At 35.0% G+C, this 72,089-nt stretch overlaps 1 protein-coding gene across 1 annotated transcript; it reads right to left on the bottom strand.

The window, feature by feature from the left end:
* Positions 1-36,684: 36,684 nt before the first annotated feature.
* LOC142342037 (uncharacterized) lies at positions 36,685-60,236 on the bottom strand. The gene is made up of 4 exons (XM_075393207.1): positions 59,884-60,236; positions 55,380-55,691; positions 53,903-54,119; positions 36,685-37,274 (listed from the first exon to the last, which is right to left on the bottom strand). The coding sequence occupies exons 1-4, from the start codon at positions 60,104-60,106 to the stop codon at positions 36,743-36,745; spliced, it is 1,284 nt and encodes a 427-aa protein (XP_075249322.1). The 5' UTR covers positions 60,107-60,236; the 3' UTR covers positions 36,685-36,742.
* Between the last annotated feature and the right edge of the window lie 11,853 nt (positions 60,237-72,089).

Here is a 72,089-nt window from a genome sequence, read left to right as displayed (position 1 = left end):
AATGGACACGAGTCCAACAACCAGATATAACACAAAAACAAAATTCAATAAAACTGATCATATCGCTACAAGATTCGAAGTATACCCACTCGTAGAACGCGAGTGCGGATCACTACAACGCATACACAAAACAGAATACGATGATATTTACATCATCTATGAATACAGATTCGATATGCAAACAGGTTAAAGTAACAAAAAAGAAAGACAAATTTGACTATGAAAAATTCATAAAAATTAAACCTAAACAAATAAAATCAGAACAAACACGATATGAAGATGAAGATAACAAACAATACTACTATGGTTTCGTCAACGAGAAAACACATTTAATTTTGAAAATGGACCTCTTAATGAGTAACATATATTCAAGAATCAGCCTACAAGCAATAGAGTTTTCTTCACAAATCTGCGAACTAGAAATATTCGACAACTAACATTAACACAAGTACAAAAGAATACACCATTTTTAGGATACATTCTCACTGGAGATAGATCCATCTTTGTAAAACAAGAAGGAATAAACGTAATGAAAATGTACAAATGCGCGAAAAAATCATTACCTTTATATGTACCACAAACACGAGAATGTTATGACAAAATACCAATACTGTATAAGAACAGAGTACAATATGTACATCAACTTACAAGACAAACATGCTTAGGGGCAAAGAAAATCCCCTGTTCACACAGCAACTTCGACCAATTAATTTCAATAGATACTGAAGGAACAGCACGATATAGAGTAACACCCTACCCTGTAAAAGTAGAAACAATATTGAACACTATATCACATGAAGAAATCGTACTCGATAATATGTTTAGTAAAGCAAGTTTAATAGAAAGTGGTATATATAGTAAAGAACAACTATTCCAAGAACGAAAACGAGATTTATTACATGAATACATGAGAGATCGCGCAAAAACCATTACAAGAAGCAACATCAGCAAACGCACAGAAACTGCTAGAACTTGAACAATTAGGATTACTACAAACTTATAAAAACTACGAATATATAAATGCATGTTTCGTAATAATATGTAACAACACACTAACCGTTCAGTAATGATTCAGTCGATATCCATTCATACTGATATAACAAAACTTTATTTGTAATGATAGTAACAGGAAAATTCTAATGGAAAATAGTCATAACGACACATAATAACAATCAACTAATAACAAAACTAATAAAGAATAATCATCGTTATAAAGAATAAAGTAGCGTCGTAACATACGTAATAATCGAGAATAATTACTAAACACAGTAACAATTCTAGCAAATGGCTTCAAGAATGGATTGCGAAAATGAATCCCCCTACAAAACAGACTCTGCACTAAGCTATGATGTGGAGAAAGGCGAGCTCAGCCCAGGCTCTGGACGAACAAGCCCAGGGACAATCCGCGACAACGCATCCGATTGTAGTACACAAACGGATGACAATTTTGATCACCCACAAGATCGAGTAACAACTATGCGAATAGAAGTGGAAAACACGACATCTGCACAACAGACGCAGACTGACCAACGCACACCACAAGAAATAGCGAACCATATTTCAGAATACATTGGTAAGAAGCGACAGTCAGATACCAGACGAAATCTAGAATCGTTTCATAACAGTACAAATGAGCAAGGTACAAGCACTAATTCTTAGAGTTACCAGAACAATAGGCCGAGTAACAAAACTACGAATGAAACATACGTCCCTCCTCCCTTGACAACTTATCCACCACCAGTACGACCACCCCCACCTGATGATTACACAATCGCAACTAACAGATTACAGAACAGTGCCCGCCAAAGTTGGATAGCTACTAATCCACATAACGTTAGACCGAACAACCTCCGGTTTCCATACGCAGTTACACCTAGGAATAACAATAGGAAATCGTTTTTTCACCAATCGACCAATGAACAAACCCCTACAACAACTGTAATGGAAACAATTTGGTTCCAAGAGAAGGACCCGAGAACTCTTAACAATCCACACAACAGTAATTATAATCCCTTACTATCGTACCGTAACTGGTCTGAAAAGCCATTCGATTCACGATATTATTATTTTGTTATAACACCATTACATAACTTAAAAGATCTTGTCTGGGAAAACTCCCCGCCTCTACCATCCGAAAATACTAACACTGTAAAACGTAGTACTAAGAATATGGGGAGAGATAAATTACACCAGTCAACATATCCCATCTTAAAACAATTCTATAGCCTAGCAGAACGCTTCATGTATGATTATGACTACGAGTTCAAGGTACCAGTAATTTGTACCTTTGACTATCTTGTCGCCAAGGCATCCCAAGACCTTTCGGCTTACAGTGTGTTCGAACATCAAATTTTCCAACTGAGCTTTATCTTTTTACATACAACACCGAAGGATGTTCAAAACAATAATTATCGGGTACACGAAACAAAATTAATACATAACGTGATATACTATGCATTTCTACGCGATAAGAACATTAACACCACAAAGAGTTACATACACATTAACAATCAACTATCCTCACCTTAATTCTTAAACTACGGATATAAGCTAAAATGGGACTATACTATCGGAACTTTACGTAATTTTGACCCCATTAAGAACTATTACATTTTTCAACCCAAGGAAGCACCGGAACGACCACTAATTGTACCAATCGAAGCGCTTGAACCGTGTGAAGAATATTACACTTATCACTTAGAAGGCAGCGGAACGAATCGAGCATTTAGTAATAGAAAACAATTCAATAACGAACGAAAAGTAACGGACATTGAAAAAGATATAAGGAATACAGTTAAGGCGTCGATAACTGAAGTACCAATTGACGAAATAACTAACCTCCTCGCACATTTCCTGTCAAAAGACAATTATTTCCTGAAGGAATACAAGCACTATAGGGACAGAACAAATCATCTCAAGCAAACAGACAAGCTATAATAAAACCAGCTGAGAACAAGTAACAATGTCGAATTCAAACACTTCAAATTGAATAACTTTGAACAATTCTTATCCAACTATGAATCTATCTCTGCATATATGTTTTGCCCTTTTGCAGTAAAAATCTATACTCCAATTGTTTGAAATCTAATTGTTTGAACAAACTATTTCGTATCTTTATAATCTTTGTCCAGATAACCATTCTTTAACTCTGTGCAATCCTCTACATTTGTACTATTCTCTACAATTGTACCCCCAGTTTATGTCCCATCAAACTATTGTTAGTTATACCAATAGTTATACCAATTGGTTATAACGCTTAATGTAGAATAAACTTTAGATAGAACTCTATTTTTCTTTAATTTTCTCTATTTCTTATTTTTTAATTTTCTAAGTAAATATCTACCCTATTCTTAGCTGATGGAATTATACATGTACATATGCAAAGATTATCCATAGTTAGATATATGCATTTTTTGTAAAAAAAAAGAAAATACCAAAAAGTAACTTATAATTTGTAGTATAAACAAGAGGAATAGATATAAACACGCGTAACAAACGTAATATACACAACACAGTGTTTAATAACACACTATAGGTTATATGTATTATGTAACAGACATGAACAATAAATTCAACACATCACGTGTACATAGTTATTTAATAGATTGAGTCATGACATGACAATTCTACCAATTTCAGTAATAACACTACTATATAATACTAGCTCGAAACTTGGTATTCAAAATAACAAAATGTATGAAATGTATTTTATAACCAGAATTGATAACACTAAATCAAAAAATAATAAGTTTCTAACAAACCGATATATAGCTATATTACAAGTTCGAAAATTTCAAATAACAAAAATTGGACAAATCCATAACTCAGGTTATCACTTTATAAACTGATTATCGTAAAACATAACAATCACAATTAGAACATCATTTTTACACATGTAAATAATAACATGAAACTATCGCATGTATAAACATGCATACTTCTATAGTAACAACTAACAACAGTACATCTATTAACAACTAATATGATATAATTCCCAAAGGAATTATAATTACTAAAGGAATTATTTGGAAGATTGAATGTCAATGTGTCGTATCAGGCCAACCTTTAAAAAATAAAGCGCTTAGACGGATAGTTTACTAAATTTATCCACTGATGAAATAACCGTTAATGGGAATAAGGCAATTGGACATTTTTGCACATACCCATTTCAAACTATAAGCAAGATCTGTAACCTTTACTAAATTTACAGATACGAAAAACGCGAACAATAACAGTGAACACTAATCGTAACAACTAACAAATCCAAAACCTGTAGAAGTGTGACAGAACGATTCATAAGAATTACATGCATCAGAGACATAAAAGGTAATAATACATGTTCATCTTCAGTAACAAAATCTAACATGGCCAAAACAGTCACATGTCACTAACCTTTATCGTTATTGTCAACCAACTTTTCGTGGACAAACTAACTAACTACCATCGATTTCTCCACCGAATTCCATATAACAATTTGAACAAACGATTTTAATTTTTTCTTTCCAACCGGAAGGGATACTACGTATAACCGAAAAATTACAACACATAACATGATAATCTAATATAGAGAAAAATTTTAAACCTTAAACAACTAACATAAACAAAACAGGTAAGTCAGGTAAGTCACAGGACATCAAGAGCGCCTCCAACATCAAACATCAACACTGGGCCTACCCTAAAGGATCTTCATCCACTGGATGTGGTAATTGAATAGATATTTTTGTGGTTGTTGATGTTCTCGCCTTGCTTTTTGGGCAACCTGTGTCTGGGAACCGACCTACTGACGAACGAACTACAAAGCAACACATCCAAAAAGAAAAGAAAATCCTTCAGAGAGAATAAAGAGAAATTGACTTATTACACTGATCAGAAGACTTTCAAAAAACTCTAAACCCCGGAAAGATGGAGTCAAGACTTGAAAACTTTATTTATTTAAATAAAATAAAGACTGAAATACTCAACCCTGATTGGTTAAAAAATGGAAAATACCTTTCCTTAAATGTTTATCTGTTTTCCCTTTATATCTGTTCAGTCAACCCCGTTAGTCGGTACTAGTCACAGACCTGATATAATAATAAAGTTTATTTCTCTCTTTCTACTCCGCTCTTGTTTAGTATTGAGATATACGTTAGACTTTAGCATTTGGGCCCGTGCACTGTCTACTGAGGCTCAGATAGAAGAGTAACAGACTAGAGATCTAGAACTTTAGTTAGTCAGGTAAGCCTTAAGAGTAACCTATATTCTAGAGACAACCATAAGAGAGTTCCAAAAGTAGCCTACTAAAAGGTAAGCTCAGAACACGTCTTATTCACTATAGTATTGCTTAAATATATCAATAAAATGAAAGTAGATGAGTCAAACTAACAACCTCCCTTCTTCAACCACTTTTGAAAAAGGATTGTCAATTTAAAACTTTCGTCCGAAGGTTTTCGAACTCTGAGTTCATCGTCAGGTTATAAACAATACAAACTGCTAAACTGAAAAGCCAGAAAATAAATTGGAAAGCACAAAAATCACTCATACAAGGAAATTTAAAACGAAATTTTACACATCTACAGTCGTATCTACAAAACTTTACAGCAGAGGACAGAACTCCTCAGGAGAGCAAAGCTGATTTTTGTCCTTAGATACGATATATCTGCGTAGCTGTCACATTTTTAAGCCCAGAGCTTTGATGCCAGTTATTTTAGCGCTTTTATGCCAGTTATTTCAGCGCTTTTGAAGCTGATTGGCCAGCTCCACGAATGCATGCGAAGACAAGCGGACGAAATGTTGCTTTATCAACCTGTTATTCTTTCTTCATATTTGTTCTTTTTAACCGATTCATTGTTTTTGTAGGCTTCGCTACTTCTTTCAGGGCAACTTTGTGCCAGCGGGTTGAAAACTTTCACATCAAAATAGGTTTTGTTGAACTTCGATTCCCAAAGTCCGTTGGCCTTGATATCTAATCTTGCATCATCATCAGTTGTTGTTCATTTAAGAGCAAAGTTTTGACCTTGCAACGGCTGAAGATGAGGTTCGATCTCGACATCATGACAGACATCACTTAACAAATTCGCAAAAGAATCGCGTAGTTTTTTATAACTCATGTGCGTGTATCCTGCTTTCGGACAGAGGACGGCACGGGACACAGTGAAGTTTTCATTGCATGCGCATAGTGATGGCAATTTCACTTGGTCCCAGCCATAGCGAAGGGCAATTCCATCACGAAACTCGCTTTTCGTTAGGTCGAAGGGATATCGCTACAATGGCATAGCGTTAAACCAGCTTGATGCACACTTTTTACTAGCTAAGTCAAGTGAATGAATCTAGTTCTGATTCAACTCGCACTTATTTCTCGTATTCTTTGATTTGATAGCAAGCTTTTCTCCTTTTTTATTTCATGTATGATTGGTTGTTGCTTTAGATCGGCTTCGGGCAGAGACAGGGATAAGGGGCTTGACAGTTGAACTCATCGTACATATTCCATAAGTCGGTCTTCAAGTTTCAAGATGTTCAGGCTACACTCCCTTATCGACAACGAAAAGATATCCCTGTATTTTGGATTGCCGGCTGAATTCTTTGATAGATTAGAAAGCAGCTAATCGTTGATTGATTTCTCACATTATTTTAAAAAGTCTTCAAATTTGCATGTTGTACGTGTTAAGAAGGTCAATTTATGCTGAACCGATGAAGTGAACAATTTAAAAACATTTTGAGGTGAACCTTTGTCATGAGCTGACAGATTTCTTAACAACGATTTCCGCTGTTTTAGTGATCTTTACACAAATTTCTGTTCTGCAATCTCAGAACCTGTTACATTACCAAGTACTCTGCAACCGTCAATTATATCGACTTTGCTGTGAACAAAAATCTGCAGTGCTTTTTCAAAAAGATGTTCATTGGTATTGATGTGGCGTTTGATAAAATGTTAACCGAAAGCAGGACCGTGTTTTTTCAATGAGTCAAAAACATTTTTTTTGAGTTCTTAAGAGAGCCGACAGCGTTTCCATCGTCCTCATACCATTTTTGAACTGTGAAGCAATCGTAAAGAAGGTCAATTAAGGGGATAATGGCAATTCCATACATCGACCTCGCAAGGGGGTCGCCCTGGATTGTACCTTGGTGAGAGAGTGTTGTTTGTTTGTTAGTAAACAACTTCGATGGTTCACGATTTGAATTACATATGAAATGATAGAGAGAAGGGCAAAATTTCCCGATATTTTGTGAGACAATATCACGGTGGAGACTATTGAAGGCGTTTTTCGAGTCAATAAGCAAGATCACCTCCGAATCTGTGTCTTTAAAAGCAGTTCTCAATGAATGGATAGCTTGTTCAATTCCTCTTTTTTTGACTCATACATAGTTGCTGATCACCACCTAATATCTTAGTGTCGGTTTTAATACATTTGAAAATAGTTCTTCCAATAATTCGCCTGAGGACTTCCCCATTCATTTTGGTTGTACACCGGGCTTTAATCAAGAGCTGTCATCCTACATGAATTATATGGAAGAAGGAAAATCAAATGAGACGTTGCTAGGCGGATTGCTAGCTTAGCAATCTTTTTGTATAGTTCAGTTAAGGACAACTTAGTGAATGTCAGAATTATTTGCCATTCGTTGGCATCAAGACCGGAAGGGCCATGAGTTCCATGCGTTTTCATGGCAGACTTTTCAACCATTGCGGCATTCAGTTTTTCAAAAACGACTTGATGGTACCGCAAACTTCTTGGATGTTCATTGCTAACTAGATGACTCAAATTTGCTTTGCATGGTTCGGAATGTTTCTCGCGTAAGACATCAAGGACTGTTTTTTTGTCAACTTTGTCAGTTAAATAAAGGACACCACCTTTCGCTTCTTCTGTAAGACTTCAAATGGCATTCGAATTTTTTCCTGTTGACATGTAATTATCAAATTATTTGTATTCATCAACAGATTGTTTTGATGATGTCCTGCTCATACGTTCCTGGATAAATTTTGCTTCAAGAAACAGGGAATCTATGTCTTACTTTATCCTTTGATCTAACCGTCTTGCAAAAGTTTTGTTATTTTAGGCGTCATCCTCCGTTCGTTTTCTTGCAAGGATGAAATGAGGCATCACCATTGCGCAGTACATTGCCGTTTCCATGATAGAATTATTTAACGTGGCAGACAGGATTTCATTCAAGGTATCGGTTAATTTAATGCCTGTCTTGTTTTTTGGTAGCGTAGAAAAGATTGTTTTCCAATGGGCAACTTGGTTGTAGATGTTCTTCATAAGTTATTTTATGCTTTTCTCGAGGTTCAGCCAGTAACTACAGGGCTCAGGACAAGCTTCCCTAGAAGCTTGCGATGTCTGGCTATTGGCCGCTGAATGGCTTAGAATTGTTGCCTCTGAGGAGATAAATGTTGCTTTCGTTTTGCAGCTTACACAGTGGAAGTTCTCATAGTGTTCTCGCCTAGCGCTGAGTCAACTTCATTTTACGCGCTGGTAAATGGCGCATGAGTAACACCAAATGCCTCCACTCCTAAGGTGTTTTGAACATTTGAAGCAGTTTGACTGCTCTGACATGTGGATATGGTATAAATAAGGGAGACTGTTAGTAGTCTGAAAACGTATGATTAACTAACGCGTGAAGAATTCAAAGATACGGGTTAAATAACAAGCAAAAATAAAGTTATCATAGAAAAAGAAATGTATACCATCTTTACAGCCGTGATTAAAAGGAAGAATGTAGTATGAGGATATAATTTGAATGGTTGGATGAAAGAAACTACCAATTAATTTAGAAAGAACATAACTATGATGATTATTTGTAGAGCCAATAGTTTTTGGTACAAAGATGAAACATGGATAAAATTTGTCAATAAATTTGTTCATTTATTTACTCCAGTTATTTGAAAAGCCATTTGCGCTAGCGTTGTAACCATTAGAATCCGCAATTACGGTTGCAGTGTGTAGTTTCTTTGGTCTATACAGTTGAAGAGTTCTGGTCAAATCCTCGAGTGTAGCACCTCTGAAGGAATGTATTGTCGCCTTTGTCTGCTGAGGATCAAAGTACTTCGTCCGCAATATTCCGATGACCAATCGCCTTGAGAAGCCTGAAATTCTCTTCGGCTTGAAGCGCGGAGTTAACATTTACCTATGAAAGACTATGGCAGTACATGGAGAACTAACGATTAAATGGATTTTTTGAATATTTATTTATAAAACAATTGAAAAATATGATATGAAAAGAAATAACTTGGTGATATTGATGCCTGATGGGTGTTATCTATCGGTTAATTTAATGCCTGTCTTGTTTTTTGGTAGCGTAGAAAAGATTTTTTTCCAATGGGCAACTTGGTTGTAGATGTTCTTCATAAGTTATTTTATGCTTTTCTCGAGGTTCAGCCAGTAACTACAGGGCTCAGGACAAGCTTCCCTAGAAGCTTGCGATGTCTGGCTATTGGCCGCTGAATGGCTTAGAATTGTTGCCTCTGAGGAAATAAATGTTGCTTTCGTTTTGCAGCTTACACAGTGGAAGTTCTCATAGTGTTCTCGCCTAGCGCTGCGTCAACTTCATTTTACGCGCTAGTAAATTGCGCATGAGTAACACCAAACGCCTCCACTCCTAAGGTGTTTTGAACATTTGAAGCAGTTTGACTGCTCTGACATGTGTATGGGGTATAAATAAGGGAGACTGTTAGTAGTCTGAAAACGTATGATTAACTAACGCGTGAAGAATTCAAAGATACGGGTTAAATAACAAGCAAAAATAAAGTTATCATAGAAAAAGAAATGTGTACCATCTTTACAGCCGTGATTAAAAGGAAGAATGTAGTATGAGGATATAATTTGAATGGTTGGATGAATGAAACTACCAATTAATTTAGAAAGAACATAACTATGATGATTATTTGTAGAGCCAATAGTTTTTGGTACAAAGATGAAACATGGATGAAATTTGTCAATAAATTTGTTCATTAATTTACTCCAGTCATTTGAAAAGCCATTTGCGCTAGCGTTGTAATCATTAGAATCCGCAATTACGGTTGCAGTGTGTAGTTTCTTTGGTCTATACAGTTGAAGAGTTCTGGTCAAATCCTCGAGTGTAGCACCTCTGAAGTAATGTATTGTCGCCTTTGTCTGCTGAGGATCAAAGTACTTCGTCCGCAATATTCCGATGACCAATCACCTTGAGAAGCCTGAAATTCTCTTCGGCTTGAAGCGCGGAGTTAACATTTACCTATGAAAGACTATGGCAGTACATGGAGAACTAACGATTAAATGGATTTTTTGAATATTTATTTAAAAAACAATTGAAAAATATGATATGAAAAGAAATAACTTGGTGATATTGATGCCTGATGGGTGTCTCAGGGTGTGTTCTGTCACGGGTCGGTCGCCTCACTCGATGGCCAGAACATGATCTACTTAATATGTTTATCAACACTTAGGCTGTAACAAAATACAGACAGCATTAGAAAACAAAAAATTAACGACGAACGTAGATGAGCCAACAAGTGCAATCAGTCTATAGATCGATCGGTTCATTTTGATGTTACTTTAACCTGTAAACTTTTGAGTTTGTTGCTAAGTTTCAACGCCTTTACCACTGTGTCTGATGAAAATAAATACAGTCTCCTGTAATCTCAACAAGAAGAAAATTATTATCTAGAATAAACTGTTACGGATTTGACAGAATGTTTGAAAAAATCTACAACTCCGAGCGAAAATTTAAAAACTGATAGTGTTTCTAATTTTTAAGGTGACGCTTTTTCAGGTAATTTCAGAAAGCTTTTCATCGGAGATCCAATTCGAAGCAAAACTGCAACATCAAGCGGAGCAAAAGCAACATTCAGCGGACAACTGACAACATACGCAGATCAATTCAAAGACACATCAAATAAAGTTGACCAAACACAAAAGGCCAGCATAATTAATGTCTGTAGACGACAATTGTCTATCCCAAAGGACGGCACTACAGAGGCATTAGTAATCGGATATTCAATCACCAACAGATTTGATGGAATGTAAATAAGACCCGATGTGTTAACAAGAGGCTTCGGGGGTCATATGTTCTCAGGATTGCTTGAGAGAATTTCAAACACTGAGCAAAAATAAAAGTGAAACAGGAAACAATTCTAATTGGACTCAATGATTGTCTATCGGCTCATTTCGATAATCAGCAATCAATTACGGCAATCAAACAACCTATATATACATGTGCTCACAATTTCACATCAAGACAATAATATCTATCTGCACGCTATTACCGTTTGGTGCCTTCAGAAAAGAGACTAAAGTTAGTTTCAAAAATCCAAGAGCAACTATCCAGTTTCGTTCCATATGTGAAGTACCTATCCCACACAAATGTTAACCTGACTGATTTGAACGCCGAGTTTCAACAAAATCACGACTGTAGTCACACAGATGGCCTCCATCCCTCTGAAAACGAAATTAAGGCTATTGTAAAGTCTCTTCGCAACAACCTAATAAACTTAAATGTTGAAATAAGCGACTGTGTTATATCAATTCGAACCAAACAGAATCGACAAAAAACAAGACCTAGCCAAAAGGATGTATCTCCTTTTTTAAGAAATTTTATGGTTACTGACGTAATTTTTGGACAAGGTCTTTCTTTTATTAGCAACATGCTTGATGCTCTTGTATTATACCATAAAAACAATGCAAAAATGATTTTTTTAAAATGTAGCGTCACTGGCTATCTTGAACAAACCCAAGTGGACTCAGGCAAAATTTATTGCAATTATTTTTTTGCTATGTGGTGATGTGGAGTCAAATCCAGGACCACCAGATTCATGCAATTCTATTTTGAAAATACCAAAAATTTTTCAAAATGTCCATTTGAACGCGCAAAGTATAGTTCAAAAAGTACGGTGTGGTGGTTCCGGATGTTTAATGCGTAAGACATCCAGGACTGTTTTATAGTCAACTTTGTCAGTTAAAAAAGACTCCACTTTTTGCTTCTTCCGTAGAACTTCGAATGGCATTGAAAATTTTTCAGTTGACATATAATTTATCAACAGAATTGCATTCATCAACAGATCTTTTTGCTTTAGTTCTCCTCATACTAAATAGCTTTTGCTTCAAGAAACAGTTAATTTATGTCCCATTTTATCCGTTAATCTAATCGTCTTGCAAAAGTTTATTTTATATGAGGCTATATCTTCCGTTCCGGTTCTTCCAAAAAATGAGATCAGGTGCAACCATTGAGTAGTATATTGCCGTTTCCGCGTTAGAATTGTGTCCCAAACAGTTTTAGCTCAGATAAAAAATTTTGAAATATACACTAGAAATGCCCCTCTCCAAAAATTGGATGTTCCAGGTCCCTCCCCGCACTTTGTCTTCATAAAACATTTTGTGTTGCTCAAATAAATGAAAAAAAGTGTTAAACACGAACATCAACGGATTTTTTTCCGTCCCCGAGTACGTTATGCTCAACACAGTTACAGAAAATTTCACAAAGCATTTCGTATTGTTGAAATTTATCAATAAAATTATAATATATACAAACATCAGCTGAAAGAGAAAAACAATAGACAGACAGCATTAGAAAACAAACAACCTAAGACAAAAATTAGATGCGGCCCCCCTTCTCAAACTAGCGGCTTCTCTTCTTCAACCACAGCTCCCATTGACAATCAACAATTTCGCATCGCCTAAATGTCCTTGACCCACGAATACAGAGGTTGGAACTCCTTAGGAAAGCAAATTTGACTTTGCTGAAAAGAGTTACCAGTCGATAAAAAAATTGGTAGAGCTGATGTCCTTAGATATGATATGATATCAGCGTAGCTGTCCTCTTTCGCAAAAAGCTTTGCTGTCCTTTGTTTTAGCGCTTTTGAAGTTGACGGCCAACTCCACTAGTGCATACGCAGAAAAATGGACAAAATGTTTCTAAACCTCACTTGTTCTTTATCATATCTTTTCTTTTTAATAGAGTCATGGTAATTGTAGGCTTCACTAATGCTTTCAGGGCAATTTTTTGCCAGCGGGTTGAAAACTTTCATATCAAATTAGATTTTGTTGAACCTCGATTCCCAAAGTACGTTGGCCTTGATATCTAACCTTGCATCATCATTCGTTGTCGTTGATTTAAGAGCCAAGTTTTCCACTTGCCACGGCTGAAAATGAGATTCGATTTCGACATCATGACAGACATCACTTAACAACTTTGCAAACGAATTGCGAAGCTTACTATGTGTCTTGTGAGTGTATCCCTCTTTCGGGCAGCGGAGGGTATGTGCCACAGTGAAGTATTCATTGCATCCGCATAGTGATGGCATCTTCCTTGTGTCCCAGCTATTGCGGAGGGAAAAACAATCACGAAACTTGCTTTTCGTTAGGCCGGAATGATATCGCTTATTTGGCCTCGCGCTCAACCAGCTTGATGCTCACTTTTCACTAGCTAAGTCAGGTGAGCGAATCTCGTTCTTATTCATTTTGCTCTTATTTCTCGTCTTTATTATTTGATAGCAAGCTCTTTCTCCTTTTTTTGCTTTTATGCTTTGTTGTTGTTTTAGTGTTAGTTGGGCTTTGGGCAGAGATAGGGATAAGGGACTTGACCTGTGACCGTTCATCTTCCCAAAACTGTCTTCAGATTTTATGGTGTTCAGGCCACCTTCCGTCATCGGCAACGAAAAGATATTCTGGTATTTTAGATTGTAGGCGCGATTCTCTATTAGACTCTATAATAGCTTATTGTTGATAGCTCATTGCATTCATTTAAAAAGTCTACAAAATTAGGTGTTATACGAGCTAAGACAATCAATTAAAGCTAAACCGACAAAATGAACGATTTAAAGTTATTTTGAGGTGAAACACTGACTGAAATTCCAGCTTTTTGGACAATTATTTCTGCTGTTTGAGTGATCTTTCAACAAATTTTTTTTCTGCATTATCTTAACTTATTAAACTACCAAGCACTCTGCAACCGTCAACTATTTCCGTTTCGCAATGAACAAAAATTTGCTGTGCTTTGTCGAAAAGATGTTCTCTGGTATTGATGTAAATATTGGTAAGATGGTAACCGAAAGCAGAACCATGTTTTCCAATGAGTCAAAAAAGTTTTCAAGTTATCAAGAGACCCAACGGCGTTGCCATAATCTGGATACCACTTTGAACTGTGAAGCAGTCGTCAAGAAGTTCAATTAGGGGTATAATGGCAATTCCATACATCGACATCGCCATGGGGTCGCCTTGGTTGTACCTTCTTGAGAGAACATCGTTTGTTTCTTAATAAACAAATTTGATGGTTCACGATATGAATTACAAATGGAATGAAGCAAAAAAGGGCTTAATTTTTTGATGTTTCGTAAGGCAAGGTAAAGGTTGAGACCAGTGAAAGCGCTTTTTTCGTCGATAAGCAGGATCGCCTCCGAATCTTAGTTTTTACAAGCAGCTTTTAATAAATGAATTGCATTTTCAATTGCTCTCTTTTGACCCATACATAGTTGCTGATTGCCACCTGATATTGTAATATTAATGTTTAAGTTTTAATACATTTGACAATAGTTCTTCCAACAATTTGTCTGAGTACTTCCCCTAAACCTATCCATCGCACCCGGGGCATTTATCAAGAGCTATCAACCGACATTAATTAAACGGAAGAAGTTAAGTCAAAAGAGCGTTCCTATGCGTAATGCTGGATAAGAAAATTGTTTTACATATAACAGTTGAGGACAAATGAAAAGACGTCAGCAGCCTTCGCCATTCGTTGGCATCTAGGCCGAAATGGGCATGGCTTGCATGCGTCTTCTTGGCCGACTCTTTAATCATTGACGCTATCAATTTTTTAAATATGGATTGATGGTATGGAAAACTTTTGATTGTATTGCTCACTAGATAAAATAAATTCGCTTTGCGTGGCTCCGGATTTTTCTCGCGAAAGATATCAAAGACTGTTTTCTTGTCATTTTTGTCAGTTATAAAATGGACACCATCTTTCGCTGCTTCGGTAATACGTCGAATGGTATTGAAAACGTGTTGACACGTTTTATCATATTTTTTGTATTCATTAACAGATCTTTCTGCTCATACTGAATCGCTTTTGCTTCAAGAAACAGGGAAGCTATGTCCCATTTTATCCAGTGACCTAACGGTCTTGCCATGTTTTTATTATTTGAGGCGTCATCTTCCGTCCTTATTCTTGCAAAAATCAGACGAGGCATCTCCATCGCGCAGTACATTGCTGTTTCCGCATTAAAGTCGTTCAGATCCCAAACACTATTGCCTCCGCGAAAAAATTATCATCTACATTAGACATGCCCCTCCCCGAAAATTGTCTGATCCAGGTCTTCATAAAAGCTTTCGCGTTTTGCGTCGTTCAAATCAATCAATAAAGTGAAAATGATATACACAAAGATCAGCTGATGTTTTCAGTTTGTACCCCCAGTTACAGAGCACCTTTCATTTTACAGTCATTCTCCGTGTAAAAATAGTGCACGTGCGTCTGGGGGTGCAAATATTATTCACCCGCTAAAATTGTGGCACAAATGGAAAAGGTCCACACCAGCTGAGAGAATTGTAAATCAAAAGACAGACAGCACTAGAACACAAACAATTAATTGCGAAAGTTGACGAGTCAAAATAACTATCTCCCTACCCCAACAACAGCTTCCACTGAGTCTTCAACACCATTTCCGCCTCAGAATTTTTATTGAGCTTTGAAGGCACGGGATGGAGCTCCTTAGAAAAGCGAAGTTGATTTTTGTCCTTAGATATGTGATGCCAGCCTAAATCTCCTTTCTTTACAGAAACCTTCAATGCCAGTTGTCTGAGGGCTTTCGAAGCTGATGACCAGCTCCACCTGTTCAATTTAAGACAAGTACTCAAAATGTTGCTTTCTAGACTTCAATTATTCTTAGTAAGTGTTTGTTCTGTTTAACAGATTCGCGTTCAGGGCAAATTTTCTTACCGGGTTAAACAATTTTATATATTGTTGAAACTGGATTCTGTTGGCCTTGATATCTAATATTGCATCGCCATCAGTTTTCGCTGAAATTTTCACATGCGCATAATGATGGCATCTTTACGTGGACCTAACAATAGCGAAGGGAAATGCAATCACGAAAAGAGCTTTTCGTTTGGTCAAAAAAATATTGCTTTAATGGCATGGCATTATGCCAGCTTGCTGTACTTTTTTCACTATTAAGGTCGAGTGAGCGAATCTGGTTCTTTTGGATTTTGAGCTATAGACTTCTTTTCATTTATCGGGAGTTCCAAAAATTCTCTCCGAGTTTGTTTCAAAATTTTGAATAGTTCCAATTATTCGAATTCAGAAACTATTAGTAAAAATTAACTTGAAGAATTATTATATAACAGCCGCCAGTGCCCAATACCTTTTTTTAGTGAATTGAGCGTGATACTTTCTTAAAATGCAAAATTAGAAGTTAAATTAATAAGTAGGTTAATGTAGAAGAAAAATTGGTTGAAACAAACGAAGGTTCAACAGAGTGGTTGGCACTGATGGTAGGTTTGGTGTCCAATGAAAGAATGTAATGCTCACTTTGGTCAGTACCAAACATCAGATCTAACACCGTGGTAAATTAAACCAGTCAAAAAAGATATGTCTGTTTCATTGACATTGCTCGAAGGCCGATCTTTGTCTAATCAAATGTCTATCTTGTTGTCAACACATATCAAACTTGTGTCAGCCATAAATCAGGTAAAACTTTAAATTTTGAACTGAATCTTTGACCTTGAAATCCAAGTTTTTTAGCACATCTTTTTTTAAATGAGTGTGACACTCACAATTAAAACATTTTAGTTTTAATGAAAGTAGGGAAGGCAGCCTCGGAGATGGATATCAAAATTATTTTGAACTGTGATAGTGTTCAGATTTTACTGGTTTAGCCCCCATTGTTACCGTCATTTGCATTTATTGCAGAGAAGAAAAAATTGTTAATCAAAACTCAAATTGATTTCAAAAACGATGATTTTTGATGATTGAGTTCATTGTCAGATTTACTTAAAACTGGATATACAATTGACTGAAACAATTTTCAAAGTACATAAACTTTGCATTGACTCTTTCTACTGAAATGAGTCTAAAAAATCAACAAATTTTCAAAATTATTTACAGTTAAAATCACATTTACCAAACTTTATTTACCTTTAATACATTAAAAGGATTCCAATCTGTATTCCGGAGTTTTTGAAATTCTCGTTTATTTTGTTTTCAATTACTGAAAAGGAGTATTACTTATATTCTTATCTTTTGTTTTACTTTACTTATTGGAGTTGACAAAACTTCGAATCACTTTGTATCAGAATAAGTTTTGATTTTCAAAAGTAAAACTTTTGCATTTGAACTAATAATTCAATGTCAATTCCCGCCCCCGGTACTCGTCGGAAGTATATAGTTGCGGTCTCTTTTAGGTGTTTCAACTCTCTGCACTTACAAGATAACTTGACCTCATAGTGTTTGCTCTGTTTGTTTTTACCAAGCGCAGTGCTTCATCCCATCGATAGCGTTGTACATCTTAATTATTCTCTAATTTAATTTCGGATCTGATGTTTGAACAGTAAATTGTTATGACAACTGGTCAAAGATAAGGTCTCATAAATATTGAGCCAATAATCAACTCGTTTAGTTGTCAATTTAAACTTATTTGTCGTTAAAAAAAATTGGAATATGACTTTCAAAAGCTTCAGCTTTAAAAAACTTCGTGAGCATGCTTAGAAAAATTTTCATATTGAGGGTCACTATATGAAACCATATGTTCTACTCACTATCAACTTAGGAACTGAACCCTGAACTTTCATCTGTGAGTTTTGTATATTTTTCCTGCTCCATCGTCCAACAGAACACATTTTGATTGATCCCATAACTAAAATTGCTCTCTGTCGCCTCATTTGTCAAAGCGAATACGCAGAGCCAAGTTTTTGAAAACGCCGTTGAATTCCCTTCATTGATGCAGTAGCTGGCACCCAAAGAAAAACCATTCATGGATATCGGATCTTTGCAGGGCGACTTCTTCCCCATCTCCTGATGTCGTTTTCCAATCAACTCCTTGGAGTTTATCTCTGCTTGTAACTTCATTTTTTTTTGTTTTGACTTCTGCTGTCCTTTTTGGAACCTTTTCAACTTATCGGAGTTTTTTTTAGATTTTTCTTTTCCTCCCAAGTTAAAATGTCTGACTCAGTTCCAACAGAATTGCAGTCGAGCCGTATTTGCTGGAAATGGCATTCCAACTCAAATAAACTCTCATTAACTTCAATTCTAGCACGAAATTGCTCCCATTGCTAATCAGCAACAACTAATTGTTAGTTTAACTCGTCCCATAGGCATACTATTTTCCTCTTGAATGTTTTCAAATTGCTCCTACAAATGTAGAAAAGCAGCTCCCAGCTCTTCGCTGGTTTCTAACTGGACTTTCAGCCGATTACATTGCTGATTATTAACAGGCGGTCTTTGTGTTAAGGCTGTAGGATAGAGTTCATCCATTGCCACTACAATTCTGAAATGGTTTTTGTCCCCGCGGATTCTCTAGGCTCCGTCTCGCACGATTGATTCTTTTTTTTACAGTTGCGGCCGATAATACACATACTCTCCCACATCTGGTTCCATGACACTTTCTAAACAGAACATGTACTAGACAGGATTAACTGGACCAACATCATTCCAGACATTCCAATGGCGATGCACAATTTTCCCGCTAATTTTTATTGTTTTTCTTGACTAACTGTCCCTGACTCGCGTTTCATCTATACGCGACGACGCGTTTTAATTTGTTTCAACAATTTTTTCAAGACTTGTAATTGGTACAACTTTTGATTTTTTAGAACAATTGTATAACTAATGTTCAATAAAGGGTTAACTGGGTAAGGGGCCATTTTCTGCTGAACACTTTCAAATAAAAAATTACTGGATAAGGTTATCCGTATAAACAAGACTAGAAAATTAGAAATAAAAAATATCATTAAAATTAGGGTCAAATCTCTCATTATGCGCCTATATATCAAAAAATTTTGGTCTTTGGGTATAATCCAAGTAACTTCCTGCCGATTCAAAACACTTATCTATCTGTTAAAGGCTGAGAGCTGTTCATGTGATTAGTTTCCATTTGGTCTCAGAAAGACTTCTCTTGACATAATTGTTCTTCGACTAAGCCGGTAAAGTTGTGCTAGTCGACCTTCTTCTGGTTGTTTCCCTTCAAATGAAGCATAAAACATTTCCCTAAATATAAAAGGCGGTGTTTCAGTGCTTCAAGCAAAGAAAAAAACTGTGAAGAAACACATTGGAGATGAGAGGGTTGCAATTGATAAGCGTGTAATTTCTACAGGAAACTTTGGATATTGGGTTTATGAAGCGCACTTAGCATTGACTGTCGTTCTATCTTACGATTATCGGTATTTTTTCGGTACGATTGTTTAGAGTAGTTAATTGGACTAATAATTTTGAACAGTGATGTACATGATTAATTGCACCTGATTACTCTGAATTCAGTCTTAAAATTCCTTTTTTACATAGTGAAATATAATGAGCATCGAATTTTCCAAATAATGCTAATGCGTTTTGTCAATGCTACATCTTCTATTCCAGAGCTCGTCGTCAATTGCATGTGAAATATTGAATTATTGGTCAATTAACGCATCTAAACAAATTTTGGTGACATCTGAATAGTTACAGTGTATGTTGTTTTTAGAGAATTCATATCGCTTTAAAATTGAGAAAAATAAAATATAAGAAAAAGTTTTTTCATCACTAGAAGATTTATTTTGACTTATTTGGTCAGTACTTGTATGACAAACTTTCTTTTATCGGTGGTCTTGCAAACCACATAGGGATGATCACCCACAGCAATCAACTCTGCTGTATTTTGATTTAAGAAATCAGCTACGATGAACACTTTTGTTATGTTTGCTTTCTGAAATCTGTATTGGATATAATCAATCTCAAAATTATGTCAATCTCAAGAGTAAATTCGTTGGTTTCCAAATGTGACTACGAACCTAATCTTTGAACCCGATTCCGTTTGCAAAAATTCAACGTTAATTTTTCCAAATGTTCCTCCTACTTTAATAACTACGCTACCGGTGATACTTTCTTTCAGTGTGGTTTGTCAAGATATTGCTTACACGAATTTTACACCTTTATTGTTCCCGCACTCCATAAGGGCATTGGCTAATTTTATTTCTAATTCAATTTCCAATTCCAACTCTTGTAATTACTTCAAAAGTGTGGGTTAAAACCTAAGTTGTTTGATTCCGAATCCCGGTTACATTACCGATATCAATAATTGCATTTTTATACAAATTTCACGGGTAAATGGATAATTGGTTGGAATTAATTGAGAGTTTTCTTGATTAAAAATTGCGACGTCCCAACGTTCTTGAAAAATGGAAAAAATTAATTGCATTTTGATGCTCTTGTGATATAATACGTATCCAGTAGATATTACAAGAGCATGTTTTTGGTTGTGTACAAATATGTTTTTCTCCAACGTCCCACAGTCCCAACCACCCAACAGTGTATCCAATTTGTAAAATGGAAATTTTCAATTGGATTTTCATGCTCTTGTGATATAGTACGTGTTCAGTAGATATTACAAGAGCATGCTTTTGGTTGTGTATACAAAAATCTTTTTGTCATAGTGAAAATTTAGAAGTTTTTATAAAGTTTCGAAATTTAGGTTTGTAATTTATATCCTATAGTTCCTCATGGACCCCATGAGAATGCAAAGACAAATATCTTACCAAAAATTAATTCTGTATCGGTGTTCATCTTGTCAATGCGGTTTTTACTAAAACAGTTGTTTTTTAATCAAACACCCCAATTTAATGTTCGTTTATGCATAATATAGACCTTAAATTTGCTGTTTTCAAATCCGCTCGCAGCAGGTCACCTATTTGGTTTTTCTTTTGTTTCCAATGATACTCGGCCTGATCTTGGTTTCCTGTCAGGATTTTATCATGACTATCATGCCCACTAGAGCTCGCGTAACAATTTTTTAAGCTATTTTGATTATCACGCTTATTTTCTGTTGTTCCGCTGCTCTGTCTTCATTGTAATCAGTTTATCATTTTTTTTGCGTATTTTTCGAAGTGCTGTTTAATTCTGTTTAGTTGCCATTGTTTCGCTCTGCTCTGCTTTTACTAGATATTGTCAGTGTGCTTGTATCCATCAGTTTCTCGATGTCAGCCTCCGGCTCCAACCAAATTTCATCGGACTGTCCACCTCTGGATCAACTCAGAATTGACTTGGGATCGCTTCTGTTTTTTTCCCTTTTGCATAACCCAGTATCTTAGTGCTCGACTTCAATTTCAATAAAGCCGTCTGTTCTCTCAATTCTAGCGGTTCTGCTAGCTATTATAGTTTGCTTTTGATTCTTCTTTGGGAATTTGTTGAATATCTGGAGTCTGTCTTAATGCACTTCTTGCTGTTTTTGTGTTTTCAAGTCTTCAATCGAAAGATATAAGTCGTTTACTGTTTTTCTCATAACAATAGGATCCTTATAGAACGATTTGAACTCTTTTCTTTGCCCGGGTTGTACTGTTGTATCAGCAGGACCAGGTCTCCACTTTATAAGTTCTTTGCCTCTCTTGCTCATCTTCCAGGTTTGATAGTACTGGTTTGTTTCAAATTTGCAGTTCTTTTTTTCAGGTTAACAACGTAATCACTTGGGCTAACGAGGATTTGAATTTTGAGTGTTTTGTACATACAATCATCAGGTACCGCACACGGATCTCCAAACAAAAGATTATAGGGTTGTTTTTTGCTACTGCATGAAAACAACGACGATATGTCATCATTATCAATTGAAAAAAGTTACTCCAGGTGCCGTGTTTTTCTCATACGTACTTTGCTAAACTCTCCTCAATCGTTCAGTTTGTTCGTTCAATCATTGAGTTTTCTTGAAGATGATGCGCTGTTGTAGAGCTGCCATCAGTTACCAATTCCTTGCATAACAAATAAAAAAACTTGAAACGATTTGGCATAAAAAGTTTTGCGACTGTATTTGATTCCTGATTTTGCATAGTAACTGCTTCCAACCATTACGAGAATTGATCTCCTACGAGTGAAGTGTACTTGATACCATCGCTTTAGATAAAGGTTCCCATGATATCCAACGCCAACTACCCATAGCGTTGGCCCGCTTTCGGCACTGAGAGCGGGGAACTGTTCGTTTGTTGAGGTTTTTCCTAGATGAGCAGTGAACGCAGCTCCTTATCCAATCGTACATATCACGTTTCATTCCAACCCAGTAAAAGCGTTGTTGATTTTTTCACTCTTCTACTCTCCTTGGTGCTCCATGAATTAATTTATGAGAGGTAGATTTACAACCATGTATGATCAGTGTGCAACTATTTGCTGGACTTGGTTTTTGTCTCCGAGCAGTTTTTGTTACCTAAGCAGCCCGTGGGCTATATACAAATTGTGAAAATCTGTCAAGAGTTTGCATGTTGTTTCGGAAGCTTCTATCAATTTTCCTCTTCAGGCCGCTTCCTTTGTTCCACCCACGGAAACACGTCCGCTTTTTCTCGTGAGATTTCCTGATGCTTGCGAAGCTCTTCTCTCTGTTTTCCAAAACATCAGACCATTGGTTTTGAGTGGGTTTTCACTACTATTACCTAAAAAATTGTCTTCAACGTGAGATGGATCCTGAACCGCGGGCACTCCGGATAGAAAACCCCCATAAAGTATTTTCTTCCTTGCCTGGTCTCAGTTTCTCAACCCAACTCGGCAGCCTTCCTTCGGGTCTCTTGAAGCTGTATAGCCACGTAAGAGCACGATGATCTGCTAAAGTGTTATTTTTTCTTCACGGTAAAAAAATCGAAAGTAGTATGTGAAACAAACAAAAGCATATAACTCTCTCTTTGTTGCTGAGTAATTTTGTTGACACATATTCACAGTTTTACTAGCAGAGGCAATTACTCTGTCCCCCCAGTTCGAATTCTGGGTAATGATTGCTCCTATTCCAGTTAGGGAAGCATCTGCTGTCAATTTGCTAGGGTCGATATCAATTGAAAAACCCAGAAGGAGCGCTTCTTGTAGTTTTAGCTTAAGATCGTCCACAGCTTCGCCACATTCTCTAGTTCAAGAAAATATTTCAATTTTGTTCAACAAACGGTATAGTGGCTCCACAATTTTTCCGAAATCATCAGCGGATCTTCTTCGCAAACACGACAAAGCACAGTTTCCAGTCGTGATAAATTTTCCTCAAAAGATCTTCCAAAAAAATTATGTTGTCAAGATATCTCAAAATCACCGCGTATGAAATTCCCGCAAGGATCAGTTCCGTCAAATTATAGAACGCTCTTGGCTATGACGTTAAACCAATTAAAAACCTCTTCCATTTATGCAAACCAATAGGTGTGATGAACAACGTCAACTTTTGTGATTTCGCCTCTAAGGCCAATTGAAAATAGCCTGATATTCAATCGACATCTGAAAAGCAAAAGTTTTCCCCCAACGGGTCTATTGTTTTTTCGATTTGCTTCTTTAAACCTTTGTAGTCTACTACTAGTCGAACTGTTCCGTTCACCTTTTTCTTCTTTATGAATAACATGAACAATGCAACCCGCTATGTATGAGTTGGTTCAATCAAATCAGTTTTTTCCAGGTCCTCTTCAATTTCATTTATTGCTTCTCCTCCTTCAAATCTCATAGTGCCATAGGACCGTCGGACTGTTTCCGCATTTGTTATAGCGTTATTTTGTTGTTTAATTTGACAAAGAACCTCAAGTCGTCTGAGTTTCTTAAAAAAAGGGGTTTTGCCTCATAAACATAGCAAACACTTGATCTGACTGATTCTTATTGAAGTCTGTCCCCGCCAATATTGCATGCGACCACATCTGGAAAGCTTCCGGATGTTTGGCTCCTCTTTATTTGTGAAAAATCCATTTACATGTGTGCTGTCATTGTTGTTGAAAAAATCTACTTTTTACTATTATTGAATTCATTGTCTGAGGCTAACAACTCTCAATTGGGTACTTGAGTCGTCTAAAGAAGCCAAACCGTCAGCCAATCATATCCCAGTGCGACTTTCAAAGTGCGATTTTCTTGATTTTATTGTCGCCTCAAAGTTCTTTACAATTAGGTTTATCCAGGCTTCGTGTTTTGCCTGTATAATGGGTGTATTCAATATAAAAGCATATGAAATAACGCTGTCTAGTATTTGAGTAATAAGCGGAATACTTATTTTGTCCCGACCGTAAAGTAATATCATTTCACCCAAATTCAATGTGCACTTTTGATCAGTAAGAATGTCTAAGCCCAGTAATATTGATTCATGCTTTTTTAGTGACTAAAAAAACCGTGGAGGAATCAGGGATGATTGGGTTTTATTTGAACTAAATGTCCAACTCTTCCTAAGATTTTAACTGATCTATTGACGTATGGGACTATTCATTTTGCATCTCCTATTTTTTTCAGCATTTGAAAACTGATAGGGGATACACTACTGGAACCATCAACTAGCCCCACTATCATATAAACTTGTAGGAATATTTGTATAATATAACAATTCGTCGTGTTGTTTGAATAGTGTTTGATAACATTTGCTGTTTCTGTGGTTTGTTTAGGTTTTCTGTTAGGGCGGCACCGTATTAAGTATTGCAAATTTCCGCACAAATTTTTCGACACTGTTTAATTCTGTGCTCTTTCTGTCTGTTTGCACTACATGTATCCTTATAGTTTCTTTTACAGTTTCTATTACGAATTTCTTCTTCATTTTCCACAAAATTGAGTCTGTTATTGTTTTGATTGAAAATGTTTTGTCCCTGATACCAGCATCGTGTGTTAACCCAGACTTGGCTGATATCACCACTTTCGCAAGAAATGCTATAAAGAGCTCCCGCTATTGTCTGAACCGATTCAATAACCGCATCAACTAGGGATTTGTTTTAGTCATCGTGTCTAATGGCAGCAATTCCAGATTTAACGCTCTTTCTAGCGATTTGTCCCCAGTCCTACCTTTATCTTCTTATGCTTTTATTCGATCTAACCCAACTTGACTGTGATGTATTCCTTCAAGAAAAACCTCGAGTACTAATTGGTCACGGATATCTTGTGACTCCTCTGGGTACACTTGGTGTGCTAATTGATTCAAATCCCGCGAAAATCTGTTATTTTTTAGCCTGGTTGTTCAACACGATGCGGTGGCCGTCTGCGGATAAAACCAGTTTTTTGCTGTAATGATTTCAAAAAACTGTAACCGTATCATCGCAGCTATCACTCATGTTCTGCGGTAATGTTTGACAAAACGCGATTGCTGATTTTTCAAATCGGAGCCGTTCAATCAAAATAGTTCGGCCGTTTAAATAGTTCGCTATTCGTTCCCCCAGAGCTTGCAAGTTCAGCTTATTTCCATTTCTTCAGCTTCTCCAGCAGCTCAAAATGGGTCAATTAGCCGTAAAAATTATCAGAACCTCACTGCGATTTTGACTCAAATTAATTGGGCAACTTTACTATTTCATTTTTATAAAAATTTGCTGCTAGTGATAAAAATTATACCTTTAATTTGTCTTTTAGTCCGACATGGTCATTTATAGTGTTAATGCATCTATTTTCTATAATGAAGAAAACTTTTGATTAGTGATTCAGGTAGCAGAGCAAGACAATCTAACTATTCTTGAATAGAAAAATAAACAAAACTAAATTATTTGAACCGAAAACTGCATTAAGTTTTGATGCCTACCTTGTTTCGGTGAAAACTGCAAAGTTTCGAAAGTTCTGCCCCAGTTTTCGGTTGTCACATAAACTTTTGTTTTGAAATAACCTGATACAACTGATATTTCATTGCACTTCTCACTTGAACACTTTCTGAATACCTCCTTTTAGAAAGATCTTGCAACTCAAACAACCACCACACAACCTCCGACCACTGAAACTTATCTTTGCACTGAACTCAGGCACTCCCAGCAGCTTGTTGTATGTCTTCCCGCTATTGAATAAGGTTTCAATCCCAGCAACTCGCTTTATCTCTCCCTCTGTTGAATAATAATTCGGTCTTATCAACTTGCTGTAGTCCCGCTCTTTGTTGAATAATGCGGTGTATTCTTTTCAGTGTTTCCTCTTAATTTTCTGGAATTCTTCCACTCACTAACTTGCCGTGCCGCTAATCCGATCACTAGAGTACGTTTCGGGTTCGTTGTACTTTCCCTAAAGGAAAGCAATTCTCTGTTGCCAATATAAAATCCTTTTCAATTAACTGGGGTTCTAAACTTTTGCCCCGAAATCTTTTCAAAACTTAGATAGGTTTAAAATAGTTGAAATCACAAACTATAGTTGAAAATAAGCTTGAAGAAAGATTATTAAAACTTAAGTTTAACAAAAGTGAAATGTAGAGAAATCAGACTCGGAAAAGATATTTAAAGCTTTTATGAACTGTGATACTCAAATATTACCAGTTTGCCCCAGTTGTCATCTTAATTTGCATTTACCAAAAAAACTTGGTCCAACAATCCTTGCTTAGTTTCTGTTTCCCTCAAGAAGTATTTGGGCCCAGCGATACCGTTTTACATCATAATTATTCTTATAGATAATCTCGGATTTAATATTTGAACCATGAGGTCTTATAACAATTGGTTAAAGATGCGTTGTTACAAATAATTAGCCAAAAATCAACGCGTTTAGCTGTCACTTTGAATTGTTTTTCCGTTAAAAATTACCCTAAAACCTAGTTTTGAAAGCTTCTGCATTAAAAAAAATCGTGCACATCTTTAGGAGAATTTTAAGGGTAAGTACAGCTCCCAATTATTGTCTTTTTCGAATTGTTATGAGACTCCTCTTCCTTTATTTCGAATTCGGTTTGTTGTTGATTAGTTCGGGAACGAAAAGGGATGAGGGTCTTCAAAATTGTATGTATGAATGATGGAAGGTATTCACTTAGCAAGGCATTGCTGATTTCAATCTCTTATGTGGTATTTTGCTCCATATTATAAACCGTACTTTGTGTATGAATTACATTTAGTTATGATGATTTCGTTGGTTGTGGTTGTTTAATTTGAATCCTTTTCTGGTGGATGGAAGCAAAAAGGTGGGTTTGGTTGAGTTATTTTTGGTGGTAGTTTTAGTTCGGAGGGGTTTGTGTTGGTTGTGCGAGAGATGGAGACAGACAGAGAAAATGTGAAAGAGGAGAAAAAAGAGAAAGAAAGAAAGGAAGACAGAGAAAGAAAAGAGGCACCCTCAGTGCACCTCCGGTCCATGACGTCCGCATCCACATTTATTTTTGATGAAGCATCGGTTTTGGCCGATCGTTCTCGATTTGTCGGTTTTTAAAGTAGGAACTGTATATTATCATTGTTTTTGTCGGTATTTTTTGTCGTTTTTATGCAAGAAGTTTAGCGTCGTTTTTTGTCAGTGTCGTCAGACTTAAATTGATTTAAATACAATGGAAGAACAGTAAGCATAAGTGAGAGCTCGTGCAGTGGATCAGAAAGCGGTCAATAGTATTGGGCTTGTAGGTTCGAATCCTGCCAAAGACTGCTTTTCTTTACAAGGTTTTCAACGGCGAAAAAACGACTCTTCTTACGTTTAAATAACGTCAAAAAATGATCAAAATGACAAAAAATGTACGGGCTTTGATCGGTTCTGGCGAAAATAAAACCGGCAAAAACCGATGATTTCTTATGTTTGAATCCACCGAAATTCTCAATACAAGCTCTTCAGTCCCGGATTTGACTCAAATTTTGATGTGAATTCCCTTAAAGAGGCTCGTGTATTTCCAAACCACTTTTTTGAATGATAACATCAAGGTGGAATTTTTTGAATAGCTTTTTATTAGCCCGTCAATTTGACTAACTAGAGGTTGTTTGCTCTATTAGTGGCCTGTAGAACAATTCTGTTGATTTATGCTGTTAAAACTTCAATTGATTTTCTTGCTAGAAGTAGTGGATAAAGGGTGGTATCCAACCAAGCACTCAACGCTTTTTCGTGCTCGATTGGATACCACCTTTTTATCCACTACTACAGTATTGGATATATCCACTACTACTTATACATATTGCTCTTAAATCCCATTTCAATATATTTTAAAACAATCAATTCTTGTCTCATTTAGTACAATCCACTAGTACAGAGTTAAGCTGGTTATTAACCGCTATCAAACGAGTTGTTCGGGTTCTATCCCCACTGACTCCAGTGGACGTCCCCAGATACAAGGGTAAATAATGAGATCGTTTAAAAAGCACGTAAGAGCAACTTGCAAAAATCTGTGAAGCTACTTTTTGGATAACTTGAAAAAAAAGAAATACCAGCCAAAGTCAACAATTATTCTCTATATTAAATCTTTCGACATATCCGTCAAATCTAACTTTGGTACGTGTATATCTTTAAACATGCATATAAACACATAATCTTCACTTAAATTGTTTAAATCTAAACCCGCTGATTTGTTGATTTATATTGCACAATTTAGATGTTATTTAAAGAATTGGATCATTATAATGCATATTCATATGATTTATATAATCTATATTCTTAAAGTAATAATTACAGAAATAACATTCAAATAAACTATCTAAACATTTATCACAACAATTTCTCCACGATTTAGCATTTCAACTATAACATTTTACAGATGTAGGCATTCCAAATTTTTATATTTTCAAATAGTTTTTTGTCCTTAAAAAACGAGATGTCTAAAGCAGAAAACGTAAACTTGAGATATTGATGATCCACCAAAAAAGGAAATCTCAGATAGATCAATGGAGTGGGTGAGTGGGTGTATGATTCACATGAAGATGATGACATTCTTAAAACCAAAGACAATACTAAAACTGAAACCGAGCTCAAAGCAGAAGTACCATGTTGGGTCTGTGGTAAAAAGTTTGAAAATAATATCGGTCTACAAATTCATATGAACAAACACTGGAGATAAGAATATAGCTATAACTGGAATATAGCTATTATGATATTAAATCGAGATTTAATTAACGAGAGCTATATATTGCTAAATCTAATAAAAAATTTATCGACAATTCTAATGAACCAGTAGACTAAATATTAGATGAATTCAAACCATTTATATCACATAAACCTAAAATTACCGTTGATTGTTTGTATAAGAAGAGAGAGTCTGAGGAGGAAAAGACTACTAAAGCAAATTTTAGAACAGAAGAGTATATGACTAAAGATCATCAACTATAGCTAAATCAATGGAATAATTATTCTAGAGATACATAAAAAGGTTTTGGCTATGACTATGAGTTTAATGGTGTAACAGATATACAAATAAGTATAAAAAACTAAGACATCACTGAGATCTTACTGAACTACCACTTGGTTTAAGAATTAAAATTTGAGAAGTAAAACAAAAGCAATATTAAATATTAGAAGTGACAAGTTTAATTGTCTTCGTCTATGTATTACAGCCGCATTATATCCAATAAGTGATCATGCAACTGAAGAAAACAAATGTTTTAACAATTTAGTCGAAGACTGGGAAGATAATGAATATTTATATGATTATTTAACGAAAATACAGAATAAATTTAATATCAACATATTGTTTTATCGGCCTACGGCCGTTCTTCACCATAGGCCTACGGCAAATGGTAACGCGAGAGTAGAACGATTAGTGAACTGCTCCAACTTGTCAACTGCTGTAAGAATGTAAGAATACTAGTCTGATATGAACACTGTGCTTTAATTGAGAAAATAGAATTATTATTAGAAAGGCCTAATACTAAACATGCAAAGTATTGGTTTTGTGATAAGTGTACTTTCTGGTTTAACTCTCAACATAAATATGAAACTCATGAATGCTGCACGCAAATCAAACCAAAGACTGTGTGTTCTAAATTAAAAAAAATTAAATTCAAAAAACATCACAAACAAAAAGAACTGAAGAATGTTTTTTTATAGTGATACTGATTGCTATATGGAAGGTGTTAATAAAAAGATTGGTGATAATACTTATATAATATCTACACATGTACCTATTGCTATTGGATTTAGTTTTAATGCGAATTATGAATCGTATTTTGGCTTAGACTGTATTAAAGAGTAAATGAAGATCTATTATAGATAGAAAAAGCCTAGTGTTAATTTAAACAAAACAATAATATTTTATTGCAAAGATAATTTATCTCATGAAGCCAATAAAACTCGCCATATATGTAATAAAACATGTATGAAAAAGATTTGAGATCACTGACAGGAAACAAGTAGATATAGAGGTCCTGCATGCAATATATGTAATTTAAACTATAGACAACAAAATTTCATTCCTGTTGTTTTTCAAATCGGTAAAGGTTATGACTTCAATTTATTATTTAATCAGCTATTTGAACAGAGTGGAGGTAAAAAAAGAGTAGATGTTTCACCTACTACTAATGGTAAAAGTAGAATATTTAGCGAAAGCATATTAAAGTTTATAGATAGATACAGTTTTATGACAATTCCTCGTGATAAAATGGCTAAAGTCTATGGTATTAAAAGTAAAACAATATATCCTTATGAAAACTTTGAAGATGAAAATAGCCATAATTTTATATTAGATAATCTAGCAATAGACGAATTCAAATCATCAATGACAATTAAGCTATCACTCCAAGCTGAAATTGATGAGTTCAATAGAAATAATAGTAAGAAAACAGGTAAAGAATTAACACTAGATTATATGGAGAAGGATGTTAGAAAATTATAACCCTGTTTCAATACAATTGTTAAGTTAAACATAAAAACATATAAATTCAATCCTTTGCATTATATTAGTCTACCTGGTTACAGTTTGATTGCTTCCTAAAACTAAGTAAAGTTGAATTAGATACAATATAAGATAAACAAATAAATATAAAGATTTAATTAGAGCTGTAGGAGTTAGCATATGTGGTATTATGGGTAATAGATTTATGAATAGTAATAACAATGATCAAAATCATAACAATGTGAAACATGGATGAAGTCCTATAGTCATAACTCAATAATAAATCATGACAAAAGGCTAATATGGTAAATCGACGCCAATTACTTATTTGGTTTTGCATTAAAGCAAAAACTGCCATATAAAGACTTTAGCATCGCTGACATTACTTTAGACGAGGGGACAAACACTGATGATGACTGAGATTATGCCTATTGGAGTGTTTGTGATTTAGAATACACAAGTGAATGTACCAAAGTTTTACTCAACTTCCAATTATTACCTCTGAGAAGAGAAGTAGAGAAAAATGAATTAGGTTGTAAATAAGTTTGAAAAAAAGAAAAATGAAATAAGTTTTTTAAAAAGTGAAAAATAGTATTAGATCAGAATAATGAATATGAATATCCAATACACTATAGATTGTTAAAGTTTGTTGTTAAGATTGTTGTTTATTGAATCAAATTGAATCAATTGAATCAAATTGAATAAATCCAATTTATTGAATATCCAATACACTATAGATTGTTAAAGTTTGTTGTTAAAGATTGTTGTTTGAACTTAGACAAAAAACATCATTATATATCCCTGGATATTTAACTTGGTTTATTAAAATATTGAGAGCACTTTTTATTCTATATCCTTTATCAATACGATAGACAATGCATAGACAATATGCACCACAATAAGATTCATCATATTCTTGTATTCTTAAGTCAAAACCTAAATCAACATATTCTTCTGAGAATAATGGTGGAGTTTCAACATCAAAACTATCAAAGTAATATGTTTTACCACCCTCTCTCCTTATAACTAAAACCCAATTAGTACCATCAGTTGGATGCAAATTAACAATAACAATAAAAATCTCATTAATATTATCTCGTTTTTGATCTCTCATTACTATTTCAATTTGTATTAAACTTGTATCTCCAACTATATCTTCTATTTTGATATTACCAATAGCTCTATTATCAATACTAAATATCTTATTTAATTCGTCAAAAGTTAAGATCTTCTTTTTTTATAATACAAAAATTAGCATATAAAGAATGTAGACTGGTAGTGTGATTATAAATTTTATTTTCATAATTATATTTTGTTTCATAGTATATGATTCAGTAACAAGTAAATAAAAAAACTAGGAGAGAATTTTGGTGGATATGTAGATAGAAGTATGGTATGATTTGCATCAAAAGTCACCATTGCATACTATAGTTTATGGTGGTACCGGAACAAGAAAGTCTTTTTTGTCAGACACTATTTAAAACTATATGGAGATCAAATATCAAATGAAAGATTCAGTCCTTATACTAAAAAAGAAAATTAACCTAAAGAGATAAAAAATATTAAACCACTTAAAGACAAACTCATAGGTGAGTTTATCTCACTGGCAAGTTAAAGTTTAGTTGAAGAACAAGTTAAACTTAAAGTTAAAAAACAAGTCAGAGAGCAAGTTAAAATAATTTTAGTATGTAAAGACGAAAGCGATTGGGTCAATCCAGAAACTAAAAAACTCTATGCTGGATTAAATGCAAGTGATTTAAACATGATCACATCAAAAATATGCCACAATTCATGAAGTGTAACTGTTCTTGATGATACGGGTGATAAATTAAAAAAGGATATGGCTTATTATTTCACAAAAGGTGGACATTAAAACATTCAAATGATTGTAATGTGTCAAAAACCAGCTCAAAATTATTACAGCAAGAATGAGTTGTGACACTATTTATATAACAAACAGTAATGGAACTGATCTATTTATCAATTTCTACGAAATATATAAATGCAATCAAAACTTCTATAAAATAATTTGTGACTTAAATAGTAACAACTATAACATCACAGCTTGAATAGCTTCTGAACTTGGTTATGGTATAATAATTATAGTGTGAAAGAGGATACTTTTATTATTATTAAAGAAATTGTACTATGATATATGATTAAAGAGTTGGTTTCTTAGATATGAAAGCTCTTAGTTTAAAAGGGGAACTATCAAAAGAAGAGATAAACAAAGTTATTGCATATATAAAACTCGTAATGAAAAACCCTACAGATCGAATTATTATTAGTTCGATAATAATGAATTCTATTTTAATAAACTTCTTGCATCAAAGGTAATGAAATACCGAATGTTGTTTTAACAAAAGAAATAGTTAAAGCCAATTGTTTTAATTCGACATCGATTATTTTTGAAATTATCAGAACAGCTGTTATGATGTATAATAATAAGAGTCCAGATAAAATAATGAGAACTGCAAGTCTTGTGACAGCTGGTGCAAGTAATATGTTAAAGAGAACAAATACATTAGTTAATGGTTATTGGACTCCGTCCACGTTTCAACATAGTTATGGGTGGGGTAGTGATAATGACAATGTTAATGACAATGATATTGTTAGTGTTCAACCGAGAAATGGTTTAACCGATAAACAAAGTGAGGAAGACCAAACCAAATCAGATGTTTCATATGAAAAACATATAAATAAAATCACAAAGGTTTTAAGTAAAAAGGGCGGAGATGATTTAAAAGAACTATATAATAAGAATGAAAAACTTAGTGATGATCTTGTTAATTATATTAGAGATAAATTAGCTCTGAGGAAGGATCAGATTTTAGATAAAAAGGTGTACCAATATTACTTTTAATAAGTTAGACTTTGAATATTTAACTGAGTGTTTCCAGTCTAAAAATCAATCTCGAAATTTATTTGAAGTTTTAGCCCATTATAAGTGAGGCCTAATAAATAATCTGACAAAAATTGTAAATAAATATGTGGCACTCCTGCAAATCTAGTCTTTCATTATCAATCTTTTCATATAGATAAAATGGGTAAATAAGTGGCTATAAATCAATCAATGGTATTTGTGTTGAAGATTCTACTTCTAACTCTAATTCTAAGGATAATATTAATTCCGAGGATAATAATTATTCTAAGGATAATATTAATTCAAAGGATAACATTAGTTCAAAGAAAAGAATTAGTTATAAAGATAATATTAACTCTAACGATAATATTAATTACATGGATAATATTAATCAAGATGATAATATTAACATTAATTCTAATTCTAATTCTACTTATATATTAACTTTAAGAGAAGAGATTAAAAGAGAAATTATAGATGAGTTAAAAAACAGAGTGTAGAAATTATAAAACAACCAGAAATTGTTGTTTATGTGAAATTGAGAAGAATATAGATTGCTTTTAAAAAACTGGTGGTTTATGTAAGGATTGTTGTACTCAAACGGTTTCATGTCCCTCATGCAATGCTGTTTTAAAAAGATCTCCGCATAATAAAGATAGAAAAAGAGCTCGTAATATCTAAAATTTAATAAAAATGATATAAAATTGTGGATTACATGATTACAGGATTACATGAATTACATGTAATACATGAGATTGTCTTGGAAAAAACAATAAATTATATATAATATAAGTGTAGAGTTAAGCTGGTATTTTGTTTTGCAAGTTGGTTTTACGTGCTTTTTACATCGTCTCATTAGTTACACTAGTATCTGGGAACGTCCACTGGAGTCAGTGGGGATAGAACCCAAACTATCCGTCTGATAACGGTTAATTACCAGCTTAACTCTTTACTAGTGCATTGTACTAAGTGAGATTATTGTTTTAGAATATATAAGAAATGGAATATAGAGTAATTTTTATATGTAGTAGGGGACATATCCAACACTGTAGTAGTGGATAAAGGGTGGTATCCAATCGAGCACGATTACGCGCTAGCGTTGAGTGCTTGGTTGGATACCACCCTTTATCCGCTACTGATAGAAAATATAGATTGAGTGGTTTTTTTTTCAAGGTTTTGCAAATTTTTCCCCTTTTACCCGAGGGCGAACTGAAAAACCGATTGTGTCAGATCCCACTTGAGTAATTCGAAAACCTGTTGCTTATCTTTGTCCTTTCTAGGCTTTTCAAATTGGGAGGAACACGAGAGTTTGTTAGGCTAATATTGACTTTTATATAAAGTTCTTTTTGCGTAGAGATTTACAGCTTTACGCTTTACAATATCGTAGTATCTTTTCCAAAAACCAGGTTTTTGTTATATAACCAGCCCGGCGATCTTCTTGTCTGAGAACTTTTCATTGTGCCTCATTTGACCAAACTACAAATCAAGACAAAAGTAATGGATTTTAAAAAGTTTAGGCAGAAAATTCAACCAGGTGCTCTTATATACAAATTGTACACATATGACGTATATTTTGGGTGTTACCCTTGCTAATTGAAAATTAGTCCTATACTTCCAATAACTGATATAAAATCTAATGTTTTGCATATTGAAATTTGTTTTCAAAAAATTTAACCTGTAACCTACAGCCGCAAAATTGTCAATTGAACATCTGGTTCTGCAATTTGTTCATTGTCAACAAAATTTTTGAGTAATTTTATCTCTACATGCAAGAAATTGTATAATTATATCTCTACATTTAAAACAAACAAGAAATTTGGCCTTGGATTTAATAGTTTAAAAAATTGTGCCGTAGAAAATTTCAGTCCAACAGAAAAACAAATCGTCTTTGTTTTGTAAAGGTATTTCTTATTTCTGCAGCATTCAGCTTGAGCAAGCCACACTGAAAAGAAAATTAAGTGTCAGGCTTATTTTGAATATGGTTTGAGCAGAGTCACAATCAGTAATTCAATATCAATTTTTTGGCAAATTTAATACGAGTTTCTAAATAACAAATTCGCAATATAAATATAAGAAGTGACATTCTGGATGAAAGAGTTGTTCAAAAAAAGAGATTTTCGGAAGTTTTCCAGTTTGAATGGATTGCAAAGCACGAAACAAGATGGCTTTCTGGTTAAAACTGGAAAACGTCGAAGATGGGAGATGTATAGTTGGAAAACGCAATTGTGTTTTCTGTTCTTTTTGTGAATAGTTGTCGTGTTTTTGTACTAATAAAGTTTTAACTAAGATCAGGGTTCGCACTTTGTTTTAAAAACCTCCTATCGTACTTGGAAAATGTGATGAAAACCTCTGGGTCAGGGAGTTGTGAATTTTATCATCACTAATCTGCAGGATTTCTGATTCGTAGGGATTTTAAAAGGCCAAGAATTTGGGCTTGGGTTTAAAATTTTAAAAAAGTGGTACGTGGCAAAAAATTAAACTGGAAACGAAAAACAATCCTCTTTTTTTTCAGTTTGCCCTATTTCTAAAATACTTGGTCTATACACTTCAAAAGAATAAAAAACGACCGTGTTTTAAACTTTATTCGATCGCTAAACTTTATTGGGCAAGCGGAAAACTTTGATTAATATATCTCTGACTTCAGGTTCTGCAATTTTGTTGCATGTTTCTCAGAAAATTTATCATGTTTAAAAAATGTTCTGAATCTCTGGGTTAAGTAATAATCAGTAGTGTTTCCTAATGACCTTCAGAGAAAAACCTGGAGAAAAATATCTATGGGGTGAGCACTTAGAAATGTCAATTGTGGGAAGAGAGTAGTTCAAAAAACATAAAAATTATTCTTTTTTAAAAGTAAAGGTGTTTATTTTTTATTTGTAATCCTTGACCAGATTTGCAATCCGCATTACTTTGCCCACGAGATATGGCTATCAAAATAAAAATGTGTGTCAAGATATTTCACGCTTTCTACAACCAGCTAGTTTTTTGTAATTACTAAACTTCCTGTTTAACTACTGATTTTTTTACTATTCCCACGAAATCAGTTTATTTAAAATAGTCTCCAAAGAGATTTCAATTTCTGTTTAGCTTCGGTCAAGATTCTTTGTTTTCAGGACTAAGTTGGTCCTGATTTTTTTCAATCTTTTGATCTCGGTCAGATTCGTCATTTGAGAATTATTGGGACTGAACAACAGTATAGCTTGACTGCATGGCATTTTTTTCTCACCTCAACCAAACATTTTCACCACATTCGCTCGCAAAATTTTACGAGAATTTTCTTAAAATTACAAGAACATAATCCTTCCAGTTCTAAAAACATTTTATTGATCATTGTTAGCTGTTTCCTGATCTTCTATAGCAGTTTCTATGCTTATTGTTGAGTTATCTTTCGAAGCAGTTTCATGTCCATTGGAAATGTTACTTTTCCCAGCATTATTTTTTCCCTTCTTTTTTGTCCCACAACATCCACAAATTCGGGCACAAATTGTGTTCAGCTCGTTTTTGAACCAGGGATTGGAAAAGTAGAAAATAAATGGGTTCGTGCTGAACCCTAGCAGGAAGAACAGAAGAAACATGCTGGTCGTTTTCGGGTTCGGGTTATAATTCTCTCGTAAGTCGTCAATCATTTCGACAATTGAATATGGCAAGTTTGTAACGGCGAAGAAAACTGCGACGTTTATGAACATGACTTCGGTTCTCATGTCCGAGTCATCTGAGAACCCGAATGTTGCCTGAATGTGGGTTTTGACCTTCTCGGTTGCGCCCGAGAAGAATGACGTCAGAGCGTCCAGCTGGTTTGAGAGGTTTTCCATAACTGTTTCTGATCTTTGGCGACCCATGGAGTCCGAAAGCCTAAAAAATGTCAAACATTTTTCAAACCTTGGTAAAATTTTGGTGTCTTTTCCGTAACACCAACGCCAGACACTATAACTCGAATAACGTTATTATTCGAAAATTTTGCAGGAAAACATTGAGCAATTAGACAAGCGGTCTGTTTTTAAAATTGAGCGAGATTTACGATGACGTGTCACTTATATTGTAAAATGGAGATTGTAGTTGAACTTTCTCTGATTTTTTGTTTCAAAAGCCGTTAAAATGGTAAACTTCCCAAAAAATGTATTTGAAATGTGTTCATTTCCAAATACCATTTTTGCGAAACTGCCCGGAACACAACCAACTACAAAAATACTGACCTAACGCATATTCAACTAATAAGTGCCAGTATTAGTGAAAATGCCGGTATTTTAACGGGGGGGGGGGGGGGGGGCTGTCCCCTCGTTACAATACCGGCATGGCCTTTTTTAGGTATCCTTTTCGAAAACTTGTAAATTTTTTCGAAGATTTTGACTTGTAATTTTTTGTGAATTTGGTGTTGTGAGAGTGTTGGAACTTGTAAAATTTTTGGAAAAAAGTTGGTGCGGTGAATGAGTGAAACTAGTAAAATTTTTCGAAAATTTTGCAATTTTTCTTGATATGGGGGCCAATTGAATTTTGGTAAAATTACGAGTTGAAAATAGTTTGAGTGGAGCGCTTAAGGTGTATTTTTTAAGCCATTTTGCGTAGAAAACAGACAAAATTTTGGAAAAAAGTGCAAAAAATTAACGTTTTTTGGCAGTAAAAAGAAAAAAAATATTGTTTTTCGCCGCCAATAAACATTTTTTGTAATTTAAAAACTGTTATAATATGGTACGAGAAATACTGTTAAAGAATCGGTTTATATTAAATATTATTAAGTGATAACTTGTACATTTATTTTTTGTATTTTTTGATGAAAAAAGGCCAAAAATGTGCAAAAAATGTTAATTTTTGAGGTAAGAATGTAGAATAAAATGTGCTATGTTAGTTATAAGGGAGTGGGCAGCAAAGTTTCATAAGGTGAAAGTTTGCTCGAACAATTAATAAAGAGTAATTGGGTGTTGTTTGCATGTTACTTTTTGTTAAATTTTTGTTATTTTTGCTATTTTTGACAAAAAAGTGAAAAAATTGACGTTTCTTGGCCGCAGAATGTACAATAAAGTAATATTTCTTAGTTGACATGCAATTTCTAAATTCAGTGATAACTTGTACCTACATTTGTTGTATTTTTTGATGAAAAAAGGCCAAAAATGTGCAAAAATTGGTATTTTTTGAGGTAAGAATTTAGAATAAAATGTTGTATGCAAGTTATAAGGGAGTGAACAATAAAGTGTTATAAGGTGAAACTTTGCTCGAAAAATTAATAATGAGTAATTGGGTGTTGTTTGCATGTTACTTTTTGATAATTTTTTGTCGTTTTCTGGCTTTTTTTGATAAAAATGTGAAAAAATTGATTTTTCTTGGGCAAAAAATGTAGAAAAATTGTTGTTTCTTAGTTGAAAAGAAATTTACGATGCAAATTTTTTTATTAGCAGCTTTGCGAAACAAAAAATACTGATTAATTGGGTGCTGAATATATGTTTTTTTGTTACTTTTTATGTTTTTTAGTTAAAACTATCACTATTTTGCGAACCGAATGTTATAAAAGAACAGTCGGCTAAAATAGCTGACTTCCAATTGTACAGTATTCAGTGTACAAGTTCATTTCAATTATTTTTGCCGAAATTGTGGATAAAAAGTGCGAGAGATTAAGAACAATAAAGTTATGATTTTGACAATTTTACCGGCGATTAACACATTTATGAATCCATGAGGACTTTTTTGAAGTGTTCATGTATGACTTCACTACATAGTAGACAAAGCTTGGATGTGGTAACCATAAAACTAGGCTGAGTTTGAGTTTGGGTTCTATTGCTAGCATATCTGTGCAATCGACCTTGTAAAGCCAAAGTGAGGAAAAGTGATCTCAAATATTTTTTTATTGGTATTGCATTTTTCTACGATTCAATTCAAAGCAAGCCGCATTTCTGTTATTCCTCTTACAGCGTGTTGATAGCACTAAGAGTGTATTCTTTTCCACAACGGAAACAAAGGTATGACTGAAAAATTTTCCTTTCACGATATTAGTGACTTTTACCACGAATAACATGAAATGCTTTTTCGCTAGAGTTTGATACTTGCAATAAGCTGAATGATCTGAGAGTTCAATTATAAAATAGTCAAAATTTATAAATTCAGCTTCACAGAAGAATGTCACACACAACAAACAATATCAACAAAGGAATTAGTTTGATTTAGTTTTCATAACTGAGATCGATTCTTCGTCCCTTTGTGCAAAACAATTGCTCACGGGTGTAGTCGCAAGGCTTCCACTGCTCGAAACGTCATCTGGTTTATTTTCGGGTTTGTTGTCAGGTGTACAGTCAATTGTATCATGAACCATAGCAGGTGTTGGTGGTTCGCTAAAAGTTTCTGGGCTCTCAATATCTGGTTTCATTTTCCAAATGCTTTCAACCAGTTCAAGATCTCTCCAGTAGCCTTCTTGATTTTCTTACGTCATAATCCTAAAAAATGTGTCGTACTCCATCGTCCAATGTGTCTGAGTAAAATACAAACTCTCTGACATAAGACGTTACAAAATCCAGCAAGTATTGAGCTCCTTTCACAAGGCCCTTCTCAAATCGAAATGACTGAATAAAATCAAAAATCACAATGGACACAGCCATGTGATTTACTGTAACCCACTCATCTAACTGATAATAATGCTTTACAATGCCAACAGTCTGTTTTCTGTAAGTCTCATAAGCAATTGTTTGGCTGTCAGGCGTTGATTCAGCCTTTAGAATGATGGCTAGAGGAGACATCAGAATTATTTCTTTGATTATAGCAGAATTTTGGTAATCGAATTGAACAATAGGAATCTGTTGTCAAAATCCAGGAACAGTTCTGCTAAATAAAATTTGGAATTGGGCAAATGACAGTTGAAGCGAAAATTAGGAAATGAAGAGTTCAGTTATAATTCTAAACTAAGGCGTGTTCAATCAATTCCTTCCGTTTTTGTTGTAAAAGATCAGTCAAGTAGCCTTTACACATAAGTTCATTACACTCAAATCCTTGTATTTTAAGTGAACCTTAGTATACTATTCGTTTTATCGTTTCCAATCTTTCCGTGCTAGCTGTACACACCCAATTTTATTACTTTCTTATCTAGAGCAATTAATGAAAGCAGTATGTTGTTCAAATACCAAACAGCGTTGATCTGAGGAATGCCATGTAGATCAAAAGATATATAAGGCTTTCAGGTTTGTTAATGTCTGGGACTCAACAGGTGTTCTCGCGAGTGTTGTTACACTCGCGGGTTTATTAAGTTTTGGAACAAAACTTGACCTCACTGCTTTTACGCTACCTTTCGTGTCTGCATACCACTCAAACGTATTTAATACTTCCTTATCAATGGTAATCAACAAAATAACGTATTGTTAACATTTTTCGTATACATTTTGTGTGTGTGTGTGTGCGTGTGGTTACTGGTGTATTGTACAAACTATTTATGAGGATACATACAAACTAAGACCAGCATATGCTAGGAAAATTCTTTTATTGCTTCCTTATCTTAAAACGGTTTCAATTGAATTTGCTTTTTTATGATCAAGATTAAGTATGTGCTTAATAAATCACACCCGTTTTGTCTGTTGCTAATAATTTTTTTTCGCGACTCAATGGCCAATAATCCATTTTCTTATATTCCCAATCATTTTATTGCGCAGCCAGGCTAGCAAAAAGAAGGTATGCGTCTTGAAAAACCAATTGTATGCAGAAACTGTTTGAACAAAATCCACGAAATTTATTTATTGGTTTCATCAATATACCCAAACAACAGTGTAAGGTTAAATTATTTTCTGGCTACAAGTGAATATTTTTGGTGAAATTGAAGGGTTTGATTTTGATAAAGCGCTAAAATTGAGGCCCTGCGGTGGTGTTATTGGCATAGATAATTCTTCAGTAGATTGATACTTGAAAATCTCAAAAGTTTTATGTTTGCACGCTATTTTACACGACGCAAGTGGTTTCATATACGAAATATATAACAAAGGACCTGGTTACTCTTATATGCTTCCTTGGAAAAGCATCAACTATATTTTACCGTCATTTGTCGGGAACATTGTTTTGCGTATATATAAAGGTTTTTAATCCGTCAATTTTTCACTTATTGGAATGCTGAGCAGCAAAACAGTTGTGTTAGACGTTGAAGGGTTTCGGAACAGAAAAGAAAAATTTATTGTCGAAGAACTTGGTGTTTGCACGGAGGACTATCTTGAATGCGTGTCCTTTTTATCTCCAACAAGTTATAGTGAGTTAACAACTCAACAAAAGCAATCTTTCAGTTGGTTGACTAGAAATTTGTACAACATTGATTGGGACACAGGAAACTATCACTATACTTATCTAAAACAAATAATTCAAAACGTTCGTTTGAGAAATCTGGGTTCGATATTCTACGCTAAGGGAGAGGAAAAAGTAAAGTTTTTGGTCAGATTTGCTTGAGTGCTCTATCATTGATCTGAATTCACTCGCGTGTCCTTCGATATCTGTGAACTATTTTACACAAAATTGTCAAAATCATGGGAATTGATGAAAGTGGAAGCACCCTTGTCACCAAGTTCAACAATTTGCGCCTTGATTACGGGGGACGGGAATCTGAGTCTTTCAATTTCCAAAGAAGAAACCATAAAAACCGGAAACCAGTTTTACAGAGAAAAGTTAAATTGTTGCTGACTGAGGACGAAATTCGCTCATTTACTCATTTAGTATACTATATTGAACCTGCTCTTCAGTGGAGAAAACAAAAAGTCAAAAACTCAACCCAGAGTCTGTCTTGTGAGACACTTACTGATGTCGAAGCACCCGGTTGTTGAAGAAATTGACAAGAACGATCCTTCACTGCCAACGGAGATTCAACACTCTATGAAGAAAGAAAGAGTACACAAAATTGTTCATTATGACAAAACTGAGAGACTCTCGGAGTGCTTTATGGTTAATATGAAAGACTTTTTAACTCAATTAAATTGATATGAATTCTTTATGTAGAGCGACTTTTCTCAATACATTTTTTAAACAAATATATTTTGTCACAAGATTGAAGGAGTAACAGTTGATCAAGTTGACGCTGTTGTAGAAGAAAGTTTTTTTTTGAAAAAGAAAGTAGCAGCAAATCTTCATGGAAGTTTTGAAATCAAACAACGTTGCCACGGTCAGAAGTTGTATTTTTGTTCAAATGTTTGTTATATTACTTCTAGTATCACTTTGGATTGTTAAATTAACCAATTTAAAACCAAATTGTGAAGAAACATCAGTTTGGATAACAATATTGTCTAGTTTAGTTGGTTACATTTTACCAAATCCAAGACTATGAATAAGATTTTGTCTACACAAGATAGGGTCTTCATGGCCGTTGTAGGGCCCTCAGGTTGTGGCAAAACATAGTTAATTTTCAAAAAGCCGAGTGGAAATTTTACCAAAATTTAACAAAATTATATTTTATACAGAGAAATGCAACAGATATACATAAAAACGGAGAAAACACTTGGTGTTACGTTTAAAAAGTACGCCAATTTAGAATTTTTGAATAGCCTTGCAAACTGTCTTTTGATAATGGACGACTGGTGCAAAGAAATTTGCAATGACAACGAATTTGTTAAATTGGCTACTGCAGGGCGTTAAAAAACATTAATGTTATTTATATAAAGCACAACCTTCATCTACAGAGCAAGTGGTCTCGTACAATAGACTTCAACACAACACACATCATTTTGTTCAAATCAGCTCCCGATATTGAACAAGTCGAGTTTTTAGGCAAACAGTTGAACCTTGTTAAATGTTTACAACACTGCTATCAACTGGCAACGAAAGACCCGTTTGGGCATTTTCTTATCGATCTCGCTCCAAAAACTTCTGATTGTTTATTGTATTGTTCAAATAATACTGAGCCACGTCGCACAGTTTTCTATCTTCCATCTGATAAAGCAAAAACAACTCCCCTAAACAATGAAAGAGAAAAAATTATCTATACTGAGCAAATGGTACATTTGCAGCCAAAACAGTTAAGGAAATATTTGCGTAGTTGTGATAGTGATGTTATACTGGTTTAATGTGAATGTCTTCACAATGTTTTACTGGCCCATGTTAGAGAGAAAGTAAGAGACTTCGAAAATTACAGCCACATATTAGAAGGTGTTCTCAAGAAAATTTCATCAACGGATAAACGACGAGCACTTTTACTAACAAAAACCGGTTTCGAACTGATTCAACTCATTATCTAATATTGTTTCATCCATTTGAGTTAAGCAATGTCAACTGCCGAAGAGTTTATTTTGATTCCCAAAAATCAGTTTATGAAGGAGCGACCATATTCCCCACAAATTCTAAATGATCCCAGAGTTCAGCATAGAGGTGCTCAATTTTCGTTTTTGAACCGTATGCGACCAAATAAAAACACTGACAAAGAGAACCAAAAAATTTTGGATACAAGGGAAACAACTGTTCCTACTGGGCTGTCAAAATTACAAGCAGACAAAAATCTTCAAAGTCTCAACATGCTAGCGCCACCGAAATTTACTAGGACGGAAAAAAAGTTAACCTCACTAAAGAATAAAAAAACCTTGTTATAGGCGAAAATGAAAATTTCATTGTTGACGGAACCATGACAGGATTAAATATCCCTATTTTTCTCTATGATTTGCAGCAACCAACTAAAAAACTAACTAATCCAGATTATTTCAAAATTCTAGAGGCCTTAAACATAAAAGAAGACTTGGTGATCAACAGTAATGCTAAAATTGCGATCCGGAAAAAACTCAAAGAGTTACCAAACAAAAAAAAAGAAATCTTTTGCGCCAAAAAGAATCAAGCACGAACAAACCAGTCAATTACTTACAGAGGAGTCCTCAAACACCGGAAGTGGTTTCGAAACCTCAAAGGAAGACAGAACTCAGCAAGAGGAGAAGAAATGGGAGTCTTTTGACGAATGAGAAAAAATTGGTTCGAGTTAAATTATACGAAAGGTCCCTCAGCACGCGGAAGCGTAAAAAATCTACAAAAAGTCACAAATTTGAAACCAGGTAAAGTGAAATTGTTCCTAGAGGGCAAAAATGCCCACACAAAGCATAAAAAAATAGAAAAAGATTTCCAACACTGAAAGTTATTGCTTACGACATAAATGAGATTTGGTCGTTAGACTCGGCTTATGTGGATAAATTAGCAAAACAGAACAAAGATGTAAAATATTTATTGATTGCGGTGGAATGTCTCTCACGTTATCTACGCGTCGAACCCTTAAAATCAAAGTATGCCACAAAGACAGCAGATGCGTTTAAGAAAATGATAAAGAACAAGAGACCTAAAAAAGTGTGGGTCGATGCTGGTACAGAATTTAAGGGCTCCTTCAGCACTCTTTGTCAGAAAAAAATCAAAGTTTAGAAAACTTTCAGTGAGAAAAAATCAGCATTTGCGGAAAGAAATATACGATCTCTCAAGAGTTTGATATACAAGCATTTAGAGGACAAATGGACATACTCGTATATTAATAAATTGCAGAGCTTTGTACAAACCATTAACTCTAGAGTCAACCGGGTAAAGAAATTGGCGCCGAAAGACAAAGAAAGACGTTCCTTACTTGATATCATTAATTTTTAATGTTTCCGCAAAACTTGTTCGCCGACCAAAGTTTTACGTTGGGGACTCTGTGCGACTATCAAAAGCGGATCTTCCTTTTAGAAAAGGATACAAGCAAACTTTTACCAACAAAATTTTTGAGATTTACGATATACCTACATCAAATCCCCCTACTTATAGTCTCTTTGACGCATCCCAAAAGCCAGTCAAAGGAAAATTTTATGAATTAGAGTTGGTCAAAGTTAGAGACAACAGTAGTGAAATAACAAAACATTAATGAATTCACGGTTCAATTAGTTTCATCAGCCTCTATGAATATTTTTCCTCAAAACACTGTGTCCTCATTCAAAAAATATTTCAATGAAAAAATTAATTTGGAGGGGGATTGGCGAGTTGCACTAAGTGAAATTATCTTCCCGGCAAAAATGAATCAAGTGAACAAAAGTGATCTGAAATTATTTTCTTCTGAAGGCCTCAAGTTTTATGAGAAAAGTATTCCATTCGATGCTGTCTCCAGACCATACGGAGGAGAACGAGCTATCATTGGAATTGGTTCCTATGAAAACCGTGACCATCTTTTGAGATCCTTAAAAACAGCTAGCGGATTGCCTCATTTTGACTATCAATTTAACAAAATCAACGGAGTTTTATTCCTATTTTTTGGTAAAAACGAAGGAATTACTTTTCCGGATAACGAAATTCTAAGCATACTAGGTTTCAACGGTATTCATGATGGGTCTGGTTATCATATTGGATACAAAATGTTGGACACTTTTGAAAATCTGACCATGGCAGATGACGAAGAAAAAACTTTTGCTGGAGATTATCCTTTCGGTTTGTCTGCAGGGAAGCAACTAATTTTTATTTACGTTAACATAATTGAGTATCAAAACGTAGATGATACTAAAGCACCTCTTATTCGAGTCATTGTTTCGGAACAAGGCCTGAAAAGCTCTAGTCCCTGCGAAATTGAGCCAACACACAGTATTGTTTTCAGCAACTTGGAATACAAAGGTTACTATCAAAAAATTTTAAGTCAATTGAATTTCAATTGCGGACAGAAACTGGACAATTAGTTCCATTCACTTGAGCGGGAAAAGTTATTTTGACTTTAAATTTTAAAAAAATTCGAATAAATGGAAGCAATCAACTATCAACAACAATCGGTATCACCATACTTTTCAGGACACTATCGCCGACGATGAAGTGGTTTTGGGGCTTTAGGAGCAGGTATTGGCAGAGCCGCATTACCAATTGCAAGAAAGTTTCTTTCGCCTGTAGCCAAAAAGATTGGACGTGAATTAATTGTTCAAGCAGCCCCTGAGCTGGTAGAGGTTGTTACAAAGAAAAAGTCTCCAAAACAAGCAATAAAATCGACTGTGCAAAAAACTGTAAGAAAAAAAGTCGGTGGATCGAAAACAGGAAGAATGCGCAAATTAAAAACTAACGGTGAAAAGCCAACACAAGGCATTCGTAAGAAGAAGCCTTTGACGAGAAGTCGGTCAAATTTCTTTTCTAAAGATAAAAATGATTACTAATTTACTGCCCGAAGAGGCAACACACACCACACATGATTTGTTTGAAAAACAGCCTCTGCTTATTACTTTTGACAATGCTTTTACTCAAAAAGTTGGACCTTCCTACTCCCCGGACGGTCCAATGCTTCAGTTTGAAGTTTTGGGCGATAGGAACAATTTCATAGATTTACAAAAAATTCTCCTAGAAATTAAATGCAAAATCTCCCGAAACAATGGCGGCGGTTTAAGGAAAGGAACTGATGCTACGATTACAGTCGAGCCATACTTTAGCAACAACGTATTACATTTTTTTTCAGAATGCACTGTATGTGCTAAAGGTGTTAAAATTTCCAACACAAACGGAAACTATGCGCACAAAGCAATAATTGAAACGGAATTTTCTTCAGGAAAAGGTGCAAAAAACACATGGCTAGCCTGTCAGGGATATTATTACGAGGTTGAGCCAGCTAAAATTGATGGCACCGAGGGTTGTGCGGACGACGTAGCGGCCAGAAAAGCTCTTGTTGCTAATTCCCAGGAAAACTATTTTATTTAAAAGCCGGCGAGTGATATTTTAACTTGTGACAAACACATAATTATTGGTGTTACTAGGCGAATTTCATTTAGAAGGTCTACAAATGATTTTGCTGTAATTTCAGTGTCAAACAAACATTACAAAGTTAGAATAATTGAAGCTAATCTCTACGTTAGAAAAATGACAAAAGCGGATCATGTTTTGACGGCAATTGAGAAAACTCTATTAAAAACACCTACCCTATATCGCTATAAAGAAGTATTGCCACGAACTTTTTTTAGCTACAACTGGAATAAGAGGTTGGAGCCATGAGGATATTTTCTCGAAAAAACCTGTACGACGTATGATAATACTAATTCTTTTCACACCAAATCCTTTTCACTGCCAGAAATTCAATTTGAGCCTTATTGTTGTTTATAGAAATGGTCAACCTATTGTTGGAACTCCGGTCTCAACAACTTTTAACCAACGCATTTACTTCAGTACTCTGGAAGCCTTGGATTTTCTTGACAAAGTTGGGCATGGAATAACTCTGGACAATTATCCCGATCACTTTATTCTAGCTTTTGATTTAACTTCAACCCAAGAGGCTTCTCGTGATTTCATTCACCCAAAACTTACAAAGTGCTCAATTTCGGTTCAACTTACATTTCAGTGAGCATTGGCAGCCAAGGTATAAAATTTATTTCTGGGCGAAGGAAGCTCAACGTTTTATGTTAATTCGGAACGAAAGGTGAGAAAAAACTCAATTATCACCTACCCCACCGATGGATAGTGATGAAATACGCTATTTGTAGCGAAAATATTTTCATTTGAAATGTTGTTTTTACGGAGTTTTTGCAGCGGACAATTTTCCAAAGCTAACAAGGGAAGGTTTTATTATAGTTAATGCTTCACCAGCGCAATGTGATTGAAGTCATTGGATGGTTTTTTTGTTTCACGAAAACAAAGTTTATTTGGCCTACGCGCTTGGAATCCTAATACAAAATTACCAAATAGTGTATTCCCGTCTGGTACAGTTTTATAATGAAATAACTCAAGAACTCAAACTTAAGCCAGTTCAAAGTCAAAACTCAAATCTCTGTGGACTTTTTTGCATTTATATTGCGCATGTGATGTTTGGTTACGAATATCCTTTATTGTTGAATATCAACGATAATGATTTGCTACGCTTTGCTAATCATATGCTCTAACAATTTTAATTAACAATTTTTTTGCCCATTTTTTTCCTCAAAGACAACAAAGAGTACAATTATTAATTAGAAGATTTCGATTCCATATTAAAATTTATCAAAATCAAACTATTCTCAACATTCAAACAACAATAGCCACTATTTAATATATCAAGTATTTTGGAAAACTCAACGTACAGACCACCATTATAAACACTATAGAATCTATCAATAACTATCGATAACTAAATCTATCAATAGTACAATTAGGCAAAAAGTCAGTTTGAGTTTGAACAGTATTAGTAAAAACACAATCAATGTTAGGTTGTTTTCTCTTAGAGTTTGCAAAGTTCAATTGGTGTTGCTCGTTGTATTTCACCGCTTCGTCAATTTTGTTCTTTATTTCTCCACGAAAAACTGTATTTGTTAAGTTAGTTTTAATAAGTAGTTTGAAACAGGTGAAGAAACAATGTATAATAAATGGTTTGGATGCTGTAGACTTGAAAGAATCAGGAAGTTGGCCATTGGAGGCAATAACATGATAATGAGATCCAGGTACTTTGCTAAAATCGTCATTCATATGCAAGCTGTAGGCAACGTTCTTTGTTACTGTATGGTCAAATATAGGCTCACTTCGACATATAAAGTAACGATATTGTTTGGAAAACTGGCGAAAAAAATCCAGTATGCGCTCAACCATTGCCTCCACCATTTTGCCAATTAATTTTCTTTGTCACTTTCACTTGTTTTATTTGTTATTTTTTGTCGTGCTTTTTTTGCTCTTCCACCTTCGCACTGAGGTCTTTCTTCGAGATCACTTTCACAACCAGATCGTTGCCTTCGTTTAATTTTTTTTGCTGTTCCTCGAGATGATAGATCTTGAATCGTTTTTAATTTCTGGCCGAGAAGGTCGAATTCAGCCGCTGAGAGAGTTATTCTTTGCTTAAAACGAAGTTCCTCGGAATCTGTTTTGAAGAGTCGTAGAGTAATATATGTTCACGTTGTTTCGTATGTATTCACTGAAGCAACAACAATTCGTTTGCTAGATAACAAAATTTCGGGGTAAAAGTCATTATTATTTGCTTAGCCAAGCTGTTAAATGACAAAATTTAATTGCAAATTGCGTTTCAACTAAGAACCATTACCTTGTTCTACATTGTTTGCTCAAGAAACATCAATTTTTTCACTTTTTTGTCAAAAAAAGCCAAAAAATAACAAAAATTTAACAAAAAGTAACATGGAAACAACACCCCATTACTCAATATTAATTGTTCTAGCAAACTTTCACATTATAAAACTTGGTTGCCCACTCGCTTATAACTAGCATAGAACATTTTATTCTACATTCTTATCTCAAAAAACAACAATTTTTGCATATTTTTGGCCTTTTTTCATCAAAAATTACAAAAAATATAGGTAAAAGTTATCACTAAATAATATAAATATAAACCCGATCCCTTAACAGTATTTCTCCTACCAAATTTTAACAGTTTAGGAATTGTATAGAAATGCTTATTGGCGGCGAAAAACAATTTTTTAAAACTTTTTACTACCAAAAAAAAAGCTATTTTTGCACTTTTTTCAAAATTTTGTCTGTTTTTGACGCAAAATGGCTTCAAAGATACACCTTAAGCGCTTCACTCAAACTCTTTTCAACCCGTAATTTTATCAAAATTCAATTGGCCCCCTTATCAAGCATTTCCCTACACAGTAATGAAGCGATAAAATCACTTTTTTAGCCGATTTTCAGACAAATTTTAAACCCCAATTTCTTCAATTTTTTAGTCAATTTTCATGATGTTTTGTCCCCCATTCATTCTCATGCGCTATTTTCAGTTCAAAACTCTACTTGAAACTTCTCTCCAGGCTTGAAACTCAACAAACTTCCAATTTCAATACTTCGCACTTGCTTGTTAATTCAAACATATGGGCAATAAAACCCATAAAATTAATACCACTTGTTCCGTCTCAGACTCGCAAAACTATTAAATTTCTTACTTTGGAAAAAAAATTTATCAAATTTAAACGATCTTTTTCTTCCCTCACCTCAGTATTCCATCAGGTTAGTCACTTTCGCTTTTCAGTCCTTCATTAGTCTCATTAGACTAGAAAAAGGATTCCGAATTTAAAAAAAAAATTGCAAGTTTCACTCATCCACCGCACCCAAAAAAATTTTCCAAGAATTTCACAAGTTCCACCACTCTCACAACACCAAATTCTCAAAAAAATTACAAGTCTTTGCCAACCACGAGAAACAAAATTTTCAAAAAGTTTTACAAGTTTTCGAAAAGGATACCTAAAAAAGGCCATGGCGGTATTGTAACGGGGGGACAGCCCCCCCCCGTTAAAATACCGGCATTTTCACTACTACTAGTGCCATTAGAAGAATTAATGGGTATTTTTGCAAATTTTGCTACCCTACGGTGGGTCGTAGACAACGCTTACGAATTTGTATAATCTACGTGCTATCTTTCCTAAGTAGAATTAATGTGAAATGTACTTACCGTTTTAGTTGGACAATTCGAAACGTAGGTTTTAGTAGTTTTGTTTAAATAAAATTCCCACAGACAGTTGAGGAATATTTGTGAAAAAAATCAAAATGAGTGAAATTTAATTAGGGTAAATTGTAGAAATCTGTTTACATAAAAGCCGTAAATGTCAGGGCATGGATTTTGATTGCAGTAATCGTGAATTCCATTTACTTTGAGGAGGGATTTTAATTACTTTCAGGCTGGGTTACAATTACAAAGCGCGTGATATGTTTTCACTTTAAATCTTTCAAATTTACTTACGTTAAGAACGTGAAATCTAACGTCAATTTTCTGTCAGTGTTTTTAAATTATCTTGACGTGATTTCTGCTTCCCTTTTCTCATTTTTATGTTTCAAAAACCGGCAATTAAATTTGAGGCAAGCGTTGTTCAGAAGGGTCAATTAGGAATACATATATTGGATTCACTTTCAAATGAATAAAATTTTGCGCCAAAAATTTAGGGTCAAACGACTTCTAACGTGTAATCTATTACGGAATCATTTCTTTTATTCATAGTAGTTCATTTTTTGACAATTTTGAATGGATAAAGGAAAATTGAACGTTAGAACCGTATCGTTAGAGAGGGTCCTCCATTCGAAAATTCATATCTTTTGAAAAACTTTGTAATTATTATCTTCTCTTTAAATCAAAAATACCGTTCTCGGGAAAAATATTGAAATCATTTTCTAAAAACCATTTTGATTGGTTTTTGTGGTTCTATTCTTAAAACATACATTTTTGCTGGGAATCAGAATATTTTATTGAATATTTTATGTGGGGGGGTTGTTTGTGAATGTCACGAGATGGCTGTCATTGATGAACAAAAATCATATTGAAATTGCTCCTCATGTATTTATATTGATAAGTAAAACTGAATAACTACACATGAACCAAATTTCAATTTGAAGCACAAGAAGATATTTGAAATTTCTACGACTTCATTCTGTTGATTGAATAATTATCATGTAAACAAAAAATTGCGGCCACATTTGGAGAATTGGATCAATGAGAAAATCAATTAATGAGAAAAACTTAATAATTAAAATGGATGCATTTGAGATTCTTTTGAAATTCAATTTTTTTGGTGCAAATGCTGAAATACAAATTCCGTTTTAAGCAACCGAGTTTAAGAGCATAGAAGTTAAATAATCATGTTGTAACAATACCTAGAACAAACAGCCACGCCACTGTTTCACCAAAGTACAATTTCTGAAGTAAAACCAATTCATTCCAAAATGCGTAGTATGATCTCTCAAAAATTTTGATCAGTTTTTGTGTTCCTTTAAAATGAAGTTCAATCATTTAAAATGAAGTTCAATCATGGACTGAGGATGGTTGTCTTGTAAGATATTGTAAGATTCTGTCGTCTTACAAGATTTTCTGACAGATTCTTACAAGAAAAGCATTCGTCTTACAAGATTCTTACAAGATAGGCATTCGTCTTACAAGACTCTTACAAGGTAAGATAAACATTCGTCTTATATGATTCTCACAAGGTAAACCGTTGTCTTGCAAGGATCGAAACACACAGAACTGAAATAGACAGCGCATAAAAAATTTTGGGGAAGATGCACAAGAAGAAAAAACTTGTATTTGTTCTAAACAGTGTAAAATTTGGAAGTTAAAAAAATCTCTTTGAGTATTAAATTTACACCCAGCACTAAATGGAAAGTGCGAATATGGGTTTTTCTGTTCCTCCAGATTGAATGCTATGAAAAAAAAAATCATTTAACAATAAATAATTCTGCAATTTTTTTGTTCTTAAGAGCATAAAAAGCAGGGGAAAAATGATAATTTCATTCACGTTTTGAGTTTTTGGCAATAAGTCAAAAGTAAAAGTTGGTAATTTTGTACTGATGCAGTAAAAATTATCTTGAACAGCATATTTCAGTCAAACTAATTAGTAAAACTATCAGTCAAAAATACGCAACTAATTTTCAAAACTTCAATGAATTAAATGAAGAAAATTGCGCATAAAAGAACCAATGAGAATGCTGTACAACCGGAATGAACTTGCAAGAATCTTACAAGATAGCCATTCATTTTGTAAGATCTTGCAAGATAACCATCTTTTGTAAGAATTTTGTCGCAATTTATAAGATAAACATCTTTTATAAGAATCTTGTAAGATCTTACAAGATAACCATTCTCGCTCGTCCAGGGAAGTTTTATCAATAAACGTTAGTTGGTCTCAGAGCAAGTCATAACTGAAACGGTGCATATGAATACTGTTCAGTACTGAACCATTACGAAAAATATTCAAAGGAAACTTTTAATCTGCAGGCAAAGTTAATCACGCAAAGTCCCGACAGGTAATTTTTCTGTCAAAAATTTGTCGAGGACAGTATTTTCATGCTTTAAATCGGTTGCGGACGGTCTTTTAATAATTCTAGGTCTAGACCATGGTATAAAGCCAACAGTTGCCGAATGCTGAGCATAAACAAACACAAGCTATCTGGACAAAAAAACAAATTCCCACTAATTAACCTCCGTTGAGTCTTGATTTTAGAATCAATATTGTTCAGAGTGGTGTGCACCAATGACAAATTGTAGTAATAACTTTCTTTCTGCGTCATGGCAGCGAAGCAGCATTAGGCTTTTAATCTGCAGTGAATTAACAGTAGCATGTTCTCAGTTTTCCTTTTTCTGCTTTTCCCCATATCTCATACTGTTTATAGATTTGATTCAAAAACAGACTTCCTCGCACTTAGTTCAATAGAAGCGTTAACTAATAATATCATAGATATGAGTAAATAACTTTGTTTCTGCGTAACTTCAGCGGAGCAGCATTAGGCTTCTAGTCTGAAGTGCACTAACAGTAGTCACTTCTCAGCTGTCTTTTTTCTATTGGAAACATTTGTATCACTCATAGAAAGCTGAGGTAAAATGGCGACTTACACTAATGGCTTCAAATTATCGTTTGGTTAAATATTATGTAATGACTCTGCTTGAACTCACTGAGAACTTCTGGCGTTTATCGGGAACCGCGAAGCGATTTCGAAGTGACTTCTGCAGAATCACTTAACAATGCTTAAAACACGAAACGTTTTAAAAAGCGCACGTTTTGAAATGACGAAAGTCAACGAAATTCAACTTCTGGCTAAGTAGCAACTTCTGGCATTTTGACTTCTGGCACTGCAGACTTTCGGCATTTTAAAATGTGCGCGTGAGTGTTTTAAATTTTTAAAAATCAACTCACTCGCTCTCTGATGACGACAGTCTTCTAATCTGAGCAGTGAGTCTTTTCCTATCTGCTGATCTCTTCCTCAGATCCATGATGATCCTTGAGTAGAGATAGATGAGTGCTATTGTGATGATAGATACAAGAGCCACTCTGTACAGAGAGACATACTGGAAGAGAGCTTCGTTCTGGTTCTCCATTGTCCAGTCTCTGTTCAACTGGTACACGTAGTCACCTAAAAAATCCTTTCTCCCAACTCTTCTTATGAAAAGGGAAAGAGATGGTATAGTCCAAAATTTGACTTTTAACACTCTTTCAGACATTCGGCTTCGTGTTCATCGGGCAATTTTTACACCAACTGTGGACCAATTCTACAAAAACTGATTACTCACACACTGAAAATAAACGGAAGTTTTCGCAAAAACAATACATAAGAGCTTTGATCGGTTTCAGCAAAATAGTGGCAGAAACCAGCATTTTCTTACACAAGTTGAGTCTCAGACCGAATCCGCCTGTTATTAGATCATCTTGGAGCTCAAACCTGCGCGTTGTGTGGTGAAATACTCTGGAAAAATCCTGAAGATCACAAAAAAAGGAAAATTATTTGAAATTTGTCTGATAAAGGGTCAATTTGTCTGGAATGGTTTAATCAGAGATTAACTCGAGCGCTATTTGAACGCACAAATATTCTCAAACGGGCAGATTTTTGATGCAAAGTCAATTTTTTCAATAATCTTCTGTAAGAGTTGTGGTGGTCGAAACGACTGCAGTAGCTAAGATGATGCAAAAAATGTGCATTATTGAATCCTAAAATGCATAAAATGAATTCTATCGATATACGTCGTTTATCAATCAACCACACGTTCATTTTGAGTCGAAATTTGAAATTGAAAAAACATACATTATACAGCCCTGTTTTCTACCAAAAACTTTTTCTGATCAGAGCCCGTACTGAACTGCAAGTGTAAATCAGTAGTGGGCAATTAAAATGCAAGTCTCCCATGTAACAATTTTTTTGCTCTCTCGCTTGAAATTTGCTTCTTTCAAGCGTATATTAACGGCGCAAAAAACAAAATTGCAACAGGCATGGTGGCGAAGAAAGGAGGACAAATGTCTAGGGAGAGAAGGTTCGATCCAAGTACGGAACTTTATTTTTGCACTTGGTCCAAGTCTGACCATTGTAAAATCAGACTGAACGCAAGTCTGACAAGTCAAAAAAGTGACATGAATCAGTCTATGATTCAGTAAGGACGACGAATTGCATTTATACTGGGCCAGTACTGAAACGCATTTGGAGTTAGGTACGTGGGGTCATTTCGAGCACACCAAAAGTTTTATCAGAGGTGATTTCAAAGGCACGACATAGACTTGTTTGATGATAAGTAAATTTGGTCTGGAACGGTGTGATCAGAGGTGATCGAGACATCTCATCGATTAAAGCCCTCATTCAGCTTGCTCACTTTTTTCATTAAAAGAGCGGAAAATTCCTTCTAACCTGCTTGTGGTCTTGTAGCTTTTTTCAGATCCGATTCGTACGTACATTCGACTTTGGTGCACAGAAAAGGAAAAGGGACTGCGGCCACAAATGCAAAGACAACCACCCCAATCATGTTGATAACCACGACTTTCATGTTGAACCTTCGTTTGAACAGGTCGTATTTGATAACTGCGAAATATCTGGTCACAGCAATTGACAGAATGAGAGCCCAGGAGAGAGTGGGAATGGCTCTCCACAGGTAGATTGTGCTTCGACACATGTATCTGCTGTACCCCCATCTTGACAAGGAGGATAAGGTATAGAGAACGCCTTTAAAGAGGAAAGAAAGTTATGTAAAAACGATTGCTTAATTATTTAAGTTTTTATGAAGCTATGGGTTTTTACTATTGCAAATCGAGAACCACTAAAAATTATCTTGTTTTTTGCTTGCTCCACATTTACAAGTGTTACCCAAGCTTTGATTATATTTCTTTGATAATATGTCTAAAAATTGATTCTAAAAAATATCTCTGAATTTTTTTAAACCTTATATCATTTTTTTAAATTTATGGACTATCATTTATGAAAGAACCATAGTATCATATGAAAAAATAAATTGGGAAATATATATTACATCATATGATATTATTTTGGCTTTTTTGTTATTAATGAGGTCTTTTTAGCTGCTCAGGCAACCAGTTGGGCTTGTTAAAAATAAGACCGGATCATAAAAAGGCGAAAAGCAACAAATACGGACAGAACTCAAAATTTCATAACAATTAGTCGAATTCCCAGCCTTGAAGCCATTAAAATTATTGGACATTGAAAATCAGTGAAAACGTTAAATTGACAAAAACGATATCAATTTTTCACTTGGGTTTCCTTTTATTTTACATTTATTTTCTCTGCAAAGGATCTTTGTGAGAAAGGCAACATAAATACACGGCAAAAACCAAAAATATTGAAAAGTAGCGAAAACTCAGGAAATTATTTGAAAACGTTTTTCTAGGCTCTTAAGACGTCAGTCAATACATGACCAGCACCGAAAAAATTGGTCACTGCACAGAAAAATGATGAGTTTTATCAAAATGAGACGAAATTACTTGTTGACGACAATGCGAACCAAAATAGGGAAGTACAATAATGTTTTCTTAAAAAAATTGTTGATATTCTTTAAGATTGTTAGCGGTAAACTGAAATCATTAAAAGGATATATTTAAATACTGAATGACTTAATTAAGACTTCGGTTGCCAAGAATAAGCCTCACGCAAAAAAGATTCCCATATTTTTTTGCAAGAAAACGCTTTCGCAGCCGTTAAAAAAACTGTAAGCTTTTCATTGAAATCGTTAAAAATCTGCGTTTGCAAATTTATGTGCGGGCTAATTGGAGTTATATTCACTGTGACAGTCAGACAAAGGAGCAATTGCCGCCTCAATTATGGGCAAGAAAACAAAACTCACATTTTTTTGAATCAAACTTCCGAGTAAAAAAGCCAAAAAACCATTAGTTAAGAATCAGAACCATCATAAAGAGTTTTTCCTTAAAGCCATTCTACTCATAGTCCTAAAAAATCTTAGATAATTGATGAAAGCCTTGCATTATTTCACGAATGTCTCTCTTTGACTTCAATTGGATCTGTGAAAAAAAAGATGAAGTCATGAATCTTCAAAATTGACAAATGAACGAAACCGCATTGTCAAAGTCATGAAAAGCATGAGCTTTTGTCAGAAGATATAATCTTTATTCACTTGGCTTTAATCTATTTCCAGTAGGGTAGCTCATCAGTTGGGCCTCGATTTGAAATCTTTCGCATCGTTAATTAACATGAAATTACCAAAACTGCGAGAAAATTTTTGAACAAGAGCGGGCCCCAATATAAACCGCAAATTATTGATTGAAAGGATCTAAGTCCCAACCTGTTCCCGTTTTTCCTGCGCGTCTTGCGCTTAATAAAGATAACTAGCAATTGAAATAGGTCAAAAAAGCAAAAACATTTAATGCAATTTTGAATATATTTTAAATTAGTTTTCAAAAACTTTAATTACAGAAGACTACTCTAGGGAACAAAAGTATAACCACCTTTTTTGGAGTTTTGAAGAATTGCGACATTGCATCTTAGTTCTCTACTTCCAGCATACCCAAACCAATTGGGGACAAAATGCTCATTAGGAGCCGTTTTTAATTAAGGGAGAAGCCTGGAATTCAAAAAATTTAGCAAAGTTATTAACCAAATGACTCTGATAGAACCAATTGTCAAGCCTCCTCTGTCCTTAAAAATGAAACCAATGACATTTGTAGTATCAATTTTAACAAACTTAGCAAAATTGACAAAAATACGGAAATTGTGAATAAAAACAACGGAGTTCCGTCTATTGTTGATATATCTCGATAATTCACTGTAAAAAAGAAAATCAGAAAATACTTTTTAATGGCACATTCTACGCTGGAGAGACTTTCCAATGATACCACCCGCAACACTCTATGATGAATATATCGTTCGGTCCAAATTGACTCATCAAAAGACCATTTGATTAAATAGTACCCACCCCCTCTCCAAGTGGATCGGAACACTAAGATTGCCAAAGCTTAATGTCAAAAACAGATACCTGAAGCAGACAGAAATGTGTTTTAAGAAGGTAATTAACAGCTTTGACAGTTTGACAACTATCCATATCATTACTCAGGAACAATTAAATCTCTGAATTCGGTCTCAATTAATTGCTTATCAAACGCGAGCAAAAAAATTTTAGGCAAAAAAGCTCAAAATCGTGGATAAAGTTTACGTTATTCGCCAATACAAGTGACGAAATCCATGCCTTTTCTGTCACATTTGTATTTGCTCATTTTTGCCATGTACATACTGTGGTTATGCTTTAAGTGGAATAAAATAAGATTAAAATAGATGGCAAATTTCAATGACTTTTCCTTAAAATAATTATACTCAAAGTCCTAAAAGACCTTAGATAACTGATGGAAGCCTTGCATTATTTCACGAATGGCTCTCATTGACTTCAATTGGATCTGTGAATAAAAAAATGAAGTCATGAATCTTCAACAATGACAAATGAACGAAACCGCATTGTCAAAGCCCTGAAAACTATGAGCTTTTGTCTGAAGACATAATCTTTGTTCAATTGGCTTAGTTTTGTTTTCAGTAGGGTCGCTCATCAATTGGGCCTCGATTTGAAATCTTTCGCATCGATAATTAACATGAAATTACCAAAACTGCGAGAAAATGTTTGAACAAGACCGTGCCCCAATATTGTCCGAACAATTATTGATTGAAAGAATCTAAGTGAGTCCCAACCTAGTCCCTTTCTTCCTGCGCGTCCGGCGCTTAATAGGGATAACTAGCAATTGAAATATTTCAAAAAAGCAAGCACATTTGATGCATTTTGAATATATATTGATTTAGTTTTCGAAAACTTTGATTACAGAAGACTAATATAGGAAACAAAAGTACAACCACCTTTTTTGGAGTTTTCAGGTATTGCGACATTGCATGTTAGTTCTCTACTTCCAGCATATTTAAACCAATTGGGGAAAAAATGCTCATTAGGAGCCGTTTTTAATTTAGGGAGAAGTCTGGAATTCAAAAAATTTAGCAAAGTTATTAACCAAATGACTCGGATAGAACCAATTACCAAGCCTCCTCTGTCCTTAAAAATAACACCAATGACATTTATAGTATCAATTTTAACAAAGTTTTGCAAAATTGACAAAAATATGGAAATTGTGAATAAAAACAACGGAGTTCCGTCTACTGTTGACAAAAATCTTAATCTCGATAACTCCCTGTAAAAAGGAAAATCAGAAAAACCTTTTTAATGGCACATTCTGCGCTGGAAGGACTTTCCAATTATACCACCCGCAACACTCTATGATGAATATATCGTTCGGTCCAAATTGACTCATCAAAAGACCATTTGATTAAATAGTACCCACCCCCTCTCCAAGTGGATCGGAACACTAAGATTGCCAAAGCTTAATGTCAAAAACAGATACCTGAAGCAGACAGAAATGTGTTTTAAGAAGGTAATTAACAGCTTTGACAGTTTGACAACTATCCATATCATTACTCAGGAACAATTAAATCTCTGAATTCGGTCTCAATTAATTGCTTATCAAACGCGAGCAAAAAAATTTTAGGCAAAAAAGCTCAAAATCGTGGATAAAGTTTACGTTATTCGCCAATACAAGTGACGAAATCCATGCCTTATCTGTCACATTTGTATCTGCTTACGCATGGCTTTTCGATCGTCTATGTTATTGATTTTGTGTGATAGTTTGTTACTAAGTAAGGTCACTATTGTCCTTGAAAGCCGAAAACAACCCCAAAGTATACACAAGTTGAGCTTTTAATACGTAATATGGGTCATATCACAGCACAATTTTGCCCTTGATTAGTCTGTTGGTAAATATTGAATGCTTCCACTGTTTTTATCTACTGTACGTTAAAAATCTTGGGGTTAATTGCTTATGAAAATTATTGGGAAAATATTTTGTTTACCAATATTTACCTGTAAGGTTGGACAAACAGTCACAAACAGCCAGAGCACACGCATAAATATCCTTGGATTGTTTGTTTGTCTTCCTCAAGTAAATGGCAAACGTCACCAAGGACAAAATAAACCCAAACCCACAAACAGACAACCCAATTAAATACAGCCAGTCTTGAAATGGGCTTAAAACGAAAAACTTTTCATCCGAAGTAAAACAATGATTTGAGTTGGAATAAATCATTTTGTGGGCTAGCCAGTTGCTACGCCTGTTTTGGCTGATCAAACCAAATTTAGTAAGTAGTTACTTTTAACAAATACCAGCTAGTTATAAATGGTATTACCAACGCACGCATTACCGTAGAAAGATGTGTCTGTATGGGTGGCCGCCGTATTGGCCGACAGGGCGTTTAGCCGACAACCAAAAAATGAGAAATTTAGCCGACAATTTAAGTAAAATGAGCAATAAAACTTCTTCTGAAGCTGTGATTGGTCAATTTAAAACACTATTTCGAAAGCGGACAAATATACCGCAGTTTTTTCATCGACTAGTGTAACGAATGTCTATCAACTAGCGTAACAAAGGTATTTAACCACATCTGGCCATGCCTCGCGGGCCATGGCCATGCCTCAGCGGCCCGTGGGACTTGATATGAATCTATCACAACCGAACTACTGATTTATGGGCCAATGAGACTTTTATGACCAATTATGATAAAACTGTCGGCTAAATTTCCCATTTTTTCCTTGTCGGCTAAACGCCCTGTCGGCCAATTTTCCTAGCACCGTCTGTATGTGTCAGAAATGAGCAATTATTAATGATGTCAATATTTAACTATTTGAATGAAGTTTTGAACTTTGCATCTTCATTGTACAATAAAGCTATTTCTATATCAATCAGTTTTAATAATTATTTTCATTTTTCATCAAAAATTTTCAAAAACTTAAGGTTTAATCGAAGAAAACGTCCCATAAAATGATATTGATTCTAAATTTTAATGGAAAACATTTAATGCAAGTTTCTTTTGAAAGACAACGGATGTCTTAAATTTCAACACCCGATGAAGCTTGGGCTAAAATTAAATGAATAACTCTATATTACGTAACTTTGGGCCATTGTATAGTAATTGTTTAGTTTTGACCATGACTTTATTTGGGCCATTAAAGAATAGTTTTGAACTTGACAAAAGAATAGAAACGACATTTGCAGTTCGAAATAGTTAACTTGCAGGATCTTAAATGTCTGTTAAATATTTCAGTATGGCCTTATAGTTTAAACATGTTCACAATTCTGATTGAAAGATCAAAGTTTGTTCTTTTGTGTACTGCTATGACGTATTAAATAGGCCTACCACAAAACACTGTATGGCTATACACGTTTGCAAAATTAAACCAAAAGCTTGACGAATTATTGTTCCTAAAACATGGGGGGACTTTATGCTGGGGATATTTTTTCGTTAACACGAGTCTTGCCTATTAATCTTTTCCATAGGGAAATAAAAGTGTATTATTGAAAAGGTCTCTTCTCCAAAGAGCCATAGAAATAAGAATCTTTGCTACAATCACAGCTGGACATGGGACTAAATGATCCTTCAGTACGACGCTTTCTACTCTAATTTGTTTAATTATTCGAAGCTTGAATATTTAGTACTGAAAACAATTTTATTATTATATGTTAAATCATCCTTGTAATAGCGACTGATAATTTGTAATCCGATTATTGATCGAAAAGATCGAAGGGCATTGTTTAGGTTGGCATTGTGTACATTGCAATTGGGTGAAATGGACTTAGGCAAATTGTCGAATAAATGTTATTCATTTTCATTTTTGAGCGCATTGGACTATTTTGTATTACCACTTCAAACAGAGGGTAATCTATCTAAGATAAAATATCAGATCTTGGATCTTTTCCGTTTCTGCCCCCCAGCTTAGTGGGCGCATATTATTTGCACCGCCCATACGCACGTGCCATTGTTTTTACAAAATGATTTACTATGTAATGACACGTGCTCTGTAAATGGGGGTTTCATAACGTACTGGGGGGGGGCAGAAACGGAAAAGATCACAGATCAGTAGTAAATATAGGGAGCACTGGGAAAGGGGGGGGGGTTATCATGCCATGGGGATAATAGGGTATAGATTTGCATGGGGATAATAGGGTATAGATTTGCATGGGGATAATAGGGTATAGATTTGCATGGGGATAATAGGGTATAGATTTGCATGTGGATAATATGGAATGATCATTAGCCATGGGATAATAGGGTATGCATGCGGATAGTCTAAATTTAGTTTTATGGCGTATGGATTATTACATGGGATAATATCGTATGGATTATTTGCATGGTGAAAAAAGTTAATGTATTTACATGTACGGAAACAATATGGGGGAAGAGTGAAGCGCGAGGACAAAACAATTGGGGAGGCAAGTAAGGAAAAAATAAATTCATTTTGAAAAACTTTGGTGAAGGGAATGGCATCAACGATTGCGACGGTAGACATAAAAAGTATTCACGAAAACTATTTATTTTTGAAAGAAAATTATCCTGATTATGGAGAAAGATTTGTGTACTTTTTAGCAACTTGTTTGCATTTGGATCCCAACATTGATCTTGACATTGCTCTTAAACTTCGTCCCTATGGGGGAATAATTGGTATTGATAATTCGTCGCTGGACAAATATTTCAAATCTTTCAAAATTTTGAGATTGCATGCTATTCTTCATGACGCTGCGGGTTTCGTTTATGAGTTTAGCGAAAAAGGACCGGGTTACTCATACGTTTTACCTTGTCCAGTAACAAACGAGTATCTTGGTCACGTGACCGGCCTTGCATTTTGTCTTTACGTGAAAACTTTCAAAGGACGATTGTAGAGTATGTTGGAATGCTGAAATCACGAGCGGTTGTTCTCGACTTTGAAGGTTTTCGGAATAAATCTGGCTTCATAGTTAAAGAACTTGCTATTGCTACTGAGAACTTTATCGACATAATTTCTTTCCTACCTCCCAATTCATACAGAACGCTCTCGTCAAGTGATCAAAAGTCTTACCATTGGGTTTCTAAGTTTTTGCACGGTCTCCTCTGGGAAACCGGAGAATATCCTTACTGCTATTTGCAACAAATCATAGACAGCATTATTCTTCGATTTCCATTAGCGGTATTTTACGCCAAGGGCAAAGAGAAAACAAGTACTCTCACGGAACTACTTCAAAAAAACGTAATAAATTTAGAGATATTGTCTTGTCCAAAAGTTGAACATTTGAAGTTGTATCGAGAAACTCCTGTTTGCAACCTACATGCACTGAGTTGCCCAAAAAGACAGAAGAGCAGGCATTGCGCGAGGAAGAAAGCCCTGTTGTTCTATCACTGGTTGATGAATGAATCGACGTCCAGAGAAGACAAATCCATCACTGCTTCAAGTGAGTTTATCTCCAAGTTTGACAGTCTACAGTTGTATAGCGCCCGACAATCAATTGACTGTAACACTAGTCAAGGAGGAAAGAATTGACTCTCGTGGACAAACAATTCTGAGAAAACAGCAGATTGTGTGTGGTGGCGCTGAAATAAAAGCTTTTAAGAAATATCTTTCTCTTGTGGAATACTTTCAATTGTACCATGTCTATACAAGAGAAAATGCAAAGACTGAAACTAACCCCTTTACCTATGCCCAAGCGTGCAGTACCAATTCTGTTGTCTCTGGACGATGAGAGTCTTCCCAAAGAAATCAAGCGGCGGGTAAAAGAAAACGATGTAGAGTCCATTGTTTTCAGAGATAAAGTAGACTCAATAAATGCAAATTATACAATCACTTACAGAAATGATGACAAAGACTCTGAATATGTGTTGTATGAAATATATATCGCTGAATAATTTTGTAACAGGTTTGCAATTCATTTTTCACAAATAAATTTTTAAAATGAGTCAAGCAGAAGATCAGTTGGATTCGGGCGGAGGTATAACTGACTTGGTTTTCGACGCCGAGCACCAAGAAAGACAGTCTTGGAGGTTCTGTAATTCGAGATTACCTCGATCAGAAGTGGTATATTTTACACAAATTTCAATAATAATATTTCTCATAACTGTTTCTCTGATCAAATTAGTCTTTTTCAAACTTGATTGCGAAGAATCAACATTTTGGTTTTCTCTACTCTCGTGCACAGTTGGGTACGCTCTTCCTAATCCCAAGTTATGAACAAAATAATTTCAACTTCTGACAGGTTGTTCATGGCTGTTTGCGGGCCATCGTGTTGCGGAAAAACTGAGCTGATTTTCAAAATCTTACTACATGGCACTTTTTCCCCAGAGTTTCCAAAAATCTTTTATTTTTATCAGCATGATCAGCCAAATTATCAGTCATTAGAGAAAAAATTGAACGTAGAACTCAAACAGTTTTCTGGTTTTGAACTCGTTTCAGAGTTAGAAAACTGTCTGCTTGTTTTTGACGATTCATGTGAAGAAATTTTCAACGACAAAGAGTTTTCTAAATTAGCAACTGCGGGGCGACATAGAAACATTAGTGTGATATATGTTAAACACAACTTGTTTCAACAGAGCAAATGGTCTAGAACAATTGATTTGAATACAACACACATAATTTTGTTCATATCACCACGAGACACACAGCAAATTAATTTTATTGGTCGACAACTGAATAACACACAATTTTTGAAGGAAAGTTATGAGCTAGCAATCAGGAAGCAGTTTGGTCATTTGTTAATCGACTTAGATCCAAAAACATCCGACGTCTTACGTTACTGTTCAAATATTGTTCCTCCAGGTCCATCAATTTTCTATCTTCCATCAGCTAAAGCTGTTATCACCAACTTAACTGATGAGAGAGAAAGAACTATGTATGCTGCGGCAGATGCTAGATACATCGGACTCAAAAGTAGGAAAAATAATCAAGACAGCTCCAAATAAGTTCATTAAATTTCTTTGCGAGTGCTTACTCAATATTGTCAATGGAAACGTTCCAGTTAAAAAAACCAAATTAGAAGGTTACGAGAAATCATTCAAAACACTATTATCTAATCAAACAAGTTTGAAACTAAAGAGGAAACTTTTAGCCAAAGAAACAGAATTGGTGAGAATTGTTGGATTTTCTTGCTATCGATACTTGACAAAAGAATAATGCATACGGAAGAATTCATTTTAATTCCAAAACGAATGTTTTTGTCACATCAACCTGTAAAAATTGAAATTTTGGAAAACCCTAATTATGAACAGAAGGCAGCTCAACTATCACTATTTCAAAGAAATCAATCTGAAGAACCACAAAAAGAAGAAAAGCCTGTTGAAACTATGAGCAGTGTTTACGAAAACAAGGAGGCTACTAAAGAAGAAACATCAGAACCAGTCAGCGAAGACAGTGAGATTGAACCAATATTAAAGAAACAAAAAAATTCTCAATTTGAGTCTATAATATCTGAACTTGAACCAATGGAGAAAAACAAAATTAAGCGATCTGAAATCTTACTTGAACACATTATGCAATCTGACGTCGTTTCCATTGGAGGAAACGATGTACTTCATGTCAATAAAGAACCACTGGGCGTTAAAGTTTCTACTTTTTTGTATAATTTACAGCAAAGCACAAAAAAAATTGACAATAAAAAGTACTCAAAAATTTTGACTGCTCTCGATATATCACCACATTTAGTTGCAAACACTTATGCCAAGCAAATCTTGGAAAACTCGTCAGAAAGTGAACAAGAATTCTACCCAAGCCGAGAAAAACCCCGCAGTAGTGGATCCAAATCAAACCCAACAAGAGATTACGAAGAAACAAGTGACGAAACGACAGACAAAAAAGAGACCAGTCAAAAGAAATGGTCTTTCTTCTCCTGAGGTAAAACGTTTGGAACAACTTTATTTAAAAGGACCAGCTTCCTATGGAAGCACAAAACGCTTACATAATCAGAGCAAGCTACCATTAGGCAAAGTGCAGTCCTACTTGGAGACAAAACCGTCTTTCACAAAGTACCGTTCAATTCGATTAAAATTTCCCAGGCTTAAAGTTTTTGTAAAGGACATTAATGAGATTTGGTCATTGGATTTGGCGCACGTTGACAAGCTAGCCAAATATAACCGTAACATAAAATATCTCTTGGTAGCAGTTGATTGTCTATCAAGATATTTGCGTGTGGAACCCTTGAAAACAAAGTATGCGACGGAAACAGCTGAAGCATTCCAAAAGATGATCAAAAATAAGCAGCCTGAAAAAGTGTGGGTTGACGATGGTAAACAGTTTCTTGGAGCTTTCAAACAATTGTGCAACAAACGTGGAATTCATTTATACAATACTTTCAGCGAAAAAAGTCTGCATTTGCAGAGAGGAACAATAGGTCACTAAAAAAGATAATTCATCGGTACCTTGAAGAAAAGTGGACATATTCCTACATTGACCAATTAGACCAATTTGTGAAAACAATCAATTCGAGAGTAAATCGGGTAACTAAACTTGCCCCAAATAAAGTTACCAAAAAGGATGTGCCGCGGTTAGTGTCATTGATCGCGCAAAAAAGCACAACTCAGAAGCCCAAGTTTTACATTGGGGATTTTGTGAGAATAGTTAAAAAGGACAAAGCTTTCCGGAAAAGTTATAAGCAATCATTCACAGACGAAGTCTTTGAAATAACGGGAATACCTACATTAAACCCACCAACATACTCTTTATTCGACGCTAACAACCAACCAATTCAAGGAAAGTTTTATCAACCAGAATTACAACTTGTCAGGCTCCCTCTCGTTGAAAATGTCCAATAACCGGTTTGAAGACGAGTTTACAGTTCACGTGGTTTCATCAGCTTCAATGGAAATATTTGATTCAAACACACTTGCATCATTTCGGAATTTTTTTAATGACGAAATCCAACTTTCAGGTGATTGGCGAGTGGCGCTAAGTGAAATCATATTCCCAACAAAAATAGAAAATATTGTAAACGGAAATCTGACTGTATACAACTTAAAAGATTATGAAGATTCCCAAAAGATGTCTTTTGGAGCCAATGTTATTTCTAGACCTTATAGCGGGCAAAAACTAGCTTTTATGCCAGGAACATTTGATACGGTGGCGCAACTTCTTGCCACAATTAAGCTCACAGTTGGATTACCCAATTTTTCTTTCAGGGAAATTAAGAGCTCTGGAAAATACGAAGTTTTGCTAGGGAAATATGAGGGAATTACGTTTCCTAGTGAAGAAATCCCCAGCATCATTGGCTTTGAAGGTATTCCTGACGGTAACGGAATTCATATTGGGTACAAAATGAATCCAAATGAAAACAGGCTTATGAAAAGTGATGATACAAAAGCATATTATGGGGAATTTCCAGCCGACCTTTGTGCTGGAAAGCACCTTATTTTCATCTATACAAACATAATTGAATACCAATACGTCGGTGACACTAAGGCGCCTCTTTTGAGAGTCATTGATTCAAAACAACGTCTGAAAAACGGTAGTGTATGTGAGCTTGAACCAACTCATCGGATCGTTTTTACAAATTTAGACTATAAAAAACTTTTGACCAACACAATTCAATCAATTTCAATTGAACTGCGGACGGAAACAGGACAATTAGTTCCGTTTTCGGGAACTGGAAAAGTTATTCTAACACTACAATTCAAAAAGTTTTCCCAATAAAATGGATTCTTACTATGCTAATCAAGCGACGTCTTTGCCTCATTTCTCTGGACATTATCGACAAAGAGGAAGTGGTTTTGGAGCTTTAGCTGCAGGAATTGGACGTGTTGCACTGCCCCTAGCACGTCGCTTCATTTTGCCAACTGCTAAACGTATCTGGAAAGAGCTCCTGAAACAAAGTGTACCAGAGATTCTGGATGTAGTGGGCAACAAAAAATCTCCTAAACAAGCAATTAAGAACACAATTTCAAAAACTGTTAAAAAACAGACTGGCGGATCTCGACGAATTACTTCACGTCGGAGGAAATCAATACGAGGCAAGCCAATGAAAGTAAGCGAGAAACGCAGAAAGACCATTTCAACGCATAGAGCACCAAAAAGAAGTCGGTCGGATTTTTTTGCTAAAGTGAACGATGATCGCTAATTTGTTACCATCAGAAGCAACTCACAGCTCATTGGATTTATTTGAAAAACCCTCACTGCTGGTGACTATTGATGGTAGTTTTTGTCAAAAATTGGGTCCAATCTACAGCCCAAACGGACCCATGTTAGAATTTGAAGTCGCTGGTGACAGAAACAACTTCATTGATTTACAAAAAATTTTCCTCGAAGTTAAATGTAAAATTGTCCAGTCTTCTGAAGCTGATTTGAAATATGACGCTACAGCCGCCGCTGACATTACAAAAACAGATTCTCCCTACTTTTGCAATAATGTGTTACATTCACTATTCTCTGATTGTACAGTGTCTGCTAATGGACTGAAAATTTCGAACGCTAACGGAAATTTTGCTCACAAAAGTTTCATTGAGACCGAGTTCTCACATAATAAAGATGCAAAAAATACGTGGCTGGCCTGTCAGGGATACTCTTATGAGGAAAACCCGGGAACGCTATCAACTGCAGAAGTGAACAGAAGAAAAACTTTGGTGAGACAATCAGCTGAATGCACCTTCTATGGCAAAATTGCTGTAGACTTTTTCACTTGCGACAGACATCTGCTAAGTGGTGTGACACTTCGAATTGCATTCAGACGCTCAATTGATGATTTTGTTATAATGTCTGATGATGCTGCGAAACAATACAAAGTAAAAATTGTCGAAGCTAATTTGTATGTGCGAAAGATGACCCTCAATGACACTGTTGTGTCCGCCATTGAGAAAACATTTCTGAGTAGTCCCGCCTCCTATCCTTACCTTGAAACGCTCACAAAAACGTTTCTGGCTTCAACGGGTCTACACAGCTGGAAACAAGAAGATATATTTGCGAGAGAACCAATTCGCCGACTGGCGATCTGCTTAAATACAAATGAAGCTTTTCTGGGTAACAACCGGCAAAATCCATTTCATTTCCGAAAATTCAACCTAGAGCAGATTTATGTATATCGAAACGGTTTGCCTGTGGCAGATAGTCCAATATCTACAGCTGACGACAAACGTCTTTACTTTAATACAATATCGGATCTAGCTTACATTGATAATGGACATGGAATAAGTTTGACAGATTACCCAAACCATTTTATAATGGTTTTTGATTTGACCAGTACCCAACAAGCATCCCATGACTTTATTCACCCTGAACTGACAAACTGTTCAATATCTGTTGAGTTAAAATTTTCTGTGGCCTTACCAAACAATATTGAAATTTTCATTATTGGTGAAAAAGCTAGTACAATTTTTGTTGATAGTGCAAGAAGAGTATCAAAGAATCACATTTTGACAAACTAAAAAAATGGACGAAGATGATATCAATGATCTTATTCAAAGATGTGCTTTACTCAAGCATAAATTTCTGGGTGTCTTCGCTGCAAATAATTTTCCCCAAAAGTTGAAACCAAACAGTTTCCTAATTGTTAACGCAGCAACTGCAGAAAGTTTTGGCACCCATTGGTTACTATTGTGCCAGAAAGAGGAGGAGGATCAATTGTTCTTTGCTGATCCTCTCGGACAGTCTATTTCGTCATACAAAGATGTCTACCAAAGAATAATTTCTCTAGAAGAAAATGCAAAAAATAATCAGTTACTGAAGGATCAGCCAATTCAAAGTAAAAACTCAAAACTTTGTGGACTTTTTTGTATTTATATTGCTCATTATATTTTTAACTCACAAAAAATTGTAAAACTGAGTGATGCTCAATTAATTCGCTTTGCTTTTCATATGCTGTATTAACCCTTCCTTGATTGCAAAAAATTATTTTTTCAAAATTTAATTTTTTCTTCGTACACAAGGCGAACACTCAACAAATCAGTATCAATATTCAATTTTCCGTATCCACTAACAAAAATATCCATAATTTGACAAAAAGCACCAGAATGAGGACCAAACAAAATGTTTTCAACTCTTCGGATAGTTTCACTATTAACAAAATCAGTTTGAACTTGTTTCGATGGAGGACGGGCGTTGTAGATCGTCTTTTGAGCAACTACTGGCATCTTCGCACAAGGTTTTTGATTTATATTCACTTGTTTTGCATTGCTAATTTTCATATTATTGTGGCAGGCAAAAGCTGGCAGTTGTTTGCGTACTGTCTGTGAGTCAACTTTATCTGCGGAGCTGTTGAATTCAACCGCCAATTTGAGCTTTGTAAAAACGTCTCCATTAGTCTCCAAAGTTGTTGCAGTCGAAAATAAAAATTTGAAGGTTGTAAAAATACAAGGCACAGGAAAATTTTGGTTTCTTTTCAAAGTTTCCTTTTCGAAAGTTGTTGTATCAAGCAAAACGTGATAATGGTTAGTTACTAAGCCGCAAAACTCAGAATCAAAATGGGCACACACTGCATAAACATTTGTGTTAGAAAGGGTAGGTTTCTCTTCGACAATCTGAAACTTGAACTGTTTTTGAAATCGTTTAAAGTAATGTGGTGAACGCTCGTACATCGCCTCAACCATTTCTGTTGCTGGTCTTGGAAATTTCTTCTGACTTTTGTTGGAATCGTGGTTTTTTTTTTTGCTGGAGGGGGTTTTGTTGATTCCTCTTCTGTGAACTGAGAGCGTATATCTGCTGACTTTTCAATCAAGTTCTCAAATTTTTGAACAGTTAGAGAAACTCTCTGGTGAAATTCGTAATCGCTTTCCGCTTTCTTGAACAATTTTAGAAACACATAGCTACCCGTCCTTTCATACGTTTTCACAGTTGCTCTGATCAAGCGCTTATCAGTTTTCGAAATGTCGAAATAACAATCGCCGAAATCTGTGTCTTTAGTGGAAGTGAAAGGCATGCCGCAACTTGATATTATTTCCCTTAACAATTATTGTGAACGCTCCAACTCAGGGGCGACGGCAAGCTTGGATTACACGTGTGTCATCAAACACTCAATTAAAAACAAATGATTGGCGAATACAGTCTCAAGTACGCCTACGGCGTACTTGAGTCTGTTCATTACAATTTTTATGGCAAACATATGGTGCACGAATGTGATCTTTTGAACAATTTTCACATGCATAAAGCGCTCATATAAACTAGAAATTAGAAACAGATGCGACCTCAGATAATAAACATACATGTTGAACACAATTTCGAAGCACTCATATACACTAGAAATTAGAAACAGATGCGACCTCAGATAAGAAACTTACATGTTGAACACAATTTCAAAGGCATAAAGCAATCATATACACAACAAATTAAAAGCACATGTGACCTCAGATAAGAAACTACACATTGAACACAATATATAACAACAGTTAATTGAAAACAGATGTAACCCTAGATAACAATCTGTGGTACGCTCAAGTTAAAATTGTGTGTATGTTGGCTCAAAATTAAAAACAGATGTGACCCTCTAGCTTACGTGAAACAAATGCAAAAGTTGTACACAGAAATCCTGAGCTATAATTCGGTGGCATTCATATATGTGTTGAGTCAAATTGCAGTTTGTTTCCAGCAACAAATTCGAATCTGTTTAATTGAATTCTTTTAACACTTAACTTTTGAAATGTCGGTTAAAATTCTCGCAGAATCAGAGTCTTCCTGTGAAAGAACTTTGGTTTATCGAACAGTTTATGAAAACTTTGTTGTTCTCATCCAACAACGAAAACAGGACAACGTCTGGAACACTTACCATCACTGTCTTCTTCCAAAGCTTCTTATAAATGCAATTGCCGCCCTGCCCGAAAAAACAGACCCTTCGGAATGCAGCATTCTTACCTCAGGAGGTCACTTACCTGCAAAAGTATTGCCAGCATTTCAAGATTGTAATATGGACACATTACCTGAAGAAACCAAACGAATTCTCTACCGCTACGACTGTGAGTGCGTACCCTTGTTTGAAAATCAACTCGGAGCATATCAAGCTTGTGATGATTTGGCCAATTTGTGGGGAATCAGTTCATCACCTGATTCGCCTCACAGTGAATCGACACTATCTAGTCTACCCACAACACCGGCAATTGACCCAAGTCCAACTGTTACGCCGGCACCCAGCCCATCTCTCTTTGCTGAAATCAGGAACCCTCCAAACGATTTCGATAACTTTGACGAGAACGTTCTGTCCGGAACAACTTTTCAAACGCCAAAGCGAGAGGCTATGAGCGAGAGTTTCCAAACACCCACGTGTTCAGAGACTCCAAACGTTAGCGGTGCACCAAAAAAGC

This window comes from Convolutriloba macropyga, chromosome 7 (genome assembly GCF_964194025.1).
Source record: "Convolutriloba macropyga chromosome 7, txConMacr16.3, whole genome shotgun sequence".
Classification (NCBI taxonomy): Eukaryota; Metazoa; Xenacoelomorpha; order Acoela; family Convolutidae; genus Convolutriloba; species Convolutriloba macropyga.
The sequence above is the reverse complement of the archived record's forward strand: the minus strand, read 5'-3'. Positions and strand labels throughout refer to the sequence as shown.

Bases quoted from the DNA above. Each gene is read 5' to 3' on its own strand.
- LOC142342037 (XM_075393207.1), bottom strand. From the start codon at position 60,106: ATGATTTATTCCAACTCAAATCATTGTTTTACTTCGGATGAAAAGTTT. The intron at 54,120-55,379 runs GTTAGAAGGAAT...AGGATTTTTTAG, and splicing joins AGCTACAAGACCACAAGCAG to GTGACTACGTGTACCAGTTG. The intron at 37,275-53,902 runs GTGAGTTGATTT...GACATTTTTTAG, and splicing joins CTGTCGTCATCAGAGAGCGA to GCTTTCGGACTCCATGGGTC.